The following is a 72,089-nucleotide window of genomic DNA, read 5'->3' on the forward strand; positions in this document are numbered from 1 at the left end:
GCGGTGGGCATTTGCACCGCAGATCTGCAATAAATAGCGCCCAAAGCATGCTATGGGAAATCAATTCTTATTTCACACTAGCATAAACCAATTGCTCCATTTTCCATTTGAGTGCGGAGGGCTTCCACTAAAGTCAATGGAAGCCCTCCGATCCGTGGCCCTTCCACAATGAAATTGTGAAAAGGTAGCAGATTCCGTATCATTGCTAGGCAATGACGCGGGAAAGGCAGTTGTTTTAACCTGTATTGCGTATGTCCGACGGCTCACCGTGGGAACTATCCAAAGTACAGATGAAAACAAAAATGGCAAGGTACGTGCGGACGCCGCTGCTCCCAGGGCCGATTCCGCTGTGGAATTCTGCGTGCAGAATCTGGCCTGCCATGTGCAGGATCCCTCACTTAGGTAGACCAGAAACAGACATGCTGGTTCACATGGGACAGAATTGCTGCAGAATTTCGGTGCAGCAATTTCGCCTGAGGCACCTAATCCTGAGATTAGCCAGCCATGTGAATGAGATTTTGCAAAGCCAGGCGGAAACGGACATGAGGCGCGGAATTCAATTCCGCAGCATGTTAATTATTTTTTTAGCCACTGCAGCCTCACTCCTCACTATGGGGAGAGAAAGCCGCAGTAGAATGTCGGCAGCCGAACCACTGCAAAACCCACGCCAAAATGCCGCGGGTTTTGAAGCTGCAGCTCTCCCGTGAAAATCTTGTGGTTTTTCCGTCCCATGTGAACTCAGCCTTAGGCTCTTCAGTAGAAACAGCAGGCGGTACTTTTTTAATATTATTCCCGGAATGTCTGAGGAAAAAAAGCATTTTTTAAGGGAGTAAATGCAAAAAATGCTTATAATTATGTGATTTAACTCTAAACAATATTTTGTGTGGGACAACCCCTTCAAGGGCATGGCCTGTTTAAAATAATATATAAGTTTTATATATATGTTTTTTTTTGGGTGGAGGGGCCGTAAAAAACACATCAATTGCACCATTTTTTAAATGAAATTTAATATGCTGGTTGGCATGATTACAACAATACTAAAATTATGTATTGTCTTTTAGATTTTTTACCTTTGCACAATAAAAACATCTTTAGCTTTGTAATTTACTTTTGGCATTGCTAAATTTGAAAAACGATATTTTTTAAGTGTATTTTTCCATTGACAGAACTGTGTAAGGGCTCGGTCAGACAAGCGATTTTTTTAGTACATGAATAGCTGAGCTTAAAAAGCGGCTCTGTTAGAACCAATGATTTACAAAGCGTTCACATGTACGTTTTTTAGAAGCGCTAAAAAAAGCACCTGCAAAAGATAGGACATGCGAGTGCAAATACACCAGTTCACGTGATTTTTCTACACACGATGTGCTATTTTTTTAGCGCTGCTATTCTGACCAGGCCCTAAGGCCTCATGTCCACGGGGAAAAGAAGAATTAAAATCCGCAGCGGATTTTAACTCTTCTCCCGCGCGCGGATCCGCACCCCATAGGGATGCATTGACCACCCGCGGGGTAGATAAATACCCGCGGATCGTCAATAAAAGTGATTTTAAAAAAAATGGAGCATGAAAAAATCTGGACCATGCTCCATTTTCATGCGGGTCTCCCGCGGGGACGGCTCCCGCGGGCTTCTAATGAAGCCTATGGAAGCCGTCCGGATCCGCGGGACACAAAAGTCACATTTTACTTACCCGCTCCGGTTCTTCTCTTCGGCGCCGCGCCATCCTCTCTCAGCCGCGGCCGGATCATTTTGCTTCGGCCCGGCGCATGCGCGGGGCACGTCACTGACGTCATCGTGCACATCCGCCGAGCCGAAGAATGAAGATCCGGCCGCGACGAGAGGAGATGACACCGCCGCGAAGAGAAGAAACGGAGCGGATGGGAGGTGAGTTTATTGTCATTTATTCTTATTTTCAGCGCTCATGTCCGTGGGGCAGGAGGGACCCGCTGCAGATTCTACATGTAGAATCCGTAGCGGGCCCGATTTTCCCCGTGGACATGAGGCCTAAGGGTTTTTTTTTTACAAGCTATAATTTTTATTGGAACCATTCAGGGATACTTTTTGATCATTTTTATTGCATTTCTTTTAGCATGTGAATTGACTAAACAGCATTTTGGCTAGTTTTTCTTCTACAGTGTACACTGTGCAGGATAAAAAATGCATTCAATCTATCGCACAGCTCATTACAGTCGCGGCAATACCAAACATCTTATTTTTCTATGCTTTTTTTTTAAAGAATAAGAACACGAAAAGGATGTTTTATTTTTTTAACATTTTTTTCTATGTCTCTTTAGTGGACCTGAACATGTGATCCAATAGGGACTGTGCAATGGTTTTTGGTCATAGCAGGCGCAGAAGCCACTGTTAGATTTTTGTTACCATGGCAATCCCATCAACCCTCCAGGACTGCATTATGGAGGGTCTATTATGTGACAGACGGTTTTCCTTCCATTTCTTAATTCTTACGTGTTGAAATTAGCATTGATGGCAACAACTGAGGGATTAATTGCCAGGACCAGTGTTAGCTGCCATGCCGGCCATAGCCATTGGACCCTAGCTGTCAGTAATAGCTGTGATATTGCCTTTTTTTTGTATAAGGGTGGATTCACATGAGCATTTTATCGCTGCAATTTTGCTACAATAAAACGCTGACAAACATCGCGACCATCCGATGCATTGGATTCCAATGCATTTGTTCAGATGGGCGATTTTCTGGTGAGTAAAATCGGACAGCCAGAAAAGATAGCGCATATGATGCGCATTCCAGCCAGTTGCTTTTACGCCCAGCTGAAAAAGATAGGTTTGGACCTATCTTTTGCCGGAATATACTGACCAGTACCATAGACTCCTATGGAAAACTATGAGAGCTGCCGGATAAGGGAGGTGGGGGGGAATTTAGCAGCAGCTCTGCTAAGCTCCCACCCCCTCCCTGCCCCTTGCCGGCAAACTGAGGGGGTGAAATGGGACGGGAGATTAGCACACTAGCTCTGTTAAGTTTCCGCCCCCTCCCCTTAATGGCAGCTGGAAAGGGGCGGAGAGGATGTGGGAGTTTAACACAGGAGCTCCCACCCCGTCCCTCCCCCTCCCTTTGTTGGCAGCCAGCAAGGGGCAGAGAGGGGGAGGAAAGGGAGAAAGAGTTTAGCAGAGCTAAACTCTCTCCCCCCACCAATGGTACTCCGGGCTGTGGCGTATACACGCCGCAATTTGATCACGGCTGCCTCTCATTCATGCAATTTTCGGCCGCGGTGTAACGACAATATGGTTGGCCAAAAATGGCAGTGCCCGTGTGAAAGAGCCCTAAGGTAGTGTTAAGGAAAGAGTGTGAGGGAGGTCAGTCCTGATTTAGCACACCACAACAAGTTTGCCAAGTTTGAGAATGAGGGGGATGTCAGTTATGGGGCAGCACTGCTGCAGCAAGACACTTCCTTTGACAGGAACCTGTGCATGAGGAAAACTAGGAACTCTTTCTGGGGGGCTGTTCAGAGGCTAGTGGATTAACAAGCAGAACAAAATCTGGTGAAAGTGTAAGTCAGGACAGAAGCTGTTGGATTAGAAAGTGCTTGGTAGGATGCAAACTGCTGTAATGTAAGACTTTTAAATACTGACATAAACTCTAAATTATTTAGCCGTGTGGCGAGTTGCCCTTTTAGTACTATCACCGATGAAAATGCCTTGTGGCTCAGCCTTAAAAATAAATCGATTGCAGTCATCTCAGTGCCTTATGTTCTTCAAGTTATATTGGTAAGTACCAAGAGTAGTCCCTGATTTCAGAGAAACTACCAAGCATTGTGCCCAAAGTGACTGTAAGATTGCACCCCAGCTGGAGTAAAGTTTTTCTTTTTGCTTTCAACCTGTGTGTCGCTTGCTACTTTTCCGGCACCATCCCACTGCAGGGCAAATATTTTCAACGCCTCTCAACTTTATCCCCTGCCTTGATACAATCACACACATACACCATTGTGAGGATAGATGAGAGCTGTTGGTAACACTGACAAGACATGACTAGTGTGAACCTTTTACTGGATTGTATACTGGCAGTATAATTGGCTGCTGAATGTGCATGAGGAAACCTTGATCCTTGAGATCAGAGAAGCTGTGCTCCATCGGCATTAACATAATAGACAGAATGGGGAGTCACAGCTGCAGCCAATGAAATGAGAGAAGAGACAACAATAGTTTTGAAAGAGAAAGAGCCCCTACCAAAGTATTTATAGGCTGCCAATAACCTTTTTTTAAAGGAGCCACTCTAACTAAAACCTATCACTGCACCCCTCATCTGATTGCCTGGCACACTCTAGATGTCCCATATGTATATTGCAGTCACTTCTATCCAGTGCTGCCCTCTGTCTGATGCTTATCAGGCACCATCTTCATGCAGATATATGTTCCACACCATGTCTTTCACTATTGTGTGCTATCATGACACATTGGCCTATGACCACATGAGCAGCTACAGCCTGTAGCATCTCTGCCTGCAGGGAGGACACTGCCAGGACTATCTGTATTTTATAGTAATCCAAATAAGTCACAGACCATAAATATACAGTCAGAAGGGCTAAGCTCTGATCTCCTTCATCACAACTGCTTTACAGGAGCTATGTAATCTTCATCAGTAACTGTTCACACAGAGTGTCTGTATTCCCATCTAAAGACTTTGCATGGCAAAGGTTATCAAACCAGTTTTATACTGTCTGAAAAACAGACTAAGGCCTCGGTCACACGGGCGTTTTTTGCCGCGATTTGCAGATCGCATGACGGATGCGCATCCGCAAATCGCGTGAGCGGGGCCGAAAAATCGCCCAAAAAATCTGCTCCTAGCCGCGCTTCATTAGAAACGGGCCGGAGCAGTGCAGCGCTGTCCAGCGCATTGAATTCAATGGAGCCTGCAATACAGCCGGCTCCATTGAAAGCAATGGGCTGCGGGCGATCTCAGGATGAATTTTCGGGAAGGGCTGAAAAATATAAGCCCTTCCCTAAAATCATCCAAAACTGTGTAAAAAGTTAAAAAAAATATATACTCCCCTTGTCCCTGCAGACGGAGTTCAGCCGCGGCCGCCGGCAGTTCTCCTGAACTGCTCTCTGTAGTATTCAGCAGCCGGGGATTTAAAATCTCCGCCTGCTGAATGAGCTGCCTCTGATTGGTCACAGCCTCACCAATCAGAGGCAGCTCTCACTCACACCCATTCATGATTTCATGAATGATAGCTGAGAGCTGCCCCTGATTGGTCCCTGCGCTGAGCCAATCAGAGGCAGCACTCACTCACCCATTCATGAATTCAGGAGAACTGCCGGCCGGCCGCGGCTCATCTCCATCTGCGGGGACAAGGTGAGTATATATATTTTTTTACTTTTTACACATTTTTGGATGATTTTCAGGGAAAGGCTTATATTTTTAAGCCCTTCCCGAAAATTCATCCTGCGATCGCCAGCAGCCCATTGCTTTTAATGGAGCCGGCTGTATTGCCGGCTCCATTGAATTCAATGGGCAAACATCATTCTTCTCTGCCACAGCTGTTACAGCTGTGGCAGAGGAGAATGATTTGTGATGTATATGTTCTCAATTGGGTCGGCGTTGCTGCCGCCGGCCCCATTGAGCACATATAGAGAAGACCAGGAATCGCAGATGTTCTATAATTAATCGGACAAGCGCATAAAAAGCGCTCATGTGTCTGATACCATTGCAAAGCAATGGTTCTATAAAATTGGTAATCGCATGCGCAAATCGCGCGAAAAATTGCCCGTGTGACCGAGGCCTAATTTGATAGCACATAAACCTATGTAGATCTGAGCCAGTCAGAATTCAGTTTGCATGACCTACCAGGGGAAAAGAACACCAGGATGTTTCAGAAAGAAGGGAATAACTAAACAGGATAATAATAGCCAATGTGTATATATTGGGGGCTAGTTACCTAATTAATGAAAAAGAAAATTACCAGAGTGACTATTTAAAGCTATAGAGGTTGCCAATAGCCTATTACATGGCCAAAAAAAGGAGACCCTATAATATATGTGTTCTGTGTCCTATGCCCTATAATATACATGTCCTATTAAACTCTGCTATATCTGTAGGCATAATAAAACAAATAGCCTACAGATGTAACAAAGTTTAATTTGATGTTTAATATAGTATGAAAACTTTCTGTGCTACTGTTTTTTATCCTTTCAATGTCTTTAAAATAGCTTTTGTTGTGTTCAAAGAACAGTAAAATAGCTTTTAAATAGCTTAAAGGGGTTGTCCAGGAATTCAGACATTTTTTTCTATTGATGACCTATCCTCTGGATAGGTCATCAGTAGATGATCATCAAGGGTAGGTCACTCAGATCCCCATCAATCAGCTGCTTTCAGTAGGGACAGCATTGAAAGCAGATTATGCCGACCCTACTGCAATGACAGACCCCTACTGATCATCTATTGATGATCTATCTTGAGTATAGGTCATCAATAGTAAAGACATCTAAATTTCTGGACAACCCCTTTACTATAAAAATAACTTGTTGCAGAAAGTTAACATAGTCAAGTTAAGCTTTGCTAAGTGTATACTTGTAGACTGCAGTGCCAATAAAATCAAGCTTTCATAAAGTATGTATGATGTGTATTTAAGTAAAGCATAAACAGACATCAATAGGGAAAGTAAGCAGGAAGCAAGAGAGAAAGACTGCAACAAACAGCAGAGAAAATCTGAAGCAGGGAGAGTCAAAATCAACCACAAAACATCAGTTAAAAGATAGCTGCAAGCAACAGGAAATCATCAGTGTGGTGTGCTATGAAAAGTCAGTGACAGGAAGTGGTGCAGTGGTCTGGCACCCTGTATCCACTATTTGTGGGAGTGTACGCCAAGCAGCCAACCCCCCTCATTATCAAGAGGGTTGTCTTATCGGTGTCCTGCACAGGTGTTACTTGGTAGTCAGCTACCTGCATGGCGAGAGGATGCATCTATATGCACTCCTCACTCAGTAAGTAACGGCCATTTTCTGTGATTGTTTTATATTTTTTGTTTCCCCTTCTGTGATGCATTTATATTAGTGTAGAGACCCACTACAACGCAAGGAACCATGAAGTGGTTAGTGGGCTCATGTATCTTGGCCAACATTCAACCAATGCCTTGCATTTATTATCTATCATTCACATGCAGCGTGGAATTAAGACTACAGGGGGAGCCCAGGGTGGCAGTACCAATGTGGTTCACTGATGGAAATGCAGGGCAACCCGCCAAATTATTATGGCGTCATTAATAGGTTGCTGGTCTGCATGGTGAACTACATATATCAGAAAGTGGTGCAGTGGTCTGGCACCCTGTATCCACTATGTATGAGAGTGTACGTCAAGCAGCCACCCCCCCTCATTATCAAGAGGCAGTGTGAGTGGTTGTCTTATCGGTGTCCTGCACAGGTGTTATTTGCTCCTCCATTTGGTAGTCAGCTACCAGCATTGTGAGAGGATGCATCTATATGCACTCCTCAGTAAGTAACGGCCATTTTCTGTGATCATTGCTGCACTTGGAGCAAAGGCTCCAGGCCCCACAAAATCTGCCTTTCAGGGGGAGACCCTGGCTGCCAACTCTCTGGCAGGCTGAAAGAAGCCCCCAACACTGTTTATCACCAGTTTGCACTGGTGGAAAAAACCCTTCCTACTTCCTGGTATGTGTTTAGATACATGATGGGCACTGGCCAATATCTGGCCTCAGACTCTGGGACAAGGGATTGGCCACAACAGTTACATGTCTGGCTTGTACATGTTACCCGGAAGTAGTAAGAAGCAGTCCAGAGTGACATAGGGGAGCGATTAGGTGAGTACCTAGGTATTTTTTTCACCAGCACAGAAAGGGCCATAATGATTTATGGAAATGAAGGGAGGCCACAGGCATAGCCATTGGGAGTCATCATAGCTGATTGAACAATGGGTTTATTGACAATAAACAGAAATGTAGTAGCTTCTAACCCAGCAACTTAGAATATTTCAGTATAACAGCAAAGTCCAAGAAGCTGTGTTATCTGTCACCATTCTTGGCCTGGTTTACCTGAAGCAACAATAAGTGATACTGAGTTGGCTTAACATTCTTTAGGTCCTTCATAATGGCGTACCTGCAGCAGCTCTGTGCCCTGCCGACCAGGGATTAGTTTCTCTTCAGCTCCCCAGTACAGGTTTGGTGTTGTCAGAGGGAAGAACAGGAGGAACCACTTGTCACTGACCACTAATTAACACTCCTTTCCCTGTTCACTATTGTTACAGCCCTGTAGCACCAACCTGGAGAGACTCCTTTGTTCCTTTGTCCACAGCTTAGCAGCCCTCTCTCTACATACTGCACTTCCTGTTCCTTTATGCTCATCTCTGTTTCTCCATTCCTACCCCCTTTTTATAGTGACAGTACCATTAAAATAAAATAACATCATACTAACATAACATGGTGATTAACTTTACCTACCTTACGTTACCCCCCCCCCCCCCCCTTTTTCCTTGGCCATCCTCTGGCAAGGTACACATACACTTAAAACAAATGCTACATGAACATAAGAACATCATTAGGCTGCATTACTTTTTAGGAGTTTTTTTTTCTCTCCCAGCAATACTGTGAGTCTACAAACATTAGTGGACTCCTGGCCACTGTTGCACAGCGGCAAACATAGAAGTCGACCCAGTCTTTGTGCCTTTCTTGACCCCTGTGCCTTGGTGTTTCAATCAGGACTGCCAATCATGACCACGTAGCTCATGCTCTTGGAATCGGTTGGGTCATCCATCTAGGATAACTCAACTTCATGATCAATGACATACTAAAGTTACCCACACTCCCCGGGAGTCATTTACCTGGATGTAGGACAATCATTCTCCAGTTATAAGTCCAATGACATGTAGATTTATCAGATCGCCAAACAGAGAACTGGAAAACTCTTTGTCCGTAGGCCTCAGGTATCCAATCTTGATGCAGCTGCAAGGTCTGGAGCTTTTTCTCCTCTCTTTCACTTTGATAGTTCTGGGGCAATAGCAGCAGTTTCTGCAAGAGCTCCTGCTCCTCGATTTCTGAATCACCAATCTCATCTCCAGCTGATTAATTTCCTTTACCTGCTGGTCTATCCTGCTGAATACCACAACACTTGAAGCAAGGCTGCAGGCATATCCATAGCTAGTAAAACAATGGGTAACCCAGAATATGTCACTACAGTCCAAGAAGCCATGAAGGCAGTAAAAGGGCCTTATTAATTTTGGGGTCAGAAAAGTTGACATTAATTCTGGGGGCACAAAGTGGGCATTATTACCGAAGAGTAAAAAAAATTAGCATTATTGCCTATGAGGACAGAAAAGGTGGCATTATTAACTAGGGGTGCAGACAAGGAGTTGTTATTACCTATGGGGAAGAAAAGCAGCATTGATAGGAACAGAAAAGGCTACATTGTGAATTATAGAGGTGGAAAAGGCTGAATTATTAGCTACAGGACAAAAAAAGTGGCATTATTAGTTATGTAGGCAGAAAGGGGGCATCAGTACTTAATGGGGCAAAAAAGGAAGGATTTTACTTATGGGTAGAAAAGACATCATTATTACTTATGGAGCCATTCTTAGGGATGAGGCATGAAATTGAACATTTTTACTATGTGAAGGGCAACTATGTATTGTGTAGAGCTATGGAAAACATGGGAAGTGTGATGAAAAAGCAAGAAGCCAAATATATCTGTAACAACTGTGGATGTGGAACCACTGTATTAACCTATCTGGTAGGTGATGATCCAGTCAAGTATGGTTGACAACCGACCCTAGTGGGGGAGGTAAGATACCGGATGTATGAATCCCGTATGCAGATGAATCTAGGGAAAGTATCTTGCCCTGAACTTATAACCAGGAGAGGGAAATCCCTGCCTATAAGTGGAACACTCATCCTAATAAGGACTACCCCATGGTCTTCTTCTAGGCACTCACTGTCCCTGACAGGACAGAACACCTATAAAACAAGCAACAGAACAATACAGGGGTGTACAGGAGCAAAGGAGGTACAGGCTGACAAGGATAAACGGAGAAACAGACTCACAAGGATAACAGACAGCAGGATACATGAATGGAGTACACAAAACACGAGCATAAAGCAAGGTAGAAAGGAAACTGCTGGAGCAGTGGCCTAACATGGAGTCATGGACACAAATCACACAACTAAACTACAGCATTGTCTGAAAGGCCCAAGGCAGCTATATTGGGAGGTGATTAGAAAAAATACATCAGCTGAGCAGAAGTCCCAGAAGCAAATAACACTAGGAGTGCTGGAAGAGAATAAATGTAAGTTCAGTGAACAGAGTGAGCAAGACAACACCCTCACCTGCCAGACACAGAAGCAGAGGATTGTGTCTGAAGAGTGCACCTAACAATATCTGTGTGGCAACTTCTCTAGACAAGCTGTGACTAGCAGAAAAAAAAGAGAAAGAGAGAAGACAAAGTAAAGAGAACAACACCAACTAGAGACAACACCACCTGTGACTAGTAGAGTTAATTATAGTGTAATCACTATTGAAGTATAGAGCTGGTATCGGACTAATATTTAAAGATATATTAGTAACATGAGGGGGTCACCGAGGAGCACTATTATTATGAAGGGATCACTAATGGGCGCTAATTCTGTGAGCGGATGAAAAATGGTGTTGTAGCCTAAAAACTTGCTGTTCCACAGGCCTCTTTCTTTTATTTTTGAAAGTTTTTTTTTTTATTCCAGTGATTCTTTTATGGGGTACAGTACTTCCAGTTCTAAACTCAATGACAATATCAGCTGAGATCCCAAGTGGCAGATCCCTGCCAAATAACTATTGATGACCTATCCTGAGGATAAGGCCTCAGTCACACGGGCGCATCGGCACCCGTACACCGGCGCCGATGCGCCCGTGTGACTGCAGGAAGGAGACGTACGTACCTAAAGATGGCCGTCTCTCTGCAGCGCCGGAGGAAAGAACACATGACTGGCAATGAAGCCGGTCACATGTTCTTTCCTCCGGCGCTGCAGAGAGACGGCCGTCTTCAGGTACGTACGTCTGCTGGTGTCAGTCACACGGGCGCATCGGCGCCGGTGTACGGGTGCCGATGCGCCCGTGTGACTGAGGCCTAAGTCATCAATATAATAGCACAGAAAACCTCTTGAAGCTTATGAGATCATTAAAAGAATTGTCTTTTATTGCTAAATGACTGATGTGTTGCAAGAAAGAAAAATTGGCCACAATTTTTTTAGAGACTGATACATATATTCTGATGTATCAGTAACTAATTACGTGGGTAGATGTTTTTTTCTTTTTTTTTAACAAAAGTTAAAGGAACTCCTTGAGATTAGAAAATAATGAGTCTGCTGCCTTTCTATAAACAGCGCCAATATTGTTCATGGGCTTTATCATGTATTGCAGCTCAGCCTCATTGATTTGAAGGTGGTTGAGCTGCATTACCAGTCACAGCCCATAAACAAGAGTTATACCTTTTCTTGACAAAAGCAGGCTCATTTTGTCAAATGTAACATCCTCTTTGAATTTCAAGTTTTTCTTTTCACTTACTGATTATTAAGTTAATTTATGCTAATAGCTAATAAAATATAAGGAGATGAAGAATTGAATTTATTATATGGAACTAATTTATTCATAGTTTCATAAAGGCACTCAAATACAGTATATTTGTGAGAAAATGTATAAAACAGACAATAAATAGTTTAAAATAACCTGTTTAAAATTTGCTGTAAAATAAAGATATAGTGCATTACACTGCAATTCATCTAAAACATTTGGCTGTTGTGTGACGTCTTAAAGTAGTAGGTGAGAATATAAGTCTATTATAAACATGAAAATATTTATATTTTCTGAAAACAAAATATTCATGTCAAGACTAAGAAATAAACAAGTGACTCTGCAATACAAGATATGGTATTTATGCGTAGAAGTACGTTATGGTACAATCGAAAAGCTTTATTGTTATCAATTTAACCATTTTAAGTGTATACTGTACAATGGATAGATGACTTCTATACAAAACAAACAAGAACACATAAGTCTATATATACATCATGTATAATTCATATGTAAAATAGATGTTTGTGTATAGTATGTATGTGTTTTTTTAGTGCTTATAGTGGAAACATATCACAAAAAATATTGATATCATACACTTATGTATCCATTTATACTTTCCTTCAATTTTGTTAAAGACTTCCGCTTTTCACAATACAAATTCATTACATTATCGCAACATGCTAGTAAAACCCTTAGCAAGTTGTAATTCATATCACAACCACTGGTTGTCCACATATAGAGATATATAGCATATACATCTCCTGACAGTTTTTTTTATTTTCCAAAGCTGGACATCTTGAGCCACTCATCTCAGGATATGTCAAGCCCAGAGGAAAGGTAAAAAAGGACACATCTGTAGGTGTTCTAGAAATTTCAGTTATGTTCCTCCTTTACAGACTACTTTATGTTTGCAGATGGAATACTACCTGTAACAATGTTCTACACAATGGACCAACACAGTTATATTAAAGGTTGAAATATGTGATTAGGGTGGTATTATATAAGCTGATAATACACTGTATTATTACACATTATGGTGGCATATGGCAGCGTCAGCTCTTTGCTATCAGAAAGATCTAGTTGAAAGATCTACTTGAAAGGCAGTTTACACCTATATGCAAAAATTCCTATGTGCTATCATGTCAAAGAAAAAACTGTGTCAGAAGACTGCGTTAGTCTTGGTGCTGAGACACTCTTTAATTTCTAGAGCAAAACGTTAATGGTACTCTTTTGAGTAAAAACCACTCTAACTCTCATTGGCCTTAAGGTACCTTTACACAGAGTGATTATCGGCCAAATAATCGCAAGAAACAGTGAATTCAGGTGACGGTTGTCCCATGTGGGCATGGCCACCGACTTGGCATTGAGTGATTTCTTGCTTACTTTAAAGCCAAGCAACTATTGGCCCATCTATAAATGACTGCAGTGAATGCAACCGGGTGGCAGGATGAGATCTCCAGTCTGCCTGTCTCTATTCTCTGAAGGACTATCACTCCTGTGTGAAAGCAAAGGAGCAATACTTAGTGGGACGGCTGAAGGGGACTTATGTGCCTGACAATTTTCCTGTGTAAAAGTATCTTTACTTAGTTTTGCTTGAGGGCTTAGTCACATGGGCGCATCTGGGTGCCGATGCGCCCGTCTTCCTGCAGGATAAGACGGGCACACTGAAGGTGCGGAGAAAGAACACATGACCGACTCAATTGCCGGTCATGTGTTCTTTCTTCCGGCACTGCGGAGAGTCGTCCGCACCTGCAGTGCGGCCGTCTTCTTTTTGCAGGAAGACGGGCGCATCGGTGCCCGGATGCGCCCGTGTGCCTAAGCCCTTAGGCCTCATGTCCACGGGGAAAATCAGATCCGCTGCAGATTCTCCATGGAGAATCTGCAGCGGGTCCCTCCTGCCCCGCGGACATGAGCGCCGAAAATAGGAATAAATGAGAATAAACTCACCTCCCATCCGCTCCGTTTCTTCTCTTCGCTGCGGCGTCATCTTCTCTCGTCGCGGCCGGATCTTCTTTCTTCGGCTCGGCGGATGTGCATGATGACGTCGGTGACGTGCCCCGCGCATGCGCCGGGCCGAAGCAAAATGATCCGGCCGCGACTGAGAGAAGATGGTGCCGCGCCGAAGAGAAGAACCGGAGCGGGTGAGTAAAATCTGATTTTTGTCTCCCGCGGATCCGGACGGCTTCCATAGGCTTCAATAGAAGCCCGCGGGAGACCCGCATGAAAATGGAGCATGGCCCAGATTTTTCCATGCTCCATTTTTTTTAAAATCACTTTTATTGACCATCCGCGGGTATTTATCTACCCACAGGTGGTCAATGCATCCCTATGGGGTGCGGATCCGCGCGCGGGAGAAGAGTTAAAATCCGCTGCGGATTTTAATTCTTATTTTGCCCGTGGACATGAGCCCTTAGAGTACAATACCTCTTTTGGCAAGGATCTACTTCCCATGAAACATGGACTCTGGACTGTATCTTGTTGGCATAAACAGTCCTGCCTTGCACTGTCCTATCTCAGACTTGATAAAAGCTAAACATATCCATGACTTTAAGAAAATAGACAAAAGTGCACATTACATTTAAAGCTCCTTCTGATTCCGTTCTTGTGTCCTTACAATAGCCTTACTTTTTATATGGACACAAAATAAACAGTATATTTCCTACTTTATTGATTTTGTGACCTGTGTTAAGTGGTTGACATGGGATCCAGAGTTCCTATTGTAAAATTGAGCCCTGACTGCACAGAGGCAGGTAGTGGCTCTTCTAATAGGTTGTCTGCATCTCCAACTGCTGTAAACTCTATATAGGAGCTAGGATATTTGAGGGAGGGACAGTCCATTTAATTTTGAAAAATATTATGGCAATTTAGGAATCAAATATTAATTATATTAAATTATATTTTCTCTTTGTGAAGTATAAATAACATTTTATGCACATATATTAACAATGTATTTACAAACCTGTATAGCATACAATATCTAGAACCCACATACAACTCCAGAGTTTCTTATATCCCTGAGTTTTTACATGAATATCCTTTGATTAAGACAGTTCAGTAAGGCACTTCATATTACCATAGCAATTATGTCCAAGTTTGCTATTCAGTGTCTAATGTTCAAAATTGTAAAGATGAATAGGCTATGTCTGTTGCTCCAGAACTTCAAGATAGTCAGGTTCTGAGTGAAGATTAGCTTTCAGCTCAAAATATTCATTTTTGGTCTGTTCTAACAGTACTTTTCTTGGCCTTGTGTACATAAGTGTTTCCATTAATTTTAACTCTTCACGAGTTGCAGGGTAATGGGTCTCTATATCTGGTTGCAAATGAGCAATATTTTTTCGCAGATACTCAGCAATGCCAAGCTGTTGCATTTGTCTTTCTTTCTCAATAAGGTTCCGATAAAGATAGCTTGTATCCTGAAAAGACACAAATTCTGCTGATGGATCAGTGAACTTTATATTTGATGTAGCTTGCAGTGAATTATTTTCCTTTTCTATGAGGCTACTAGTTATTTTCTTTGGGTCATTGAGTTCATTTTCTTCTGCCTGACTTTGCTCTACATGTTTTGGTGTAAATGGGGGAGTCTGATAAACTTGAACTACTGGATTTGCTATCCTTTGGTCACAAAGAACAGAACCTGGTCTTTCTGTCATATGATGGGTGGTTTTATGACCGTACATACTGTACTGAATATGAACAGGGCTATTTTCTCTTATATGTCCATTTTCTTGTCTCTTTTTGTATCGTCGTTTCCTGTGCAAGACAAGAACTATTATTCCAGATGAACACAGCACAGCAGTGATTAGGATAATAAGAAGTCCAAGTATTAAAACAGACAATGGTACATAATCAGAAAGGGATTTCAGTATGTTATCAACTTTATTAGTAGTTGTTAATGCTGGTGTAAGATTATTCAAACTCAATTGTGTTGGCAGTGCTTGATTACTTATTAATTCCGGACATAAGTCTTCTTTATCAAGAGTTTTCAGTTCCATCTTTGCTAGTTCTTTGGGAGACTGACAAAAAACTTCACCTATAATAGCTGTGTTATACATCTGAATCCATTTCTGAAGACCAGTTAAATTACATGTACAGTCCCAAGGATTTTCTTGTAAATCAATTTGTGTCAACAAAGTCAGCTCCTCCAAAATGTTGCTTAAAGGAATATTCACAAACTGGTTCGACTTAAGGTTCAGTTTTGTTAGCGGAACTCTAGAAAATATATGTTCTGGTAATGTATTGAGAAGGTTGTTATTTAAATAAAGCACCTTAAGTTTTGGCATTACAGAAAATGTTCCAGATGAGATGTCATTAATGGCATTATACTCCAGATACAAATATTCTAAGCTCAACAATCCAATAAATGTGCCAGAGTTCAAACTTCGTAAATTATTTCCATTTAAATACAATTTCTGTAACTTGGTCAAATTTTGGAAGGACTGTTCTTGGATCATTTCAATCTGATTATTACCAAGGTGAAGCATTTCTAAGGTTCCATACTCAATAAAATCTGATTTATAAATCCTATGGATAATGTTTCCAGCTAAAATTAACTTCCTTGGATTTAGTGGTGGAGGTTCCAGATCAAGCATGCTTTCAATATTTCGTTCTTGACAGTGAATCAAAGTTCCAGAAATACTGTAACTAGAACAATGGCAAGGGATTGGGCAGTAAATACCTGGAAGAATGGTTGTTGCCTTTGTGAGAACAAATGTTTCCTTGGTTGGATTTTTTTGCAATGAAGTTATCTTGGTTGGTGAACGGCCATCATTTATTGATGCTGTACCTAACAAAGACAATGGTACTGAAGGCTCCTCAAGATCACTACTAGGAGTTGTAATACAGAACATTTCTTTTTTTAATTTTCTAAGGATAACACCTTTCAAATCAGGAGGACTAAAGCAGACCACATCACCAATTGTAGATTGTCTAGGCATATTCTCCAGCCATATTTTTAGTTGCAATAAGTCACAATTGCAAACCCATCTATTATCTTCCAACTGAAGTTCAATAATTCGCCCTATGTGTTCTAAAAATCCAACATAAGGAAGATTTTGTAACTGGTTTCCCCTTAGATCCAAGTGTGTCAATGGCACAAAACGAAAAATATTTGCAGGTAGAAAATTAATAGCATTGTCATTGAGAATAAGAACTTTCAATCTGTTAAGTTTGCTAAATGTGTTTGCTTCAATTGTAGTGATAAAATTGTTGTCTGCTTGAAGAAATTCCAAATCTTCTAGACCAGAAAAAGTGTTTTCTCTTAGTATTTCCAAAGAGTTGTGATTAATATGCAGTTTCTTAAGCAAACGGAGGTTATTGAAAGACCCAGGTTCAATTTCTACAATATTATTAAAACCAAGGTGTAAAGATATTAAGTGACTGAAGCCTGAAAACTCATTCACATGTAGTTTATACAGGCCATTGTTCAAAAGATTGATCTCTAGGTATTGAGATGGAGGTGCTTCTATCACTGACAATGTTGTGATACCCTTTTCTTCACAATTCATAAGTAAAGAACCGTCCTTTTCTTCACATAAACACAGATCTTTACATGATCCCAACAGTAAAGATTCGGATGCCGAGTTTACTGATGATATATTAAGAAGAAAGTATATTAAAAAGAAAACAGAGATGGTCATTGTGTTCAAGAAGGGCATATTCCTAAAAAAAGAAATAAAAAAGAAAGAATTAAATTTTGAATACAGATGTGATTATTTTACGTAATTGCCTTGTTGCCCATAGTAACCAAACAGATCTTACGTTCTATTGCTTAACCTTCTTTGGAAAAATGAGTGCTAGCCTCCAATTGATCGTTATGGGCAATAAAGACAATTTGGGGTATTATACTAAAAGCATTGTTGCTGAAAATATTTTGTCTAAAAATGAGCATCACATACACACAAGCAGACATGCTCTCACATACTTAAAATAAAGTTATTAATAGAGGCACAGCACAAAGTAATATGTTTTTATCTGAGTAACTGCATTCACAATTATGACTGATTCTAGCCTTAGGGATACAAGATTAATATTTCTTTGACCAAGGAGAACTTGGCTGAGAAACATTAGGAAACACCAGTCTACAGGAATATCTATCAAACACATAATCACATAAGTTTGTTATGAAATGCTGTCAGGAAATCATTTATTTGGATGACTATTGCAAAAATAAAAACATTAGATCAAATCTACTATACTAAAGAAAATGCTACATTTTCATTGCGAACATTTTAGAATAGAAAGATCAGTGTAGTAATCATTATATTGCAAATAACATTTTTTTATATATATTTAAAGTGGTTATCCAAACTTTTAAAATCGATGGCCTATGCTCATAATAGAGGATATCTGGTGGGGTTTGTCATTCACGACCCCCCACTAATCAGCTGACTGAAGGGACTATGACTCTCATGCGAGCACAGAACCTCTTCAATGTTTACATCTTAGCACAAAACTGTGTGTCCTTAGACTGCTGTATTATTTATAGTGGCCATTCTGAGTACTACAGACATATCCCATTCACTTCATGTGACAAGCCTGTAGTACTCAGAATGGCCACTATAAATAGTACAACATTCTAAGTACAAACAGTTTTGTGTTTGGATGTGGACATTGAAGAAGTTGTGGCGTTGTTTATTTTATGTATTCATTATTTGCATTTTGTATAATGCACAGCTGCTGGCCATTAGTTAAGCATTGGACATCAAAGACCATTGTTGTTTTGTTGTCTCATTCCCTTACAATGCTTTCTGCAGTCTTGTACACTGCACTAATGCTAATAAGGATTTGTGCCCTAGATGTTTGCAGATGTAGCAATGTTTAAATTGCCTGTGATAACATTCTGCAGCATGTTATCTTATGCCATTGAAAAGCTTTTGCAATTTTGACACAAGAAAGCCGATTATAAAGCTATTGAAAAAGCAAATGAAACTGGCACATAAAGTTGAAAAAAGTCAAATGAAACGTTGCTACATTTGTAAGTCTAAATTCATATGTTTATTTACAGCGTAGGACACAGGAAAAACAAGTTTGTTATCATACCAAATACCCTGTCCACATACAACTAAGGCCTCCCATACACAGGCATTTGCAAAAATGCTGCATTTTTCAAAGCTGTGTTTACTGTGGTTTCAGCAGCGTTGCATGCATTTTGCCAGTGTTTTGGCTGCGTTTTCAGCTAAAAAAAAAAGCAATACTCACCTAGCAGGTGCCATCCGTTTCCCTCACGCTGCTCTCTGGAACTTCGGGCAGGCTTCCATGCATTCAGTGCTGACAGAGCATCCCTTGCTGGTAATGGTGATTGAAATCCCTTCCTCCAGCAAGAGACTGCTCTTATTGGTTTTTGAGCGCAGCTGCGCAGCCAATCAGAGCCGGCACTCAATGCACTAATCACAGCTATTCATTGAATGAATGGCTGTAATTGGTTCATTGAGCACTGTCTCTGATTGGCTGAGCCAGTGCTCGAGAACCAATCAGAGCAATCTCTTGCTGGAGGCGGGGTTTTTAATCCCCATTATTAGCAAGAGATGCTCTGTCGGCTCTGACTGCACGGAAGCCTGCTTGAAGCTCTGGAGAGCAACGTGAGGAACCTGGACATTCATTTCAATGGGCTACGCACAGAATTTATGTTGAAACGCCCAAAAATGCAGAATTTTTAACGCCTGTCTGAGAAGCCCAATTATAATGAATGTACAGCATTGTACAGCATTTAGCGCAGTGTTGAAAATACAGCATTAAATGCTTTAAAAAATTCCTGTGTGAGGGCTCAGTCACACGGGCGTTTTTACGCGCGTAATAACGTTCGTACTGCATTCGTACTGCGTTCGTCAAAAAAAAAATCGCACCTACAAAAGATAGAACATATGGGTGGCAATAGACACGGTCACGCATTTTTTTTACGCGCGTATATTTGCACGTAAAAACGCCCGTGTGACTGAGCCCTGAAAGAGACCCAATACAGTAGTTTTAGTATATCAATTAATAAAAAGAAACAATGACACTGTCGAGGATACATTTTTTAACCGCATACCAACTGACAATAATGTACTGCATTGCCTGTAACAGAATAAAACATACCAGAATGGCTGTTGGAACACTTGACAGAGACATCCCTATGCAGTGAACTGTTCATAGAAAGAATAAAACTTGCTCCAAAAAGACAGCTGGCAGGTTCGTTTTAAATATGTAGTGTATATATATATATATATATATATATATATATATATATATATATATATATATATATATAAATAAAATTATATCTCCTAATCTTGATTAAGTGGGTTTGTGCCCACTTACATGGATGTCTGCTTGGGGATAAAATCACATTTTTTATATTAAATCTTTTTTAAAGTTGTCTCAAACCATGGACATACATTTAATGAGATCTGCTTTATCATTTACAGCACAGGCTTTCCAGGAGCTATATTATGCTTTTATATAATAACATTGTATTCTTTCTAAATTTATACGTACGGCCAACTATCCTGTGACATCTGAAACAAAGATCACACACATTTCAATGCTGTCTATGTGATGCACTCCCGCTGATTTTTAGCTTGCAGCAGGGATGCTCTCTTCTAAGTGACAGGAAAGAGGACAGAATTTGTCATTAAAACATTGTTACAAAGCTCACACAAAAGGTGGCCAGGCCTTCCCAGATCTTGTTAGAGCAAGTCTTTAATGTAAGCAAAAGAAGCAACTTTAATTTAATTTAAGGAAATCTCAAAATAGAATTTTTTACCAAAGCAAATGAATCATTTGATCACTTCATGCTTAAAGTACAGTGAACCATTTCCATAGTTTAAGTGCAAAAACACGACATCAAAAACCAAATGAAAAAGCAAGATAATATGATACTCAATTGTAGGTCACTACAAAGGACTGTATGAATGTCTGCTGCTGCTGGCAGGAGAAGAGAAAGAACATGACATTCTTGAAAACAGCAAAAAATTCCCTTACAGGCACAATGAACATAGCAGCTGAAGAAAAGGTAATTTTTAAATGTTTTTACTTTATCAGAAAAGCAAGGGCATAACATCCTTTTCTGATTTTGTTCATCTTAAAGGGGTTATCTAGTCTTTAAAAACGTATGGCATATCCTCAGGATTGGCCACCAATATCTGATTGGTAAGCATCTGCCTCTCGGGACCCTTGCTGATAAGATGATTGATGGGTTAGCAGGGCTTGTGCAAGTGCTACAGTCTCATCAATGCTTACTTCTGAGCATGATCTTGTCAGTGCTTATATTTTGTATAGTGGCCATTCTGAGTATTACAGGCTTGTCCAATTGGCAGGCCATTAACCCTTTCCAATCCACTGTCTGACGTCTGAAGACATTACGATTTAAGGCTGTACAGTTGTGATGTTGGAAGACGTCCGTCGGGGTTCTCTTACTGTATATTGCCAGCCTCTCTGCTGTCAGAGCCTATCCAACGTGTCACCTCATGCAGTACTGGCTTTAGTCAGCAGATAGCACCGTTATATAACGTCAGAAAAAGAGTAAGCCCCCTAGGAAAACCAGGATACAAATTGGATTGGAAAGGGTTAAAGAATAAGCCATCAATTTTTAAAGGCTAAATAACCCCATTTAAGTATTCATTTAGGCTGAAGTATTGCAACATAGTTATATCAAAAAAGTTAGTGTTTGTTTTGTGTTAGAAATACAGTACTCTTATTAAGGGGTAGTCTTTCCTACCACCGCAGGGGAAATGTTGCATTATCTGCTGGCCATTCCCATGAATGCTAACCATGTAATAAATAGTTTGGCTTAGTCTATCAGAATAAAAGTAACTTGTATTTAAGAGCTTTCCATACTGAGGACTTCTTCAAATGACAAATGAGTTTGTCCCGTTTTGAATATCACAACCACAAAACAGGACGAGATGAAACCATAGATTTTAATGGTTTCATTTTTACTAGTGGGTCTCTCACATGTTAATACTATGCATGAGAAAAGATTGGACTTGTGCTATCTTTTTCACACGTAGACAAATGGACTATTTTCTCACTTTTTCAAACTCGAGGGCAATTGCGCAGAGTTTGAATAGTCAAAGAAAACCTACTGGTGTATGAACTAATATGCTCCATAGGAGTGAGCATATTAGTGCATGTGTCCTTGTGTTTAAACCCTGAGTCACAGAACAGGATATCCCAAGCTTTATATGGGACAAGCATGCATTTTTTTGTTACACCATAAAACATTAGAACCATGTTGCTGGACAAAATGAATAGTCCGCAAAGCACTTTCTGATTACCATCTACCTTGCTGATGAGTAATAGCAGCATTTACATGATAGCTAAAACATATTGGTTGTTAAACCAGAAATTTTAAAGTGAGTTTTAACTGGAACATTTTCATCACTTCTACCTTCTAGATCAGTGTTTCTCAACTCCAGTCCTCAGGGACCCCCAACAGGTCATGTTTTCAGGATTTCCTCAGTGTTACAGGTGATGTAATTATTGTCAGTGCCTCAGACATTGCCGCAGGTGTTCTTACTATAGGATATCCTGAAAACATGACCTGTTGGAGTTGCTAAACTGTTCTATATCACTAAAATGAATTTGTCATTTGGAGAAACCTGTATTTCAGTAACTAAAGCAGCAAGAGAGAAGAGTTTATAATTGTGTAATGATTTTCCTATAGCCATGCATGCAAATATAACAAGACTCTGTGTATAGGTGTATGTACAGAGGAAAAGTGGTTGCATATAATGGGATTTCCACTGTTGGAATAATACACTTTTAGGAAATGCACTGAAAAGGATATGTAATGTCTTTCTTAAGCAAGTGACATCAGTAGTTATATGTATTAGATTGATTTGATATGGGTTATTTTGTTTTGCAGCATGAAAATAGTAGGTTAAGCTGGATGGCTAAATATATAGCGTGCCCTTTATTATTAGATATTTTTGATACTGAATGTTTAAAAAAAAAAAAAAAAATAGTTTAACCTCATTTATGACCATGAATGAACATGTATGCCATTAGTCACTGAGGGGTGTATGCAGCTGAGCCTGCTCCATTCACTGCAGGTGGCATTTGTCTGAAACAACTGACGCCTGCCTGAAATGGCTAGCTTTGATCTTGGCATATCTAACCACTTAGATGCCAGGGTCTATGCTGAATATAGCATCCAATCAGTTAGTTGAGGTGGTCCCCTGTCACCTTATCACCTCCCAGCCATGTGACGCAATAGGTTGCCATGGCACTTGGGGCTGAGTGAAAGATGCCAAGTCTATCATGCTGTTTCAGACGTTTTAATATATAATTTGTATAGATATCAATTACATGGCGAATATGGCAATGGTTTAGGTTGGGGTGGGTCGTTTTTTTTTTAAATACAAATTTTTAATTTATTCTGTAATTTTTGTCTACCTATTTTTTTAACAGCTATGTCCCTTGTGATGTCATATTAGACCTTGGGGGCACACGGACACAGTTTTTTCCCACAATTTCCCACTGTAATTGGAGCATCCATAGGCACAGCATTCATAGGAGCCCCAGTTACAAGGGAAAAACAATTCCCTAGTGTGACATTAGTCGCTGTGAGAGCTGATCTAGGGCCTGCTGAGACCCAGCAGCTCTGACATACCAAGAGCAAAGACATAGATATTAGAGAGAGAATGTGTTTGGAATATAAAGACTAATAGGTAAGATTTGGAGGATGCTCCAATGCCAAATGTGTGAATACTCAACAGCAGAATGAATATGCAGGGTACTGAGGAGGAATACAGTTTAATTATTTTTCCTGTATTCCTGTAAGGGATACGACCCAAACGTTTTTGTTATTTTTTTAAAGTCTGCAGGGAGACAATAAACCTGGAGGGCTAGGCATCAATAGAGCTTCCCTCAGCAGGTTATAAGCTTCTTGCCAATTATACTCCAGGCATATTTATCTCAGAAGAAATCAACCATTGTTGCTGTAGTTTGGAAATATTAAATCAACTCTTTTTTAATATGTATGCAGTTTGTATTTAATATGTATCTAAGTTATGTTTTAACTTCCCTACAGTGAACACAGTAGTTTAAAAAGGGAGAATACCACTGAAGTCATAAAGGCAATTGCTGTCACTGATTACCTGGAGGAATTATTTTCTTATAGTCTCTACATCTCACAGGCTCTTCCTAGTTACTTTGGACATTATACCTTGCCATGAAGCCTTTGTAACTGTCCTATGTTGCCACCGACGGGGTGTACAACCCTTGATTTTCTCTTCTCATAAACTATGAGTAAGTAGTAGTGCTTGCTTAACATATCTTAATTCTATCTATGTTCTAATAATTCAGAATTTCAACTGCATTTGGCACATCATCATTCAGTTTTGACTGTTGTAAGTTTGCGTTGATACTTCGTTTTATTTATTGACAAAGTTCTGTTAGAACTTTTAAAATAGTTCTTAATAAAAAAAAAATTATATTTAAAAAAGCGAGTATACGTGAATGCGCTAAAATTTCAGTGAATTAAAAAAAATGAAACAAAAAAAAATCTGATTAGATAGAGACCTCACCATGAATCCAGCCTTCAGACTCTTTCAGATACAATCTGACCTTTTAGAAATATTAAAGGTATATTATAAAGGCCGACTTCACAGAGGGGGCAGTATAGAGTCAACTAGGAAATATAAGCCCAATTCACAGACGTGACTACCACTAAAAACATATTTTATTAAATATATTAAAAGACATAAACTGGGCACTACAAAGACAACACACAGCAACCAGGTACCTCCAGACACAGATTCGTTATAGGAGGATAAGGACCTGGAGTTATTTGATACTTGATAAGCGATTTAAAAAAAAAAAAAATGTTTTATGATAACAAACAAAAACACTCTACCCAAGATGGATTCAAAAAAGCAAAGGATAATTCAATATAGGAGCCAAAAGAGCTGGTTTATTCTATGTGTAAACAAGGCAGGGTTACCATTTGGACTCTCACTTGTGATGGAACACTATCACTATCAGTGATCAGGACTCAGGCTCCAACAATTGAGCGTCCTGAATTGTTATGGGTGTCGACAAGACAGGATCACCATCTAGGTATTCACTTATGATGATCAGTACTTGAGTAAGCCAGTACAAATACTCAGATCAGTACTAGAGTTGGTCAGTACTTATACTCTACGCGTTTCACCATTAGTTTGTTGGATCATCAGGAGATACAGTACTTGAGTCATAGGTTCAAAGGTAGAGGGAATGAGAAATCCCCGAGAGAACATCAAACTGATATATAAAAAGCTGTATCTAAGATAAATACAGCAAAACTTGTGTAGTGATCAGGATAAATATCCTTGTAATAAGAGAGTTCTATACTCTCAATTAGGGCATTAAGGTAACTCTTAGGGTTGGGGGCCTGCCAAAAGGTACCTCTAAACAAGGAAGCTTATCTTGTGTGCAAGCGGTTAATAGCTAGATGATATATGTAGGTACATAACGAGAGGTGTTTATTTCAAAATATGCCCGTCAATACACGCACAGAGGTAGAGTAGAGCGTCCCCGAAAATATGGGGGGGGGCACTGCTCTCAAATATCTGAGCGCTAGAGAGATGGTATAATGCTTGTCATGCACAAGTAGGATACTCAAAGTAGTTAGCGTATCGAGTTAGAATTTAGGTCATCAATATGGGGATAAGGCATAAAATTATGTCCTGATCTCCTGACCCAATTAATTGCACTTAAGCAAACAAGAATAGCTAAAATGCTAGATTCCAACCCAAAGTGCTCGCATTAGAGGTCATTGGTGTGGAGGTATGACATTAATATAAGTCAAACTCTCCTGACCTAATGGTAGAAACACTTTTAGACGCTGTGCATGCTCTCAAGATAGACAAGCCATAAAGCTAGTTTCCTAGTAGTTAGATTTCAGGCAAGCAACCCCAGCAAACCCCCCAAATATAGGGCTCAAGAGAGAGCAAAGAAAAAGGTATGACCCATCGCCTTGATGGTAGGCTAGGGAATGAAAAATGCCCCATTTGGAGCTGCTTATATATCCATAGACACGCCTCCAAGGGGGCCGGCTTAATCGATACAGCCTATCGTGGCATGTCAGTCCATAAACAGAGGTTATCTGCGGCTAAGAAGCAAAGAAAATCCGGTGTAGTAGTCCCAATCCAGGAATCTGTACCTGAACAGCCCAGGGATAGATTCTGATCCTGGGGTGCAGGCCTTTAGCTTCTGGATCCATCCACCGATTGCCTATGCGGAAGGACAATGTAGCGGTGGGTATCGGTGGGTCTTTGTAGTGCCCAGTTTATGTCTTTTAATATATTTATATTATAAAGGCCCATTTACACACAATGATACTTGCTCAAAATTCGTTCAAATGAGCGAAAGTGAGCGATAATCATTATGTGTAAAAACACGACCATCGTGCACTATACATTCACTTGCCATTTATCGCTGAGTTTCAGCCAGCATAAAGGTAGTCTTTGGTAGTTCATTATTCATTTAATTTAAATGCCAATTGTTCAGTCTTTAAGCAGCTGAATGACTTAAGGGAATTGGTGTTTGTTTGCCTTTTCCAAACACACCAAGTATTCCTTTAAGGTGCATTAACACCAGAAAGATAATCGCTCAAAAGATGGCTTTTCAGCGATCATTTTGCATAAACTACTAATTGGTACTAATGCCTTTTGGTACCAATTAGTAGCGTGTGAGTCGCCGGGAGCTGTATTCACTCCCTTTGATCTGCCACAGGGCTGGCAGCTGAGACAATGTAATGAGGTCATGCTTATCAGCTGTTCTGCCGAATGATGGATTTCATGCAGAACTGAAATTCAAAGTTTGGCAGAAAAGTGAAAGATGGGCACATTTACACATAACGATTATTGCTCAAAAGATGGCTTTTGAGCAAATTTTGAGTGATAATCGTTGTATCTTAATGGGACTTTACTCATGCCAGGAGAAGACAATGGTTTTTCTTCATACTAATTACAATCCTGATAGCTAGAGATTATTCACATATACACACACCCACAATGCTTAATTCGTTAAAATGTTACATCGTTCAGTCGTTCGGCCGTTCAAACGATAATCATTGTGTGTAAAAGGGCCTTAACCAAATGTTCACAAAGGAATCTCTCAAAGAGTAATCCCAACCATTTCTGAGAGGCTAAAGGGCAGAAATATGGTTCCTGTGTTGGAAAAAAGTGAAATTCGCTGACAGGTAAATCACTGAATCTTTGAATATTTGTGTGTTTATTTTTATTGTGCAATACTTACATAGTGGATATATATATATATATATATATATATATATATATATATATATATATGTGTGTTATTTCAAGTTTTCAAGAAAAAAATAAACAGGTCATGTAACCTTTTTCTTTCAACAGGTGTTTTATAGCACTTAGGCCGGCTGCACACGGCCGTGACGGGCTCCGCCGCGGAATATTCCACGGTGAAGCCCGTCACGGCACCCCCCAGAGACCCCATACTTACCAGCGGATCCAGCGTCCTGGGTCCCGCATGACGCTTCGGCGTGACGCGCCGCAGCATCATGTGACACGCCGGGCATGTCACAAGACACGCCCACAGCATCACATGACGCTGCCAGCCGTGTCATATGACGCGGCGGCGGTGGGCGGAGAGGCGATTTCACGCTATCTTCCGCTGTGCTACAGCGGAAGATAGTGTGAGCGGACGGCTTCCATTGACTGCAATGGAAGCCGGTTGCGCGTACACCCGCGGCAAATAGAGAATGCCGCGGGTGAGAATGGGAGATTTCACGGTGCAGAATTCTGTTATGGAATTCCGCACCGTGAGCATTGAGCTATTAGGTTCAATAGAACCTAATAGCTGCGGGCAACGTGGCGGATTTTCGCCGCGTATTACGCGGCAGAAATCCGTCCGTGGGAAGGAGGCCTTAGGCCTCCTGCAGATGACCGGGTTGGGTCCCGCTGTGAGAATTCTCGCAGCGGGATGCGAGCCGTGCCCCTGCAGTGACCACCGTGGCTCACCTCCTCCCGGCGTCCTCTCCGCTCTGCTATGTGCTGGCTTCTGCCCAGCCGGTACATGCGCAGAGTGGAGCCGGCGCGTCACCGGTGACATTTCTGTGTGGGCCTCTGCGAGGCTCACACAGAAATAGGACATGCCGCAATTTGTTTACCGAGCGAGTTTTAACGCGGTCAAATCGTGGCTGTCTGCATAGGATTGCATTATCTAATGCAATCTTATAGCAGCGGGAACGGGCGGAAATTCTGTGGGAAATCCCATCACAGAATTTCCGCCCGTGTGCAGGATGCCTTACTGTACACCTTCTATTTAAAGAAACAAAACCATTGTCTAAACAGGTAAAGTTCACAGTTACTGTAATTATTAAGTTTAATTTCTGATGCTCTGGTGTAGCAAACACTGACTTAACTTTTAGCATGCTACAATAACTTCCCTACGATATACTACAATGCTTTAAGTCAAGTTGTCATGATGCTCCAGTCATGTTAACGTATGCTACATCTGTATATTAGCACTATTTTGATATGTTTTATTAACGTCATAAAGTTGCACTGCATACTGCTCTAATTGCTCAGCAGCCTTAAAATCCTGGGGTTCAAACAGACACAAAAATTATTTGTATCACTTAAAACAAATTATATAAACAATTAATCGCTTCTCTGGCCTAAAGATTTGCAAACCAAATATGTTACCACATACTGTTAAACATTTTTTACACAGCAGTTTGCATATTAAAATGATTCCACTGGGAGATCTCCATCTGTTTTGCTATGTTATGCAATGACAAATGTAAGCATTGCTGTAGCATAAGTCTGGTACCATACTTTACATCCTTTAACAGCTGATTCTTAAAATATTTCGAACAAGAGTTATTTTAAAAAGCTTTTAAAACTGACCATTATATCGGCATTCTTGATAAAATTGCAAAAATTAATGTTTCTTAAAATGAAGAATTTTTTTCATACATCTCATAATCATTTTATTCTTTTAGGGCTCAGTTAGACGAGAGTGTTTTATGTGCGCACAAAAAGAGTGCTTCTAAAAGAACCAATAGGTTCCTATAGAAGCGTTCACATGAGAGAATGTAGGCATGCTAAACTCGCACCTGCAAAAGATAGGACATGCCTGCGCCGGTAAGGTTCGTGCTGCGCATAAAGAATCACTGCAGAGAGTCCCCTCATCACTGAACACTGTGACAGCACTGTCACAGTGTTCAGTGATGATGGGACTCCCCATGGGGATAAAAGAATCCCCTGCCACAGATGTCACATCTGTGGAAGAGGATCGCAATGTTCTCCTGTTGTTTTCAGTGGGGCCGGTGCTGCTGCTGCCCAATTAGCAGAAATGGGATGCAGGCAACCCCCAAAGTGGTTTTTGGGGAAGGGCTTGAAATATTCACCGGCCTCATTGAAAGCAATGAAAGAACATCGCGATCCTCTGCCACAGCTGATTCTTTCATCCCCGCTGCAGTCCCCTCATCACTGAACACTGTAACAGTGCTATCACAGTGTTTAGTGATGATGGGACCTTCGTGGAGCAGCTGCACTTCTACAAGCACAGCTGCTCCAGTAGCACATAGATTCAGTCACGCGCATTTTGCCATCCGTGCAGCGCATTTTTTGTGTGCACATAAGTGCGCAAAAAAACCCACTTGTCTGACCGAGGCCTTAGCTGCACTAAAAACACGCTTCTACAGGAACCCATAGGTTCCTATGGAAGCGCTCACATGAGCACTTGTTAAACCCGCTAAATCAGACGTGTGGCGACAATGTCCGCATCGCAGATCCGTGCTGCAAAAATCCCTGGTGTGCGATGTACAGGAGTTTCCATTGACTCCTAAGGGAGCAGGAGTTTATGGAACCTTCTGTGCAGGGAATAGATTCCCCCAGGACATTTAGAACCTGCTGCCCAGAAGCACATTTTAAATGTCCCACTGTAAACTCCTGTTAGTCTCCGCGGGGATGAGGTGACTTCCTGAGGATTCTGTTAATCCCCACAAGACTAACAGGAATTTACAATGGGATATTTTAAAAAGTGCTTCTGGGCAGCACCTTTTAAATGCCCTGCTGTATGCAGCGGGGTATTCCTCCTGACCTGCTGCTGGGCGATTGCCCAGCAGCGGGGGCAGTAGGGGACTCCCTCCCTCCCCAAGGAAATTCTCTATAGTGGGGAGAGAGAAAGAGTTACAGGGCTTCTCCCAAGGGTTTTCCCAAAGAGAGTGGCAGGAGAACGTGGGGCGAGAGGAATCTGCCCCCCTAATACTGCCCCTCTAGCTCCGCCCCATCTATGGGTTACTATATGGAATCTCTGTGAGAATCCCTATAGCCCTGCTCACTTTTTCAAGCCCTGCCCACTCTTTCTGCGCTGTGGGAATATCACTCTGGATTTCCCCTTAGGCCTCAGTCACACGGGTGCATCGGCATCCGTACACCGGCGCCAATGCGCCCGTGTGACTGCAGGAAGGAGACGGACGTACCTGCAGACGGCCGTCTCTCTGCAACGCCGGAGGAAAGAACACATGACCGGCAATGAAGCCGGTCACATGTTCTTTCCTCCAGCGCTGCAGAGAGACGGCCGTCTGCAGGTACGTCCATCTGCTGGTGTCAGTCACACAGGCGCATCGGCGCCGGTGTACAGGTGCCGATGCGCCCGTGTGACTGAGGCCTTAGCAGGAAGATAGAGGGGAGCTATGATGGATTTCCCCATAGGAGGGAGATAGAGCAGACCTATGGGAGATTTCCTCATAGAAAGGGAGAGAGAGCGGAGCAATGGGGGATTAACGCATAGCCCCACTCTATCTCTCTCTGCTATGGGGAAATCTCTCTTAGGTCTGCTCTCTCTCCCTGCTCTTGGAAAATTCCTAAGACCTGTGGGGCTTCTTCTCTCTCCTCCTGGAGCAGCTTTGATTCTCCAAGTGCAGTTGCTCCAGAGAATGGATGATTTTCAGGCGCATGAAGCTCAGGTCTTCTGTGCTTAGAAAATTTGCTCATTCACGCGATTTGCGGACATGCGAGCTGCGCTTTTTTTTGCGCGCCTATAGGTGCACAAAAGAAAAAAACGTCATCGGACAGAGGTCTAACTATGCAGGCCTTTTACAAGTGTCTGTGCAAGATCTATGATCCTTAAAAATGAATGACCTATTAGGATAGGCCATCGTTATTAGATTGGAGTGGGTGCAAATACTAGCACTCCTGCTTATCAACTGCTTAAAGGGGGCCCAAAATTCTGCGAGGGTACCGCATCCCCTTCATTGTTCCATATTAGTTGTGCTTAGTATTGCAGTTTACTTCATCATTGTCCCATGCAAGTGAATGTGGTAGAGCTGCAATACCTGGCACAGGCGATCTTCAGTAATTTTAATGATTTGTTGTAAATATGGACCATCAATTTAAAAGGAATGAATAACTCTTCTAAAGAGAACATAACATTTTTATTTGTTTTTAACTACTTACAACCAGATGCTAATACATATTCTTTTATTATAATAAGTTTTTTTCTGAATGCAGATTTTACTTTTTGCCTGTGCTGCTGTTAATAGCATTCAGATATATGCATTACAGCAGGCACATGGACTATAAGAGCCTGTAATCTGGGTATTACTTAGTGACTTCTATGAAAGAGTCTTGTTGGCATGCCCTGTGACCTATGCCATTACCTATTGTGAACATTGTGTTCCTGTGTCATTATGATGACAATGAGATGCCTGCTGAAAAGCGATCTCTACAGAACCGGAATGATTAGTCTATTAGGAGTTGCAGAGAACAACTGTAAGATCTCAGGATTTTTTAATATACTATAGATAGTAACATGGAAAAATAAAATAAAAAATCCTCACAAATTATTTTTAAAAATAATTTACATAAAAACTTTTTTAAATAGTAGATCATTGTCTGATTACATATCCCTTTTAAATAGAGCAGGCTATTTTAAGACAGATTTGCATAAGAAATAGGGAAGTGTGACATTTAGATGTCATAACTGAGTCCATGGAATTAGGGCATTATCAAAATAATATCCATTGCAGTTCAGTAAATATCAACATCCAATAAACTAAATCTCCCAGTAAAAAAATAAATATCTATTTCTATTACTTGAAATGCTTTAAAGTATTCTGCATTGTTATAGAATATAATATAATTTTCTATCCAAATAATTATGCAATTACCATATTCATGCATAAATACTGAATTGGGGGTGAAATAAATCACATTTTTATGGTCCTAAGTTAAATTCTAATTCAAGATCATGGTTCTGCACAGTAAAACAAAACATTTAAACAAGTTCTAGTCTGGGTGGGCTTTCTGGTTTAAAACATTTCAAAATATCACAAGAGTGGTAAAACAGGATAATGTAGCACCAAGAGAGATGACAAACAAGAGAGCTAGCACACTCGCCTATTTCCATAGATTAAAATTTGAGAGAGCCACAAATTTGTAGCCACAGCAGACAGCAGGTCTTTAACCCCTGGTGTCCGGTGACAGGGGGTGCAAACAAGCCCCTCTGCCTTGGCCAAAGTATTTAATTACAGGGTAGAGCAGGGATTTGAATATTTTGCCCACATAAAGGTAATCATTGTTACGACTCTGCAATGCATCTTTTGGGACTGACTGTTTAATTCTGTAATAGTGTTGTATGAAATACAATATTTCAATTCTTTGTTTCTAATCTTCCTATTAATATAATCCACTCACTACCGTAGCATGCACTCTTAGTACTAAGTCTGAATAAAAAGTGTGTGGGTGCCTCTAAGTCAAAAAGATGACTAACGAGGAGGTTCACCAATTAGTATAAATTAGTGCTTCATACAAAGAGGATCTCAAACATATTTGCATGCATAAGTTTTAAAGGTGTTTTCCCGGCATCAAAAGTTCACCATTTTATTGCTAGGATGCACCATTGGTTTTTGACCACGGGGGATCCAACTGTTGGGGTGCTTAATGATCTTTACAATTCAGTGGCCATAGTGTTAGTTTATTGTATTGGCCCCTTTACAGCAGCATTCCATTCCACCTGCTGTGCAGCACAGTCCCATCAACTTCAGAGATGGGAAAACTCCTTTAGATCACTTTCAGATAAGCATATCTTAACTTCGTATCCAGACCATAAAGGGATCCTCTTCCCTTTATCTAACCAATTAGATGCAGTAGCCAGCAACAGGGGCGTATCTAAAGGCTCAGGGGCCCGGGTGCAAAAGTTCAGCTTGGGCCCCCCCAGGCCCTTTTCCCCCCTCGCCCTGTATCTATGCCTGAGGGCCAATATCCACGTGCGGATTTTAATTATAAAATCCGCACCTGGCCCCCGCAAAGGAGATCCACACGTCTTGCTGCCCATAGGGATGCATTGGCATCGGTAGGGAAGCTAAAAGCATGCAGATGGGATTTCTTCCCGTAGTGCGGGTCACACGCACAGGAAGAGATCGCAGCATGCTCCATTTTCCTGCGGATCTGCCACACGGACGGCTGCCGCGGCTCCCATTGAAGCCTATGGAAGCCGTTTGTATCCGCGGCACAGCCGCAGCTGTTTTTGTGCTGTGCCGCGGATACGCGGGAGAAGAGGAGATTTTTTACAATATTAGTGCGCATGCACGCGGCACGCTGCCGGCGTGCCAAGCACGTCCGCCGACCGGAAGAAAGAAGATTTGGCCTGCACAGAGGGGAGCCCCGCAGTGTCTGGAGAGGTGAGTATAATGTATTTTCCCTCTCCATGTCCGCGGGCATGTACGGATTTCACTGCAAGATTCAGCAGTGAAATCCGTTCATGCAAGTGGGCATGAGGCCTAAGAGAGAGATAGATAGATAGATACATAGATGGATAGATACATAGATATGAGAGAGATCCAGAGATAGATAGGTAGATAGATAGGTAGATAGATAGATAGATAGATAGATAGATAGATAGATAGATAGATACCGTGTTTCCCCGAAAATAAGACAGTGTCTTATATTAATTTTTGTTAAAAAAAAGTTTAACTTTTTTACATGTATAGCTGCCTGGACACTATTTAAATTGACTTTTTAAATTAACTGTTAGCAGGGCTTAATTTTGGAGTAGGGCTTATATTTCAAGCATCCTCAAAAAGCCTGAAAAATCATTTTGCATCCTCAAAAATTCTGGAAAATCATGCTATGTCTTATTTTCAGGGTATGTCTTATTTTCAGGGAAACAGGATAGATAGATAGATAGATAGATAGATAGATAGATATGAGAGAGAGATAGATAGATATGAGATAGATAGATAGATATGAGATAGATAGATAGATATGAGATGGATAGATATAAGATAGATAGATAGATAGATAGATAGATAGATAGATAGATAGATAGATAGATAGATAGATAGATAGATATGAGACCAGGCAAGATAGGTAGACAGACACATAGAAAGACATACAGACAGGCAGACAAGCTGATACATACCCTGGTGCCCGGACTACCTCTCTGCTGAGGAGAACAGCTGTACACAGTGTCAGCAGGGGGGAAGCAGCAGGGAGATGATATGATTCCTGCTCCACTCGATTGCTTGCTGTGCTGTGCCCCTGTGCGGTGAGTCTGCCTCTGTGTCCTCTCTGCTCTTTCCCCCACCCCCTCCTCTTCCCCTGTCTTCTCTCCAAGTCCTCCCCCTCCCTTCTCTTACTCTCCTCCTGGCTCGTGCTGTCGGCTGGACTGCACTAACTTAGCAAGCGGCTGCCGACAATGCGAAGTTAAAGTAGAGATGTATGTGCTGGTGGGGGGCCTCTGGGCCCGCTCAAGCGCAGGGGCTGGTATGTCTATGGCCAGCAATGATCCTGGCCTGGATCAGAATTCTTTCTGGTCCCAGTTGCTGCAGCTGTCTGATGTGTTTCTCAGCTGGCACTCACAGCACATGGTGCAGGCTCAGCTGATAAACCTGCTACATACTGTTCCTCTGAAAATCCACTATATATTGCCCCTCTTTTTCATGCGAACAATCTGCTGCGGAACCGCAATAAAAACCGCTGCAAAACAAGCAATAGCGGTTTTCATTGCGGTTGTAGCTGCGTTCATGGGGCCCTATGTAAAAAAAAACGCTGCGGAACCGTCAAAAGATTGGACATGCTGCATATTTCAAAACCGCGACGCAGTTGCATATCCGCACTGCGGCTCTGCGGAAAATTTTACGCCCTGTGAGAACGGGATTTTGGCCAAACACATTCGCACTGCATTGCACTGCAACCGCGACGGAATGGCCGCAATGCGGATATGCAACGGCCAACCGCGGGAAATAAGCAACAAATCCGCCCCGTGTGACCCTAGGCTAAGTGTCTGGCAAATGTTGGGAAGGGGTAAAGAGGTATTTAGTCTTATGGAAATTAAGCTTAATCACTGTATAAATGACAAGCTCTACAGCTTTCTAGTATACTTTGTGTTTTAATTTATCACTATTTGAGAACATCTTTGTTTGCTGTCACTATGTAAGCTGTCTTCAGGCTCACCAACTAAGCCGGGGAGAACAGGGCCAGCTATTGCTACTCAGCATTTGCAGGAGGCCTGGGCTTCATCACCAGTCATATGTTATTTCTTGCCGGGTGAGAAGGGGGAATGGCAACAGACTGAATAGATAGTGCTACATTTTTATGCTTTAACAGTTCTTTACTGTAGAAACTTTCAGGCAGAAGCAGCATGTGGCATTGGCACTTGACACGGCTTGGCTCTATTCAATCTCTATCAGCCACACGACCCAGGATTTACTCATCCAATAAAACTTCAGGCTCTCTCACTGGCAATGGTACAGCACCACACGGGAATTATATCATTATATCGGTACATCTGCACACACTCAGGCCCTCTGAACAACATCCACCTTCGCAACATTCTTTTGCAGGAGCCCCTGCTCATCTTATCCATGTCTTGCACCAACACACTACACAACCGTGTTGAAGTCACATGTCTTATCATTGTCACAACAACTGTCTGTGCGGTAACACACTATTCAAGGTTGACATTGGCATAAACAGCAATGCTGTCCAATATACATTACCCATGCAATACTGTTCTTGAACACCCTGTCTCCTCCCTTATGTGTTCTGAGGTGCCAGAGTGGAGACCAACAAATGGTAGGAGGATTCCTCAAGCTGCACAAGAAACTTTCACATAGAACATGGAGGAAGTGGAGGACATTAAACAAGTAACTGCAGTGTGAAGAGATTTGTGTGGACACAAATGGGGCACTATTACCTTATGTGGTGCACAATTACTTTATAGTGTGCACCATTACATTATGGGGACACAAAGGGGGCACTATTACCTTATGTGGGGCATTATTAGCTTGTAGGGGACATTACTACTTTAAAGAAGCTCAAAGTGCCCACTATTACCTAATAGGGAACACTATTACCTAATGGGAGCACAAAGTGGGCACTATTACCTTATAGGGGCAACTAATACCTCCTCAGGCACAGTATTACTTTATTGAGAAGGAAGAAGGCACTATTAGCTTAGGGGATGGAAAGGGAACATTATTACCTTATGGAGGGGACTATTACCTTATGATGGCACAAAGTGTTCCCTTATGGGGGCACTTATATCTTATGGAAGGCACTAATACTTTATATGAGTGCACTATTATCTTATGGGGCACAAAAGGGACACTGCTACATTGTGGTACACAAAGAGGCTCGATTACTGTATGGGGAAACTATTATCTTATGGGATACTGAGCTCAGCCAGCCATTGTATATAAGCCTACCATGATATGCTGTTGGCAATTTGTTCAATATTTTTTTCCCTAGGGGACGGGCAAAATATAGAGACCCAAAGCAAATCGCTCTCTTTAAGACCTTTAACTTTTTGTTTATATGTAACACGCAGGAAAGACAAAGCTTTTTCTTGCCCAGAATTGACATTTTCCATTAGACCTGGGCATAGCTAAAACTTTCCACATCCCTAAAAGAAAATCCTGGATCTGCTCCTTTAATCTACTGATGGCAAATAAGGCTTTTGAAAATAGTGAAAAGTTGAAATACAAGCTAGATTGGAAAATTCTGTGAACTTTATTTTATACGTTAAATAAACTGTTTTACATAAAAAAACGGAAATTCAATCAAACTAAATTTAGATTTTTCAAACTTTTAATATGTAATATAGACAGAGATGTAATTGATACTGAAATGCATAAAAACGTGTATATAATTAAATCAGAAAGTAAACACGTTTTTGTCTTTAATACCAAAGATAAAAGAGAAGTGTGGGCCTTTTTTTTATTCTGTGGCTGTAATTGGAATGTACTCAATGTGTAGTTAAGACATGTTTATGTTACTGCAGAAGTATATCAACTTCTTGTAAAACTGAAGTGGTGTTGTATGACATTCAGTATATGGCAACTATGTAGTTTTCAATTATGTAAAAGTCAGCTTGGTGCTCATAGAATATGTCTGCTTTAAGCATCTGGCTGAAGACACTGAGTGTGCTTTCTGGTTCAGTTGAGTTAAGAAGAATGTAATGGGTGACTAGGAAATAAATTAAATCATATTAGTTCTATGAAGTAAATCTTAGCACCCAAAAATGGTATTCTATTTCCAGAAATAATGAAAAGCGAGGTAAATTGTTTTTCCCAACTAATAATTTGCTCATAAAGTGTAAATTTTGGCAATCTGTGTTCTTAGTTTACATTTTCAAAATACAAGCTCATATAAAGGCAAAAAAAAATTGAATGGGTTGTGTATGGAAGGAGTATTTTTGACTTTATGCCTTTAACCCCTTAGTGACCACCCCATAGCATTCCTTAGTTCTGGTTTGCTGGGCTTTTATCCCCAGGGACGTAAAAACATGCTCCCTGCGGGGATTAAAACCCTGTAACTGTGGATGTGACAGCTCCATGCTGCCGGCTCCTGAAGGTAGCTGATAACCTGGAGCCATCATCCCGGGCTGTGGGCCCCCTTTTCCCTGGTAACATAATCACTGGCATTTACCGAATGCCAGTGATCATATGAAACTCAATGAAAAGTAAATAAAAGTTAACCCTTTCCAATCCAATTTGTATGCTGGTTTTCCTAGGGGGCTTACTCTTGTTCTTCAATGGCGCTATATGCTGGCTAAAGCCAGTACTGCATGAAGTGACACGTTGGATAGGCTTCGACAGCAGAGAGGCTGGCAGTATACAGTAAGAGAACCCCGACGGACGTCTTCCAACATAGAAGCTGTACAGCTTTAAATCAAACTGTCTTCAGAGGTCAGACAGTAGATTGGAAAGGGTTAAAGATTCAGCTGCCCTAATGGATCGAATCCATCAGGTTAGCTAAAAGTACTGTGCACAGAGACACAAGATTAGGGCCACGATGGGTATGTTTCTGAACACAGGACAAACAGGGTTATCCATTTTGGGTGCAAATTCTCATTATCATGGTCACTATAGAAAAAAATCCTGTCTTTTAAATGACATATTTGCAAAAATATGACATTTTATTTTTTCTCCTCTAAATTGCATTAATTTCTGAAAAGAAACAGTGAGAGCAAAATTCTCATGACACCCCTCAGTAAATTCATTCAAAGGTTTATTTTTTAAAATGGCGTCATTTGTCGTGGTATCTATCATTCTGACACCTATAAGTCTTTGCAATCTTGGCTTGGTATAGGAAAACAAAATGTTTCTCAAAATGTTAATAATCAATGATAAATTTGTACACCTTCTTAATGGTTAAATAAAACCAAAGGTTTTCCAAATGTGTGTCCAGAGTTGAGTATGTAGATGGAAATATATATATCTCATTAAAAATTATACAGTATATTTGCACATATTTGATATATTACAGTTGAAAATGTGAAAAAATGAAATTTTTTACACGTTTCTCAATTTTGGCACTTTTAATAAATATAATCAAATTCAATCGTTCTATTTTTACCACCTAAATGAAGTAAAATATGAGCTTGACAAAGGCCAACATGGCCGAAACGTTGCCTGTTTTCTTTGTGATGGGGGAATAAAACTTTGGATATCAATTTGCACCCTGGATGCTGCCGAAGTCTTCCTTTTTACTGCATGTGTTTTTGGTGACAAGGATCCAATCACCTGTCTCTTTGGCTACTGCATAATTTATGCCCAACCCCTGGAGGGATATACAATTTGTGCTGCTGGCGACCTGCTTTCTTCGTAAATGAAGTAAAATATGTGGCAAAAACAATGTCAGAATCACTTGGGTATGCAAAACCTTTACAGAGTTATTCTATGTTAAAGTGACACATGTCAGATTTCCAAAATTTGGCCTGGTCATTAGGGCGCAAACAGGCTTGGTCACTGAGGGGTTAAGTTCATCAACAGAAACTTAGAGCTATCCAAAACCTAGTACAGGCTGGCACTTCAAAACATTCCTAAACCATGCTTAAGGATATGCACATTAATTGCACACACCTGTTTGCATGCGCTTTTTTAGATGGCTTCCATTCCTTAATACCTGAGGCCTCATTTACACGAGAGTGTATTTGCAAGTATATATCGCACGTATATTACAATTGGTTAACCTATAGTGTGTTAACATGTCCGTGTTTTACAGACGTGCAAACGCACTCACCTGCAAAAGATAGGACATGCGTGCACCGGGAACGTCCGTCCTGCGCGTAAATATCATCACTGAACACTGTGACAACACTGTTACAGTGTTCAGTGACAAGGGGACTCCCTGCGGGGAATAAAGAATCCCCTACCAGAGCTGTGGCAGTGGATTGCGAAGCTCTCCCGTTAACTTCAATGAGGCTGACGCTGCCGGCGGCCCAATTGTAAGCAATGGGCTGCCGGCAACCCCTGCAGTGATTTTTATGGAAGGGTTTTAAATATAAGTCCTTCCCTGAAAATCAACCCTAGCTTTTGTAAAAAGTAAAAAAATATACTCACCTCTGTACTGCTGTCAGGGCTCAGGCGTGTTTTCCCTGCTTGGTCCCCGGCAGTGTAGTGAAGCTCTTTCAGCAGGCGGGGATTTAAAATCCCCACCTCCTGAAAGGCTGCGTCAGATTGGCTGAGCGCTCAGCCAATCACAGGCAGCTCTCAACCATTCATTAAATGATAGCTGAGCGCTGCCTGTGATTGGTCACAGTGCTCAGCAAATCACTGGCATTCTGCCATACATTGCAATGCATTATTACTAACAATAGCAATCACAGGTCATGGCAGGCCTGGACACCAGTGTATAGCATCCAGTTGCAATGACAACCCATTGCGATTGCATCAGAGCAGGCCAATAACCTGACAGAGGGAGTGTGCTCCCTCTGTGAATGCAACAATGTAGATTGACCATGGTATATAAAGGGTTAAGAGCACGGATCAGTGTTCTCACCAATCCCCGCTGTTGCAGTGGGAGGCTGGCTATCAGTCACAGTTCCTCCCACTGCGAAATGGTGTGGGCTCACTTCTCAGCTGGCACCATCCACAGGACGTAAGTTTATGTCCTGTAACATTAACTATTACCCTGTAATGTCCTGTGGTGTTAAGGAATGCAAAATATTCTACCTTTTGCAGTCACTCTCTAATAGTTAAGAGGAAAACTGCCTAACAACATTTGACAGTATGAATATAAAAATGTCTCATTGGATAATTTAGTATAAATATGTAGAGCCATCCATAGTTCATAAGTTCATTGAATACAAAAGCAGGGAGGTCCACCATGAGAGGGTGTTGTTGAAGTCTACTTTTGATGACTGGGGCTGAGGAACATCGACCCCTCCCCCCCAATTGATTTATCTATATTCCATGGATGACAAGTATAATATTGTTTTGCTTTTCCATATCTTGCATATATATACTATTTGTATATTTAGATCTTATGTGTCCTGCATGGTGATATCTTTCTTGATATCTTGGATGTCTTTGGATATATTGCATGCATATCTACTTTATCACTTATAGTAAACTTATAAATATTTGTCCTGTGTGTATGTCAACACATTTATTTTCATCATGGAACTCGCAATAAAAAAACATTTTTTCTGAAATAAATTATTTATTTTTCAAGCCTTCCATGTTAAAAAAATAATAAAGTAGCCTACACTCAACTGTCCAGGTCACTACAGCTTCAAAACTACATCTTTGTTCTTACTGCTCTGTTTACAGAATGCAACCAGTTGACAGCTGAGGTCTATGATTGGCTGCAGCAGCCTATGGCATTCTGTTCATAGGTTGACTCTGCAGTTTGCAAACATACCTGGCAGAGTGAACAAAGAGGTGGTGATAGAATTGCAAAGACCCAGAACAGATGAGTATAGGCTACTATAAGATTTTTTTTAACACAGACTGCTGAAAAGAAATATCTTGGGAAATCCCTTTAATGATTAGAATATCAGAAATCTTTTTAATGATTTAAGGCCCTTTTGCAGGAGTCGTCAGCTGATTAAATCTTTCATGTAGGTATAGAAATGCTTGCTTATCATCAGCTTATCATCAGCACAACACCCATGTAAACAAGTAGATATACTACCAATAAATATTATCTGTATGGGGACGAACAATCATAGGAACATTAAAAAGTATTATCCATAATGAAAATGAATTTACAAGAATATGTAAAATTTAATATAAATTTGGAGCAACCCGGGGCGTGACCTGCCTATGGAGGAGTAAGCCGCGCTCCTGCTGAGCTCCCGGCTCCCCCGCAGCTTTGACCTGCTATTAAAGCAACTTACCGGCACAAAAATCCTCCCAGCACAACGATGGGGAAGAGGAGACCCTCCAGCAAGCCACGGACGGCAGGAGAGGACGAGCCGCCGACAATACAGAGATTCTTCGGCACGCGAGGTGCGGCAGCTCCCTCTCCAAAGATGGCGCCGGACCATGTGCGCTCCCTCTCTGCACCCCGCAGCAGCGGCAGTACGGAGTCCCACGGACGAGAGACACTCAGCACAGTCGGACCCAGAAGACATCAGGAGACAGATAAGTGCTCCCACACCACAGGTGGCCGCTCACACCGGGCAGATAGCGTGGGTCCTTCTCCCAGCCCCCACAGCTCCCCTAGCCTCCAGGACTTCAATAAGGAGCACATACACCCTGAAGGGAATAGAACCCCTGTGACTGAAGGGAGGCACAGCCCTCCCAGCAGGGATCCATAAATAACCCTGCTAGTGTGAACTCTCCTCCGCTACCAAAAACACCACACAATATGACCCCCTACTCTGAGGGGAGTAGTAGCCCTGTCCACCAGAAAAGCTGTAGAAGACGCACTAAAGCCGCAGCAGCCCATACAGTCAGCCCGCCCTCTTACAGCGACTCCTCATCAGATGAGGAATGGGATTGGAAAGCGCATTTAAAATCCCTCCCGACTAAAAGAGATTTTCAGCGTCTAGAAAATTCCCAAAAAGAATCGTTGTCCCTCATTCAACAAGAACTTAAAACCGTATACACACCATAGAGGAGACGCAAGATGAGGTCCTCACAGCACTCGAGACCCATAGTCAGATCATAAATGCACAAGCCCAGCAAATGGCGGACATGATGTCTCACCTCGACGACCTTGAAAACCGCCACAGACGTAACAACTTGCGCCTGTGAGGTCTGTCAGAGGAAATCACCCCCTCACAGCTGGAAGACTGGGCCCGCAACTTTTTCAGCTCCCTACTACAACGACCATCCGATCGACCAATAGAAATCGATCGTATCCACAGAACTCTCGGCCCCCGACCAGACGATCCAGAAAAGCCACGAGACATTGTATGCCGTATACATTTCTTCAAGGACAAGGAAGCCATCCTGAAGAGTGCCCGCGATAGGAAAGAGCCCCTCGCGCACAACGGTACCCCGATAGCGATATACCCAGATCTTGCTAGACGCACCCTCCAGCTCCGCAAAGCGGTCAGACCGCTCCTTGACCTGCTACGAACTAGCAAGATCCTCTACAGATGGGGGTACCCCTTCTAGTTGTCCGCCTCAAAGAACGGGAAGACGGCGATCTTCAGGTCTCCGGCTGACCTCCCTAAATTCCTCGGCACTCTAGAACTACCGATGGTCTCGATCCCAGACTGGCCGCTCATCCCAGCACTACCCATCACAGCACCTAGAACACCATGACGAGAGGCCAGGCCAAGGCGCCCGAAGAACCGGAACCACCCGGCACGCCCGCCACCATGACCAGCCCCGCAGAGACATTGTTCACGCATCCTAATGCGGATGAGACGCCTCGCGGACTAAAACCGTGATTTGAAGTTACCGCTAGTTTGTTTTGACTGAATCTTTATAGTTCTATATGTTATGCTAGCATTACGCCACCTCACCCTGGCTGGCACACCACATCAAACACTAAAAAACCATGCACCTCAGCCGGTCAACATCAACCCTCTCCCCACAACACACCCCTTTCGCTGTCCAACGTGCCACATGTCTATCACCTTAATTAATGCAGGTCTTCTAAGTTTAGATAATTCCAATGAGCATCCGACTCCAAACAGGGGATGCCGGGGGCGGCTCCGGCATTTCCAGGTCTCTCCCTCCCAACGGGTGGACGCCACCATGGTGCCGTCCAATTCGGACCACAGGTCTGAAACCCACCCCGCGAGATTGGGACACTCTTCACCAATCGACGGAAATCTTATTTTCTGTCACCTCCTACCCACACTCTCACCTCCCCCCTCTCTCTTCTTTCTCCACATCTTCCTTTCTACTCTCCTTCCCTAGCGTCTCGGTCGCCCTAAAGACATCTTCCCCTACAACTGAACATCCTCCAGGACAGGGCTCTCGTTCTGCACCTACAATGCCAGAGGCTTAAACAACCCAGCCAAAAGAGGCCAGATTCTGGCGCACTTACACAAAAAATGAGTCCTAATAGCTCTGCTACAGGAAACACACTTTAAGACTGGCCACATACCCAAGTGCACTAACAAATTTTACCCTACGTGGTACCATAGCCCCCACCCTGAAAAAAATAAGTGCGGCGCCTCGATAGCGATCCATAAAAGCCTCCCCCACAGCATACTGGCATCAAAAATAGACCCCCAAGGCAGATATGTATTCCTCAAACTAGATCTAGGACATCGTGTGGTGACGATTGCTAATATTTATTTTCCCAACACAGGACAGGCCGCCTTTGGGCTGAGCACCCTAGGGGAACTTGAACAATTCGCAGAGGGCTCCGGCATCATCCTGGGAGGAGACTTCAACCTTGCGATGGACCCCAGCCTAGACACGTCTTCGGGTAAGTCCGGGGTCGCCCCGGTGGCCTTGCGTAGACTGCGGAGACGCCTATTAGAATTCAGACTCATTGACCTTTGGAGAACACTCCATCCGAAAGCCAAAGACTATAGCCACCACTCCACTGCACACAATAGTTACGGGAGGTTAGACTATCTGTTCATATCGCACGGTCTTTTGGACCTTTCACCCAGAAGCTCACTAGGGAGCATTCTGTGGTCGGACCACGCACCTGTCTACGGAGCTCTCTTGGGACACGACCATAGGAGGGGCTACAACTCCTGGCGTCTTAACGATAATCTTCTGAGCGACTCTTGCTGCAAGGAAGATATACGTAGGACCATTGAGATGTTTATCGAGACCCATCGAGACGACACCACCTCCCCACCCATACAATGGGAAGCGCTTAAATGCGTATTACGGGGAACCTTCATATCCCACGGAGCGAGACTCAAAAAGAACAGAATAGGCAAGTTAAAGGGCCTCATCACACTCCTAGAGAGAGCAGAACAGGCCAACAAAACAAATGCCTCCCCGTCCCTCAATGCAGAGATCACCTCCCTACGCCAGCAAATTCTAGCCGTGTTAGACCAGGCCCACCTGTGCGCAAGGGACAGACTAAGAGGCGGGTTTTACGAATATGGTAATAAATGCAGTAGTTGGCTAGCGAGAGCCCTAAATCCCCGCGGACACCAATCTTATATTTTCGCACTAAACTCTCCGGCGAAGGGAAAGGTCCACGCCACCGAGGACCTACTGGAATGCTTCAGACACTACTACGAAAAGTTGTACAACATTACAGACCCCTCAGGAACGACCCAGAACAACGCCTCAGACAGCATAGAATCCTACCTACACGCTTTTGCCCCCAAACCAGTCTCCCTGACTGACTCTGAGACCCTAGAACAGGATTTCACAGAACAAGAAATCTCAGAGGAGCTATGAAACCTAAAGATAGGCAAAAGTCCCGGCCCAGACGGCTTCACGCCCCGATTTTATAAGACGTTCGGAGACCTTATAACCCCAGTTCTATGCAAGGCCTTTAATGCCATATGCGACAACTGCCCATTCCCACAACAAGCCCTACAGGCCACTATCACAGTTATCCAAAAACAAGGAAGAAACCCCCTCTCTTGCGGGAATTATAGGCCTATCTCCCTACTACACGTTGATACCAAAGTATTCGCAAGAACCCTAGCCACACGCCTTGGGCCACTTGTTCCTAAACTGGTTCATAGAGACCAGACCGGTTTTGTCCTTGGCCGAGAGGCAAGAGACAACACCATCAGAACCCTTTCTCTGGTGAGCAGGGCACGCGACGCAAAGAACCCCCCATGCCTCCTATCGGTTGGCACCGAGAAGGCATTTGACCGGGTTAATTGGAAATTTTTAGAGGCCACCCTACAAAAGATAGGTCTGGGACTCAGATTGAGAAACTGGATAATGGCCCTGTACAACAAACCCACAGCCCAAATACGAGTAAACGGCAAACTCTCCCATCCAATCAACATCAGGAATGGCACGCGCCAGGGTTGCCCACTTTCCCCAACCCTGTACGTCCTAGTAATGGAGTCCCTGGCTAACGCAATCAGATCGAACACAGAAATTCAGGGCTACAAAACGACCCAAGCTGAGCACAAAGTGGCCGCGTTCGCGGACGACCTCGTGGTCTACATAACAAACCCTCCCCGAGCCCTACCTGCCCTCTTACGGGAATTCGATAGATACAGTAAAGTCAGCAACTTTAAAATTAACTTACAAAAATCCGAAATCCTAAACATAACACTCCAGCCCACAGAACTAACCCAACTTAAACCTCTATTCTCACTATCGTGGCGTGAAGACTTTATCAAATATCTAGGAATCAAGCTGAATGACCTGAACTACGAGCCCATTTTCTCCTCTCTGGTAAAAGATACAGAAAACACTCTCTTGGTGTTAGCAGAATAAACGCCATTAAAATGAACTCCCTCCCGAAACTCCTGTACCTTTTTCAGACCTTACCGATACAGCTACCACGTAGTTACTTCATCAAACTAAAAAGGGTAGTGACACGTTTCGTATGGGGAGGAACCAGGCCCCGCTTGAGCTACAAACTCCTCACTCAGAAAAAAGAAAATGGAGGGGTGGGCCTGCCGGACTTGCTGCTTTACTACAGGGCGGCAATAGGTAGGACCGTCCTGGACCTCATGCACAGAGGACAGACTAAACTCTGGGTCGAAATGGAACAGAGTTCTGCCCCTTTCAGATCGCAGGGTCTTTTTTGGCTGAGGGGGGTCTAGGAAGAAGAGGAGTCAAGGCGTCACCCTTTATGTGCTCGCTCCTGCGTATCTGGGACAGCTTCACAAGCAGAGGAGGGTTGGTCTCCATTCCGGGCCCCTGGACGCCCCTTGTGGGAAACCCGGGTTTCCCTCTAGGGGTCAGAGGACTGTCATTGCTGAACAGCCTGGGAGTTTTTCTCCCGAGAATTCAAGATCTGCGATGGGAGGAGGGAATCAGACCCCTGAGCTCGCTCGCAGGACAAGGCGGGGCCTCAACAGGTGCAAGGTACCAATACTTACAGCTATGCCATTTCATCAGAGCGCAGGGTACAATTCCGGAGTTGTCTATCCCTCCCACAGCTTTTGAAGAACTATGTGCAAACCCTTGTGAGTCGAGAGGCGAAATCTCCACATCTATGGCATGTTGGTAGCCGGGGGGACCCAGGACTTAGGGGGGAAGCACCGCAAGGCGTGGGAGAAAGAGCTAGGTCAACCCCTGTCTGACAAGGAGTGGGTTAAGGGTACTACTCTGGCTCATGGTATGTCGATCTCGGGCAAGCACCAAGAGCTAAACTATAAGCTCATCATGAGATGGTACCGCACCCCAGCGTTACTGGCCAAAATATACCCCAACGTCTCGGCTGTTTGCTGGAGATGCATGGGGGAAACAGGAACGCTCACACACATTTGGTGGTCCTGCCTGGCGATCGGAGACCTGTGGTCAGAGATACAGGTCCTATACAACTCCCTGAGAAAAAGCTCACTAGTCCTCACCCCTAAAATTGCTCTCCTCTCGATCATGCCGGGCTCCACCTCCGCTAGTAAAAAAGACATCCTGAGATTTTTCATTTTAGCCATGAGAACAGTGATCCCTCGACTCTGGAAATCCCAGACGTCGCCGACACGTCTGAATTGGACAACAGCCCTAGAAGATATTAGATACATGGAAGAGCTGAGAGCCAAGGACGACGACAATTGGTCCAAGTACTACGCTGTGTGGGAGGTATGGATGACGTTTCGAGGCTCCGCCGGGTTCGAGCAGTGGCTTGAGCATAGGGTCAGGCCCGCCTAACCAGGAGTAAGAGCATCGCCAGGGGCTCCCTTCCGAGACGCTACCCCCCCTTCTCCTTTCTCCTTCTCAACACTTTCACCTAGCTTTTCTACCTTTACTTATCCCCTCTCAGACTCTACCTCTTTTATTCTCCCCCACTTCCTTCCTCTCTATACCCCACTTCCCTTTCCCCTAATATACCACACCAATTACAAGTCGAAGTTCATCCCGAACTGTTCTGACTTTCACTAACTCCTTAAGATGTAACATAATACAAGTGACACAAACGGTTTAACAAATTTGAAATAGTTACTTTGTTGTTATTCAGCTGTTGAGTCTAATCCCTGAAGTCCAGAGTAACCAAATCACGTGGCAATGACTGATACGACACCATGGTCTTGCGTATAACCTACCACCTACAAGGACCCATTAGTAAAGACTTTGCTTAGGATCGCCGCAATTGCCACCTGTATTCTATACAATGAATGCGTTAATCTGACTTCGGGGCCTGTTCATCTGTATGTCACTCTGTTTGCACTATGTAAAACCTTTAATAAACATATTTTGACAACACATTTGGAGCAACTCAGATGTTAGACACACTCCTTGTCTGTCTGCTACGTCATGACTCCTGTATAAGTATGTTATACATGTGATAGTCACTACTGTTTCCCAAAAATAAGACACTGTCTTATATTAATTTTTGCCCCAAAAGAGGCACAGTGTCTTATTTTCGGAAGGCTTATACTCACTTGGTCTGCGACGTCCCAGTGCCTCGTACTGCTGGTCTCCGGCGTCGATACAGCAATCTGCTGTGTCCTCCGTGCTGAGATATCCTCTTCTTTCTGGTGACAAGGCTTTGAATACTCTGCCTCCAGCAAAGCAAGCGCTGTGATTGGGTCGAGCGCCAGCCAATCAGGGCTCAATTAACCAATTACAGCCATTCAGTGATGTAATTCACTAAATGGCTGTGAATGATCGAGTGCCAGCTCTGATTGGCTGGTGCTCGATCCAATGAATGACAGCTGAGAGCTGCCCCTGATTGGTCCCTGCGCTGAGCCAATCAGAGGCAGCACTCACTCACCCATTCATGAATTCATGAATGGGTGAGTGAGAGCTGCCTCTGATTGGTGAGGCTATGACCAATCAGAGGCAGCTCATTCAGCAGACGAGGATTTTAAATCCCCAGCTGCTGAATACTACTCACAGCAGTTCAGGAGAACTGCCGGCCGGCCGCGGCTGAGCTCCGTCTGCCGGGACAAGGTGAGTATATATATTTTTTTTAATTTTTACACAGTTTTGGATGATTTTCAGGAAAGGACTTATATTTTTAAGCCCTTCCCGAAAATTCATCCTGAGATCGCCGGCAGCCCATTGCTTTCAATGGAGCCGGCTGTATTGCCGGCTCCATTGAATTCAATGGTCAGTGCTCGTTTAATCGAGACAAGTACCGCGTGGTGCTCTTCTCGAGTAACGAGCATCTCGAGCACCCTAATACTCGAACGAGCATCAAGCTCGGACGAGTATGCTCGCTCATCTCTAATCTTTATACAAGAGGCTGGAGCAAACTACACCTAGGTGGAGCATACTATGATAGAAAGTAGCTTATCTTTGACCCATGCAGTACAGAAGATTCAGACAAGAGCTAGCAGCATCTAGAACACCACCTGAACTGCTAAATGATTTGTGGTTTGTCACACAGTCCTCTGGGCCAAGGCAAGAAATTGGTCCTGGCTCTGAAACTGTTCAACCATTCAATTACAAATTTCCAACCAAGTGTTAGGGTAACTATGAAGTTGTTGCGCTATTATCAGAACGAAGAGGTGGCGCAAAATAAATAATGACAGAGGTAGCGCTGTGGAAGCAAGGAAGTAGAGATCTGGCTAACAAACTAGACTCTGTAGTTCGGTAAGGGGGTTCCAATAGTACTTTTAGAAAGACAGAAATCATTAGTGTTGACAGAGAACTGGAAAATGCAGTGACAAATTAGCAGAATGTTATAAGACCAAGTTTAAAAAGCAGTAGACTTACTGAAAAGATTTATAGTAGTGAAAAATGTAGGTGTAGGGTACTTGTATATGACCTAGAAGACTGTCATAAGCATTGATAAAGTAGAAGTATAATAATATGCACAGAACATGAGCAGCTACCATGTAGATTGTTTGGTAGCAAGTTAAATAACCTAAATAGTGTCAAAAACTGTTTTTTACGTCTGTGACAATTCTACTCATCGCATGCTGTTTTTATATACTATTTTTTACAGGCTGTCAGATTATCCAACTACATTTATTTAGCAAATCTTTATATTTTTATATGTTATGGAGATGTGGAATGGTACATTTTCACTACTCCTAAAAGGCATTTCAGCACAGCATAGTGCCAATCAAGCTTTGAGTTGAATTATTAAGTAATTTGAGACAGGTTGGTTGCTTACGATACACTGCTTAATAACTACGGTCTTTTTAATGAGGTTGACAAGCAGCAGCTAGAGTCAGATTACTTGGATCCTTGGCTAAAGTTACAGAGGAGTCTTAAAATTGTTGTGATTTATTTGAATTACTAGAATTGATCCAAAGCATAAATTATTTCAATGACAGAATTATATAAGCAATACTTTATTTATTATTACTTTAGTGTGTTGCATTTCAGATATAGTTTCAATGAAACATGTTTGTATTTGTTCAAAATGGGGCTTGATTTGGGTAGTCTGTGGATGTTCATCAGCATTGCTACTGGTTAGGATAATTTATGGTTCAAAACTATTTTATTAACTGCATCAGAAATAATAAAGCAGCTCATGAGACATCAAAATATAGTAACAACATATCAGCATTATCTCACTCCTTCATGTTTCAACATTATCCAACATCCTATGCAGAATTTCTAGAATTACATAGTCCCACTTACAGGTTTCTTAGAAATGTCCCACAATCTGGGACAGAGAACTTAAAAGAGCGCAAGAAATTGTTTAAGAAGCAAATTACTAAACTTGTCCATTAGATAAGCATCTGAAGATTCCACCAATTTTGGCAACATTTGACTATCCTCCAATGGCAGATTGCAGAAGAAAATAAAGATCTGCGTGCTGCATTTCAACATGCTTGATCCTTTGTAAGGAGGTCTCACATGAGCGGATCTGAATTGCAGATTCCACGTTCTTCATCAGTGTGGACAATACACAGTAACACGTGGGCAATGAAATGCATGAACTTTCACTGGTTAGCTCACACCTGCAGGTAGGAATGAAGATTCCACATGCGGAAAAAAAACGCAACATGCTCTATTTTACCACGGATTCTGCATGTATGAACTCTACTGATCTCTAAGGATGTGTTTGATCCGCAGTGCATACGCAATTAGCATTGCATATGAACGCAGATTCACTTGCAAGTTACTAGGAGACCAGATACAAATAGAATTAAAAAAGCAGGAATTTGTGGGCAGACAATGCAGGACAGAGTCTGGGGAGCAACACACCCATCCAGACTGTCTGCAACCTCCGTTTATTCTTCTGGGCTCTTCCTCCAGAAGAATGTCTTTTTTTTTAAAGGCTTATACTGCTTCCAAAATAAGTAGTATTAAACCAGCCAAGAGATCAGTATCCTGTCCTGAAGCCATGACTTATAGAACAACTGTCACCATGATAGCACAAGAGAATGTCACCTGGGAGATCACCTGAGCAGTAGAAGGGTGTTTCAAGGGATTTTGGCTATTTTTTGATGTCATTCCCTGCTTGCAATCTTTCTTCCGTGTGCTCAATATGTTGTGCATGTGCGTCCATCCATGCGGAAAACCACACACATACGCAATTCATTTCCATGATCATTTACAGGTCTTCCACTGTGGATATCCGCGTGTGGAATCCGACCCGCTTGTGTGAGCCCAGCCTTATGCTGATACAAACTGCATCTGACTACATGTCTGCCCAATGCTGTGTTATCTAAATGTCTTGTCGTGTTGAAATGATGATCCATTAATACAATAGTTGCTATATTAGATGTAAGATGAAATTAATCATAAAATTTTATCTTTGTGTAATATTTCCAATGCCAGTATTTCCAAGAATGCTTGTCGATAGTAGACGGAGAGATTCTCTCTTGATGCAAAAAATGTGATGCCACATTTTGTTCTGAAGAAGGAAAACTGGCTTTCTTGTGCCACCTGCAGCTGATTGTCCTGTAAGTCAATGTTCAACCCTACGAAGTGCCTTGACTTGGGTATCAGCCAGAGCAGAAAAATCCATCTGTACAATGCACTTTCTACAGATGGCACTAGAGAGAGAGTTCTGTTGCCTTTTGGAGAACTATTTTGTATACTTTCACCCAGAGAGCATTGCTCCCCAAGCTCCCTATCAGTTGGGTCTCTGCAAGGATAATCTTCATCTACTTAGAAAGGATGCCCTGAGGTTTTAACTATAAGTTCATACACTGATGTAGGATACTGCAAATGATTTTTATAGAACACCATGACTATTTTTACCATAGATGCAAGCTAGGAAGGTCCCAGGAACAACATAATTTAGAGGTTTGTACAGTAACTGAATGTATCTACTTTATACATTTCTAGTTTTGTTCATACTTGGCCTCACTAGCAACTTTTCTATACATAAATACATAAGAAATAATATATAGAATACAAAGATGTATGCACATAATTAGTGAGGTTATAGAGTGTATTATCTGTATAAGGGCTTTCTAGAAGAGATACATTTCCAGAGTAGTTCAGGTAATGCTAATCCATTCGGTGAAAGTGCAAGCACCACTTAATTTTATAAATTTTGGCTTATCCTTTAACACATGTATAACATGCTTCCCTGATAGTATTACAAATGTTACTAATTGTCCATTTATGGGAAAATTACTTGAACAAGGTTTAATCATTTACCTAATAAATGCAAACATAATAAATCAATATAATCAATGTAATCAAACCAAACATTGTAAAGGTTGGTCAAGCTATGGTTCTAGGATGTAAATTATTACACAATTTCCATTAATACCAGATCCTTGGCTTACATAAGCAGATGAGTGTAAATGATTACATAGAATTAAGAAGCCACCATAGACGTTTATGGTATTTATTAATATTGCACACATTAAAGTAATTAGTAGAGCTGCCTTCAAAGGAATACTTTCCTTCTAAATTTGCCAAATTATCTTCTCTAATTTAACATCTCAAACATTCAACATCAATTGGATTCATCATTCGGGTATTTAAAAGCCAAGAATATTATACAATATTACTAGCACATATTGATTAAATATCTCTATATCTGTAGATACGCACACTTTGAATATACATTTACCACATTAATCAGTCTTCTCGTTTAAATTGCTATATACTAAAGAGTTAAGTTTTTCTGTCTTTTAAATGATATTTTAAACTAGGACATTTGGAGCATACACTGGCTATAAAAAGGGATAAGCAAAGTGTAATACCAGCTGAGAGTCATTAAATGGAATTTACACTCGCCTAATTATTTACATTACATCCTGAGAGCTTGGCTTTGGCTAGCTAGGAAGCACATTTCTAAACAATTTTTCGTTTGTTAGACTTCTTAATACTGATTTGTTCAATTTGCAGAAATCTCTTATTTTAATTAACGTCTAACAGGGTCTTCCATAGGAAAAATGTAAACATTGGAAATTGCATACCGGATGTATACATAATGTACAGAGTGGATAAACAGAGTGTGAATGCACAAAAAAGTGAATTAGTGTTAACTTTCAGGTCACAACATATTTCAGTCTTACTGAATAGGTCAAATCAAGCTTGATGTATTCGTACTTTCCTACAACAGGCTAACACAAATTGGCATTTGCAGTAGCTGAAATCCCACTTTATATCCAAGTATAAATCTGTAATGATTGATTCTCTCATATCCATCTAAAAGAGAATATGTATGCGCAGGTAACTGACTTGTATGACTAATGTTCACACCACACCTTGCAGTCAAGAAACCAAACAGACATTATGAGCAAGAGGAAAGAACCCAGAGGGCATTTCTGTTTTTTTTTCCACTGCATGTGAGACAAGTTCTACATTACTTAGAATAATTAAAGCAAATGTTTGCCCCCTGCTATAATTAACTAAACAAAATGAGGGCTTGTATAACCTTATGTTCATTAATAGTATGATTGTTATCTATCTCAAAAAGCAGAATTAAGTTTGTCATATGGTTATATTATATATATATCTATTTTCAGTCAGTGTATTATTACAGCGCACAAAAGAAATAGTTGGTATATAAGACAAGGCATTTTGTTACTTCTAGAAATGTAATACAGTTGAACTTGTCATTGAATTGTTTCAATTAAGATAATGACTGTGACAAATGACAACATCTAGATCTGCAAACATCTTCTAGAAGCATAGATAGTCAAACAGATAGCTAGATAAAAATCTGTCTATCTATCTAATTATCTATCTATCTATCTATCTATCTATCTATCTATCTATCTATCTGTCTATCTATCTATGTTATGTATTACATTATACACACTTTTATACACAATATAAAACCATACAATGTGTGAAAACAAGTTAGAAAGTCAATTAATCAAGGTACAGAAATGTAGAAGAGCTAAACTATCATTTACCTTTTCAAAGGGTCACATGCTGGTCGACCTTACACCACAAATCTCACACAGAACTGTCACCGGGAGTTATGCTAAATTCCAAGCTCTGCTCTACCTGCATACGTATATCTTAATACATAATGCTTGAAAGCTACACAGCATACTGCTATTGCTCAAGATCTATTGCATTATCACTTCACCTGACCATACCAGAAAAAGTGAGCCTGTAATGTTAGGTGTACTCATTTACAATCCTAAGCAGGTTACTATTGTGCAGCAGATATTGTTTTTGTATCTATGTACTGTGAACCAGAGCAGAAAGTTATCTAAAACCACAATACACATACTGTAACTACACTACTATTACATAGTTATTTGCACAACTTCATTGTATTATAAAACAAATCCCCTTATGCAATGTTACCATTCTGATACATTCTTACCTGTGAAGATCTAAATAAATAAGGTTAGATGATAAACAAGTCCCAACAGTCAGGCTGATATCTGTCTTCCTCCAAAGTAAAACCTTTCACAAGGGAAAACATTGCCATCTGAAAATTAACTTTGCTGCAAGCTTCAACATATCCACAGTGATGTGTGCAACCCAAAGAGCAAGCTGAGGCTCTCAGTGAAGCTCTCAGTGCACAGTTAGCTAGTGATATAATACAGTAGCTGATCCAGTGACATGCATCCCTGTCTTATTTGAAATTCAGAGCGGATATCCAGGCTATCTTGGATTTACTTGATGAGCTTAACCCTTTCCAGGCTGCAGTGCAGCAAAAGCAATATTTGTGACAGATCCTTCCATTGAGCTGTAGATGTAGTTTGCCTCAGCTTCTCTCTGCTCATTCCTCTCTTTCTAGTCTTTCTTGTTAGCTCAGATTACTATTAGTCAGATTGTTAGAAGCAGGGAAATGGGCGTAAACAAGTAGATTTCTTGGCTTTTGACTGAGTCTTCAAGCCCTTCCCAGTAAAAGAGGACTTAATGTGTGAGTGTCATTTTACATACAACTCCACCTCGTTATCTTCGCTAGTCTCCCTCTCTCTACTGCCATTCTATTAATAATGCACACATATATAGGAGACATGCACATCCTGCAGTTGGAACATTCAGTCCACTGATGGGTGAAAATCTAAAGTAAATAGGACAAGAATATGAAGAAATTGTAGTAATGTGTAGGTGTTGTTCTTGCATTCTGAAATACCATCAGTATCTCACAGGAATTTGCTTGAACTGGCATTCTGTATTGCTATTTTGCCCCCAAAATGTACTGCAAAAATAATGTTGCTTCTGTTAGGGGTCTGATATGTCACTATAAGCTAAATTTTCCTCTAGCCATAGTCACACTACTGAAACTGACTCTTCTACTTTCTGTCACATACAAATTAGAACACATCTGAGGGACATGGGAACAGCTTTAATGGTAAGTTATAATAGTATAGTGGTTTATTTGTTCTTTAACATGTAAATATAGTATGTTATAATCTTACAGCAATAGTTAATTACCAGTTTAAAGTTTGTTTCTTTGTAACCTTGCAATTACACCCTCAAATGTCTATATTATCTTACAAGGTATGTGCATTGCAATAGCAGGTGCCATAGCAAGCATCATGTTGGAACTCCCCTTTAGATGACTTTCAGACAAGCATATTTTAACTCCATATTTGGTTCATGTTTTGTGGACCATAATGTGAAGCTAATGTAAATCTATATATGTATTCACATGGCCATATTTTTATGGCCATTTTAAAAAAAAATGCTACAACATGACCCATTTCTTCCATTTTTGGACCTGTATTGGTATATTTTCTTACTGCGTAAATCCTGATCAATATTTGCCAAGTAGAAAAAAAAACCAATGACAATAAATATGGAGGTGAAAACTGAACAAATACTGATGACATGGTTATAATTAGAGATGAGCGAACGTACTCGTCCGAGCTTGATACTCGCTCAAGTATTAGCGTGTTCGAGATGCTCGTTACTCGAGACGAGTACCATGCGATGTTCGAGTTACTTTCACTTTCATCTCTGAGACGTTAGCACGCTTTTCTGGCCAATAGAAAGACAGGGAAGGCATTACAACTTCCCCCTGCGACGTTCAAGCCCTATACCACCCCCCTGCAGTGAGTGGCTGGCGAGATCAGGTGTCACCCGAGTATATAAATCGGCCCCTCCCGCGGCTCGCCACAGATGCATTCTAACATAGCTCAGGGAAAGTGCTGCTGATGCTGGAGCTGCTATAGGGAGAGTGTTAGGAGTGATTTTAGGCTTCAAGAACCCCAACGGTCCTTCTTAGGGCCACATCTGACCATTTGGCTGCTTTTTGCAGTGTTGCACATTTTTTTTTTGTATATCGGCCGTGCAGAGCATTGCGTCCTCAGTCTGCAGTAATTTTACATAGTATAGGGCCAGTAGTGCTGAGGCAGGGACAGTGAAAAACGTGAAAGACATATACTGTCTATATAGGCAGTGGGCTTTTCCAAAAAAATTTGGGACAAAAAAATATATTTGGGCTGCCTGTGACCGTCCTGACTGTACTGCGTCTCTGCTGGGGTAGCAGTCCTAATTAATACGCAGCCAGCTAAGCGTTACAGCAGGCTTGCGCAAAATTCTTTCCTGGCTCTGCGTTGCCCGTTACATCATTGCTGTCATCCTGTCCAGAGGGAAACAGCCTGCAGTAATTTTACATAGTATAGGGCCAGTAGTGCTGAGGCAGGGACAGTGAAAAACGTGAAAGACATATACTGTCTATATAAGCAGTGGGCTTTTCCAAAAAAATTTGGGACAAAAAAATATATTTGGGCTGCCTGTGACCGTCCTGACTGTACTGCGTCTCTGCTGGGGGTAGTAGTCCTAATTAATACGCAGCCAGCTAAGTTTTACAGCAGGCTTGCACAAAATTCTTTCCTGGCTCTGCGTTGCCCATTACATAATTGCTGTCATCCTGTCCAGAGGGAAACAGTCTGCAGTAATTTTACATAGTATAGGGCCAGTAGTGCTGAGGCAGGGACAGTGAAAAACGTGAAAGACATATACTGTCTATATAGGCAGTGGGCTTTTCCCAAAAAATTTGGGACAAAAAAATATATTTGGGCTGCCTGTGACCGTCCTGACTGTACTGCGTCTCTGCTGGGGGTAGTAGTCCTAATTAATACGCAGCCAGCTGTTACAGCAGGCTTGCGCAAAATTCTTTCCTGGCTCTGCGATGCCCGTTACATCATTGCTGTCATCCTGTCCAGAGGGAAACAGTCTGCTGTAATTTTACATAGTATAGGGCCAGTAGTGCTGAGGCAGGGACAGTGAAAAACGTGAAAGACATATACTGTCTATATCGGCAGTGGGCTTTTCCCAAAAAATTTGGGACAAAAAAATATATTTGGGCTGCCTGTGACCGTCCTGACTGTACTGCGTCTCTGCTGGGGGTAGTAGTCCTAATTAATACGCAGCCAGCTAAGTGTTACAGCAGGCTTGCGCAAAATTCTTTCCTGGCTCTGCGTTGCCCGTTACATCATTGCTGTCATCCTGTCCAAAGGGAAACAGTCTGCAGTAATTTTACATAGTATAGGGCCAGTAGTGCTGAGGCAGGGACAGTGAAAAACGAGAAAGACATATACTGTCTATATAAGCAGTAGGCTTTTCCAAAAAAATTTGGGACAAAAAAATATATTTGGGCTGCCTGTGACCGTCCTGACTGTACTGCGTCTCTGCTGGGGGTAGTAGTCCTAATTAATACGCAGCCAGCTAAGTGTTACAGCGGGCTTGCGCAAAATTCTTTCCTGGCTCTGCTGTGCGTTCCGTAAGCGAAGTCAGCCTCCAACCACAGGCCAATAAGCGGCACATTTAATTACAGCGTTCTTTTTGTGCACTACTGGTAATACACAATGCTGAGGGGTAGGGGTAGGCCTAGAGGACGTGGACGCGGGCGAGGACGCGGAGGCCCAAGTCAGGGTGTGGGCACAGGCCGAGCTCCTGATCCAGGTGTATCGCAGCCGACCGCTGCGGGATTAGGAGAAAGGCACGTTTCTGGCGTCCCCACATTCATCTCACAATTAATGGGTCCATGCGGTAGACCTTTATTAGAAAATGAGCAGCGTGAGCAGGTCCTGTCGTGGATGGCAGAAAGTGCATCCAGCAATCTATCGACCACCCAGAGTTCTGCGCCGTCCACTGCTGCAACTCTGAATCTTCTGGCTGCTGCTCCTCCTTCCTCCCAGCCTCCTCACTCCATTACAATGACACATTCTAAGGAGCAGGCAGACTCCCAGGAACTGTGCTCGGGCCCCTGCCCAGAATGGGCAGCAATGGTTCCTCTCCCACCGGAGGAGTTTGTCGTGACCGATGCCAAACCTTTGGAAAGTTCCCGGGGTGCGGGGGATGAGGCTGGGGACTTCCGGCAACTGTCTCAAGAGCTTTCAGTGGGTGAGGAGGGCAATGACGATGAGACACAGTTGTCTATCACTCAGGTAGTAGTAATTGGAGTAAGTCCGAGGGAGAAGCGCACAGAGGATTCGGAGGAAGAGCAGCAGGACGATGAGGTGACTGACCCCACCTGGTTTGCTAAGCCTACTGAGGACAGGTCTTCAGAGGGGGAGGCAAGTGCAGCAGCAGGGCAGGTTGGAAGAGCCAGTGCGGTGGCCAAGGGTAGAGGCAGGGCCAGACCAAATAATCCACCAACTGTTTCCCAAAGCGCCCCCTCACGCCATGCCACCCTGCAGAGGCCGAGGTGCTCAAAGGTCTGGCAGTTTTTCACTGAGAGTGCAGACGACCGACAAACAGTGGTGTGCAACCTTTGTCGCGCCAAGATCAGCCGGGGAGCCACCACCACCAGCCTCACCACCACCAGCATGCGCAGACATATGATGGCCAAGCACCCCACAAGGTGGGACGAAGGCCGTTCACCGCCTCTGGTTTTCAGCATTGCCTCTCCCCCTGTGCCCCAACCTGCCACTGAGATCCAACCCCCCTCTCAGGACACAGGCACTACCGTCTCCTGGCCTGCACCCACACCCTCACCTCCGCTGTCCTCGGCCCCATCCACCAATGTCTCTCAGCGCAGCGTCCAGCCGTCGCTAGCGCAAGTGTTTGAGCACAAGCGCAAGTACGCCGCCACGCACCCGCACGCTCAAGCGTTAAACGTGCACATAGCCAAATTGATCAGCCTGGAGATGCTGCCGTATAGGCTTATGGAAATGGAGGCTTTCAAAAGCATGATGGCGGCGGCGGCCCCACGCTACTCGGTTCCCAGTCGCCACTACTTTTCCCGATGTGCCGTCCCAGCCCTGCACGACCACGTCTCCCGCAACATTGTACGCGCCCTCACCAACGCGGTTACTGGCAAGGTCCACTTAACAACGGACACGTGGACAAGCACAGGCGGGCAGGGCCACTATATCTCCCTGACGGCACATTGGGTGAATTTAGTGGAGGCTGGGACAGAGTCAGAGCCTGGGACCGCTTATGTCCTACCCACCCCCAGAATTGCGGGCCCCAGCTCGGTGGTGGTATCTGCGGCGGTGTATGCTTCCTCCACTAAACCACCCGTCTCCTCCTCCTCCTACGCAACCTCTGTCTCGCAATCAAGATGTGTCAGCAGCAACACGTCACCAGCAGTCTGTGTCGCGCGGCGTGGCAGCACAGCGGTGGGCAAGCGTCAGCAGGCCGTGCTGAAACTACTCAGCTTAGGAGAGAAGAGGCACACGGCCCACAAACTGCTGCAGGGTCTGACAGAGCAGACCGACCGCTAGCTTGCGCCGCTGAGCCTCCAACCGGGCATGGTCGTGTGTGACAACGGCCGTAACCTGGTGGCGGCTCTGCAGCTCGGCAGCCTCACGCATGTGCCATGCCTGGCCCATGTCTTTAATTTGGTGGTTCAGCGCTTTCTGAAAAGCTACCCACGCTTGTCAGACCTTCTCGGAAAGGTGCGCCGGCTCTGCGCACATTTCCGCAAGTCCCACACGGACGCTGCCACCCTGCGCACCCTGCAACATCGGTTTAATCTGCCAGTGCACCGACTGCTGTGCGACGTGCCCACACGGTGGAACTCTACGCTCCACATGTTTCCCAGGCTCTATGAGCAGCATAGAGCTATAGTGGAATACCAACTCCAACATGGGCGGCGCAGTGGGAGTCAACCTCCTCAATTCTTTACAGAAGAGTGGGCCTGGTTGGCAGCCATCTGCCAGGTCCTTGGAAACTTTGAGGAGTCTACCCAGATGGTGAGCGGCGATGCTGCAATCATTAGCGTCACCATTCCTCTGCTATGCCTCTTGAGAAGTTCCCTGCAAAGCATAAAGGCAGATGTTTTGCGCTTGGAAACGGAGGCGGGGGAAGACAGTATGTCGCTGGATAGTCAGAGCACCCTCCTGTCTATCTCTCAGCGCGTTGAGGAGGAGGTGGAGGAGCATGAGGAGGAGGGGGAAGAGACAGCTTGGCCCACTGCTGAGGGTACCCATGCTGCTTGCCTGTCATCCTTTCAGCGTGTATGGCCTGAGGAGGAGGAGGAGGAGGATCCTGAAAGTGATCTTCCTAGTGAGGACAGCCATGTGTTGCGTACAGGTACCCTGGCACACATGGCTGACTTCATGTTAGGATGCCTTTCTCGTGACACTCGCGTTACACACATTCTGGCCACTACGGATTACTGGGTGTACACACTGCTCGATCCACGGTATAAGGGGAACCTTTCCACTTTCTTACCCGAAGAGGAAAGGCGGACAAGCTGATGGTAAAATTCCCATCCGACAGCGCTAGTGGCAGAAGGCGCAGTTCCGAGGGCCAGGTAGCAGGGGAGGCACGCAGATCAGGCAGCATGTACAGCACAGGCAGGGGAACACTCTCTAAGGCCTTTGACAGCTTTCTGGCTCCCCAGCAAGACTGTGTCACCGCTCCCCAGTCAAGGCTGAGTCGGCGGGAGCACTGTAAAAGGATGGTGAGGGAGTACGTAGCCGATCGCACGACCGTCCTCCGTGACGCCTCTGCCCCCTACAACTACTGGGTATCGAAGCTTCACACGTGGCCTGAACTCGCGCTCTATGCCCTGGAGGTGCTTGCTTGTCCTGTGGCTAGCGTCTTGTCAGAGAGGGTGTTTAGTGCGGCTGGGGGAATCATCACGGATAAGCGTACCCGCCTGTCAACCGACAGTGCCGACAGGCTTACACTCATCAAGATGAACAAAGCCTGGATTTCCCCAGACTTTTCTTCTCCACCAGCGGACAGCAGCGATACCTAAACAATACGTAGGCTGCACCCGCACTTGGAAGCATCGTTCTCTATCACCATCAAAAACGGGGACCTTTTAGCTTCATCAATCTGTGTATTATATTCATCCTCCTCCTGCTGCTCCTCCTCCTGAAACCTCACTTAATCACGCCGAACGGGCAATTTTTCTTAGGCCCACAAGGCTCAGTCATATCATTTTTGTAAACAATTTTTATACGTTTCAATGTTCATTAAAGCGTTGAAACTTGCACCTGAACCAAAGCCCACCTGCATTTAACATGACATTACCTCAGCTGTGATGGGCAATGCAATGGGATATATTTATGTACCGCCGGTGGGTTCCAGGGAGCCACCCATGCTGTGGGTGCACACGGAATTCCCATTGCGGAGTTGTACCTGCCTGTGACTATTTATAAAAAAACGCTGTCTGACTGGGGCATGCAGACACCTTGACAGAATGAATAGTGTGTGGCACATAGGTTCCCCATTGCTATGCCCACGTGTGCAGCTCCAGATGGAGGTGGCACAGGATTGGATTTCTCATTGCTTCTGTACAGCATTGTGGGCTATCGCCCCGCCCCTTTTAAAGAGGGTCGCTGCCTAGTCGTGCCAACCCTCTGCAGTGTGTGCCTGCAGTTCCTCCTCATGGCAGACACACTTATAAATAGACATGAGGGTGGTGTGGCATGAGGGCAGCTAAAGGCTGTGCAGGGACAATTTGGTGTGCGCTGTAGACACTGGGTCGTGCAGGGGGGGGGGGGGTTGGGCAGCATGTAACCCAGGAGAAGTGGCAGCGGAGTGTCATGCAGGCAGTAATTGTGCTTTGTTGGAGGTAGTGTGGTGCTTAGCTAAGGTATGCATTGCTAATGAGGGCTTTTCAGAAGTAAAAATTGTTGGGGGGGGGGGCAGTCTTGCCGCTATTGTGGCTTAATATTGGGACCTGGGAACTTGAGATGCAGCCCAACATGTAGCCCCTCGCCTGCCCTATCCGTTTCTGTGTCGTTCCCATCACTTTCTTGAATTGCCCAGACTTTCACAAATGGAAACTTTAGCGAGCATCGGCGATATACAAAAATGCTTGAGTCGCCCATTGACTTCAATGGGGTTCGGTATTCGAAACGAATCCTCGAGCATCGCGAAAATTTCGTCCCGAGTAACGAGCACCCGAGCATTTTGGTGCTCGCTCATCTCTAGGTATAATGTCATTTGTAATACATGTGTAACACAGAACCATATTACAGACATGCTATAATAGCCTTGTCTGAAATTGGACCTAAGGCACTTTCAAACAGTCGTTTTTTACTTTGAATTTGTTTTGCGGTGTGATGCCCATAGTACATAGTTAATGTAAATCTATGCATTTACTTCCATGGCCGTATTTTTCAAGGCTGTGTTTTAAATATACAGCATGTTTTAAAAACAATGACGGCAAATACAGATCAAAAAATTATGAGATATGGTTGCATCTGTATTAAGGATCCCTGAAGGGCTCTTTCACGTGAGCGTATATCGGTCACATTTTCATGGCCATCCAATATATGCTACCCATCTGATGCTTTGGTTTCCAATGCATCAGTTCAGATAGACATATTCACGATATGTAAAAACATACAGCCTCGAAAGATAGCGCATATGGTGCTATCCTATGGGAACACATGACAGCTTCTGGAGAAGGGTGGTGGGAGCGACTTTAGCAGTATGACTGCTAAACTCCCTCCCCCTACTCTCCCCCTTTCCAAACCTTGTTAGCAGAGCTAGTCCCACCCCTTCCCCTTGCCGACAGCTCCCATAGGCTGGAGTAGAGAGGTGGAGGGACTAGCTCTGCTAAGTTCCCACCCCCTCCCTTTGTCATAATCTGGCAAGGGGTGGAGAGGGGGTGGGAGTTTAGCTTTTACCCCGGCAAACGGTATCCTAGGGCTGCAGCAACAACCTCTGCCTTCTTATTGGGTGTTAAAACAGGAGTTGCAGCCGTGGCTTGGTCACAGCTGCCTCTTGCTCATGCGAGTTTCAGCTGCCATTCAATAAATGACAGTCGAGAGCTGCCTGTGATTGGCTCAGTGTCCCAGCCAATCAGAAGCAGATCTTTCAGCAGGCAGGGATTTTAATTTCTCAACTGCTGAAGGAACTTTAGTGCAGAGTCGGGGACAGCGGAGACAGGACACGTCTGAGCCCCGGCAGCTGAAGAAAGGTGAGTATGATTTTTTATTATTTTTTACACCAGTTTGGGTTGTTTTTCAGGGAAGGGTTTATATTTAAGGTTCTTCCCTGAAAAACAATTAAGGGGTGCCGGCAGCTGGATCCTCTTGCGCAGTTGTCATCTGTGACAGCTGCAGTAGGGAATTCTTTATTCCCCGTTGGGATGAAGAACTCCTTTGCCACATGTCACATCTTCATTCCCTGCGGGGATGAGGAAAACATCTGCTGCATGTGGGAGATGTGTTCTTCATCCCCGCGGGGGAGACGGCAGTGGCGGACAGGTAAGTAGATATATATATATATTTTTTATTTTTTATTTTTTTTTTACACTAAAAGGGATGATTTTCAGGGAAGAACTTATATTTAAAGCTCTTCCCTGAAAATCACTTCAGGGGTGCTGGCAGACCATTGCCTTCAATGGAGCTGCCGGCAGGAGCCATGGCTCCATTGAAGGCAATGCAAGGACCTTCATACATGCATGTTTTTGCGCGTACATGGGTGCGCACCTATGTACACACACGCTCGTGTGAGGGCTCGCTTAAACTGTTATTGGTACCACTGACAGACTTTGTCTGCACCCATTGTATAATAAGCATCTGCAGTATTATAGACCAACAGATTTAGTACATATCATGTTTTGATCTATTACAGTACTTGCAGTTGAGCAATGAGGGGCTCTAATATCTATGGCATGATTAGAAGTCTATAAACTATAGATCTGGTGATTTATCGATAACACTAGATTCTATCTATGTTTGACTGTGTTTAGGTAGTGTGTTCCACGATACATTTTTATATTATTAATAAAGATGATATTTTATGTTCAATAAGTTTTTATTAACATTTAGCATATCATTACATTACATGCAGTTAGTAATCTTTTCCTTACATGTTTGCTTGCATACAACATTTAAAGTATCATGAACCATTTATCAAACTTGTATTAGTATAAAGTTACAGCTTAAACGGTTAAAGATTATATTTTAATAGTAGTAGGTACAGCAATGGTCAACCTGGAGATTCAAATATAGCCATATTTGATTATAAGAATCAGGTAGAAAAAAATTGTTTGTTTAATAATAATAATAATAATAATAAGGGCTCACACCCACTGGCGGTTTTTTCTCCGCTGTGCTGCGAGAGTAAAGGAAACGTCTCGCAGCGCAGTGCGAGAAAAAAAACGGCATCACGTCGGGATATCGCCAGTCTTTGCAATAGGGCCAGCGGCAGCAGCGGGGACCACGGGGATGAAGGAATCCTCTGCCACAGCTGTCACAGCTGGGGCAGAAGTCCACGGCATGCTATCCCATTGCTTTCAATGGGATCGGCACTGCTGCAGATCCCATTTAAAGCACTGCTTTCTGGCAAGCCCCGCAGTATGATTATTGGGGAAGGGCTTGAAATATAAGCCCTTCCCCGATAATCATCAATAAGTGGTAAAAAAAAAAAAAAAATTACTCACCTCTCCGGCGCTCAGACGTGTCCTCCGGCTGGCTCCCCTGCACTGCTGTTAAGCTCTTTCAGCAGGCGGCGATTTAAAAATCCCCGCCTACTGAAAGGGCTGTGCCTATTTGGCTGAGGGCTCAGACAATAGCAGCTAGTGCTTAGCTATTGGCTGAGCGGTCAGCTAACGACAGCCCTTAGCTGTTCATCCCCGCAGGGATGAAGGAAACTCCTGCCACAGCTGTCACAGCTGTGGCAGAAGTCCGCAGCATTCTCCCTATGTTTTCAATGGGGCTAGCGCTGCTGCCGCTGGCCCCATTGAAAGCACTAGCGATATGCCGGTTCTATTCCGGCGTCTTTCTTGTGCTGCGAGGTGAGAGTTTTCTTGTGCTCTCGCAGCGCAAGAAAGAAAATATCGCCAGTGGGTGTCCACCTTAACACTCGGCAACAATTTTTTAAATTTTTTTTGTGTCTGGGAAATCAGTTTTCTCATTATTTGGATAACAAACAAATGGTTATTATTAACAGTTATTGAGCCAAATCTTAGATTTTCCCATTGCTGAATAAGATTATATATACAGTGCAGGTTCATGACCACATGTGGTTCCTGGCCAAAGGAGCAAACTTTTTTTAGAGTTGCTTTCACATGGATTATTTTCATGTGCAAAATCTGATTGATTTTGATATGGTCAGATATGATGCATGAAAAAAAAAAACACATTTCTGGCAAAACCGCCTCCCATCACTTCTGTGAAATAGCTCCTCCGATGCAGGTTTCTGGTGCTAGAGTATTAGCAAGTGTTTCCCATTGTTTTCATTGGGAAACGTTGCATCACGCTCACATGCACATTTACTGTCTTGTTGAAAAAAATTGGCGATGCATTCCGAGGAATTCAAAAACATGGACATGCTGCGCTTTTTCCCCTCATCGGTCATATATATGACTCCATTCATAAGAATGGGGTTCATATTTACGCAAATTTTGTGCCTCTTGCACCGCCCCAATCTTGCGCAAGATTCTTGGCCATGTAAAACTGGACCTACGTGTGTTTATTCACATTAACAATTTTTCTCTACGACTAATGGTCTGAGGTAAAAAAAAATGCTGTTATTTTTGGGAAGAATTGCCTATTCTTTTTCAGTTTAGGAATTAACACAATTACAGAATCTCTTAGTAATGCTGGAAGTACACCTTTATGAAGTGATTTACTGAAAAAACGTTAAAAGATGTGGCATAAGGATATCTTTATAGCATTTAAAAAATTTGTTTGGAAGGCCATCAAACTCCGGCGCTTTAATTCATTCAGTGTCAAAGGAGCCTCTAACATTACTCTTTGATCAGACAAAATTGATAGCTTCACTTGAGCTAAATATTCATATAGATCTTTACGATCCACACTTAGCTTAGAAGCATACACATTTTTAAAATAGAAGAAAAATGTCTCCAAAATGTCATCCTCCCCTATAAACAAATAATTATCTGACCTTCTGGATTCTGCAACATAAGATGATGATCCCTTTGCCTTAAAGGGGTTGTCCCGCGCCGAAACGGGGTTTTTTTTTTTTCAATAGCCGGCGCGAGACAAACCCGATGCAGGGGTTTAAAAAAAAAAACGGATAGTACTTACCCGAATCCCCGCTCTCCGGTGACTTCTTACTTACCTTGCGAAGATGGCCGCCGGGATCTTCACCCACGGTGGACCGCAGGTCTTCTCCCATGGTGCACCGTGGGCTCTGTGCGTTCCATTGCCGATTCCAGCCTCCTGATTGGCTGGAATCGGCACACGTGACGGGGCGGAGCTACGAGGAGCAGCTCTCCGGCACGAGCGGCCCCATTCAGAAGGGAGAAGACCGGACTGCGCAAGCGCGTCTAATCGGGCGATTAGACGCTGAAATTAGACAGCTCCATGGAGAAGAGGACGCTAGCAACGGAACAGGTAAGTGAATAACTTCTGTATGGCTCATAATTAATGCACGATGTACATTACAAAGTGCATTAATATGGCCATACAGAAGTGCTGAACCCCACTTGCTTTCGCGGGACAATCCCTTTAATTATAGAGGCCAAAAGCAAACCCCTGCTTTCCTGTGCTCGAAAATCTTCCACCTCATAAAAAGCTGTACCTCTCATATGATCCACAAGGGGCGACTGTGCCTTTTGCCAATAAATTTCTGCCTGATTATCAGGCAGATACTCCACTTTATCAACAAGTATAGATGGAGTACTTATTGGGAGATCTATTCTAGAAAGAGTATTATGCGAACTAGAATAGCAAGAGTATTGTCGAACCAACTGTTGCTTTTCGCAGCCTTAGGCCTCAGTCACATGGGCGCATCGGCACCCGTACACCGGCGCCGATGTGCCCATGTGACTGCAGGAAGGAGACGGCCGTACCTAAACACGGCCGTCTCTCTGCAGCGCCGGAGGAAAGAACACATGACCGGCAATGAAGCCGGTCACATGTTCTTTCCTCCGGCGCTGCAGAGAGACGGCCGTCCTCAGGTACAGCCGTCTGCTGGCGTCAGTCACACGGGCACATCGGCGCGGGTGTACGGGTGCCGATGCGCCCGTGTGACTGAGGCCTTAGGAGATCACATAAACCTAGTTCCATAAATAAATATTTACCTCTTTATTCAAAATTGTATGCCATCAATATAGAAACAGCAGGAGATGTAGCCATAAATTCTATTCCCTTATTAATACATTTGCTGTAATTTGGAGGGGGGATGTATTGTGCCATTGAAAAATTCATTTTCTGAACAACAGTCTAAGGCCTTAGTCAGACGGGCGTTTTTTGCCGCGATTTGCGCATGCGCATGCGTCCGGCGATTTTATAAAACCATTGCTTTGCAATGGTATCGGACACATGAGCGCTTTTTATGCGCACGTCCGATAAATTATAGAACAGAAATCGCAGATCGCACCTATCTGCGATTCCTGTTCTCTTCTCTATATGCGCTCAATGGGGCCGGCGGCAGCAGCGCCGACCCCATTGAGAACATATAGAAGACAAATCCTTCTTCTCTGCCACAGCTGTAACAGCTGTGGCAGAGAAGAACGATGTTTGCCCATTGAATTCAATGGAGCCGGCAATACAGCCGACTCCATTGAAAGCAAGGGGCTGCCAGCGTGCGCGGGATGAATTGTCAGGAAGGGCTTAAATATATAAGCCCTTCCCTGCAATTCATCCAGAAATGTGTTAAAATAAAAAATATATATATACTCACCTGCTCCCGGCAGCCGGAGTTCCGTGCGGCCGACCTGCAGTGGGTGTGAAGGGGGTGTGAGTCAGACCTGCCCCCTGATTGGCTCAGCGCTGAGCCAATCAGGGGGCAGGTCTGACTCACACCCCCTTCACACCCACTGCAGGCCGGCCGCTCTGAACTCCGACTGCCGGGAGCAGGTGAGTATCTATATATTTTTTATTTTAACACTTTTCTGGATAAATTGCAGGGAAGGGCTTATATATTTAAGCCCTTCCCGACAATTCATCCCACACTCGCCCGCAGCGCATTGCTTTCAATGGAGCGGGCTGTATTGCCGGCTCCATTGAATGCAATGCGCTGGACAGCTCCGGCCCGTTTCTAATGAAACGCGGCTAGGAGCAGATTTTCAGGCGATTTTCGGGCACCGGTCACGCGATTTGCGGATGCGCATCCATCATGCGATCCGCAAATCGCGCGAAAAAACGCCCGTCTGACTAAGGCCTAAGGCAACATCTAAGTGAGAAGTGGACAACAAGCCAGCGAGCGGCCGGAGGACTTTCAGTTTGAATGTGCTGCACAAACACCAACAAACTTAGCAGTGACATCAACACTCGTGCAGTTGTCCATAAGACTGCTGGCCCATGTAAAAGGGCCTTTACTCAATGCGAGAAGTTCAAGTACATAGAATGAAAAGCATGTACCTATAAGGAATGATGGAGCAAGTAAACAGTATATTTTGTTAAATGAGTTTCTAATAAATATACAATAGCTGGTTGAAATTGCTGAATAGATTAAAAAAAAACATGTTTTTTTGTTTTATTCCCCATATCCTCTTTAGCTATGGTAAATGATATTTAGTGTTATGTCACACACCTATTCATATAATTTGACATGCTGGTTGCATTTCATGATAGACATGGAGGAGGAGTAGAGAGGAAATAATAAAAAAAAGAAATAAACATAAAAACACCACATCCAATCCCATACACATATAGCCTATATCGCCCAGTGCTCTATTCACCTATCCAGCAAATAAATTCATTGTAAAAGGTTGAATACTTCACTAGCAACCCACCAATACAAAAAGGTTACTTATTACTATGATATAAATGTTGTTCATGTTTAGCAATCCAGGATTCAGTATCCCTAGAATCAAATAAAAAGTCACAACTCTCAGTCTGGACGAATATAAAATAGCATAAAGCAGCCAGAAACCAGCAAGACAATCAGCACAGCAGAGATAGAAACACGGCCCCCAGAAGAAAACCAAGCTAGCAGGACAGGTTCCCCCTGGTGCACCTCCACTGCTCTCATTATGGTCTTGGCTACATCCTGCTTCATATGTTCTATGTTGTGTCCTTATCTACCATAATGCTAAGCCACAGGTAATTTCCATCTTGCTTTTTTTAATTGTGTGGTGACGAGCTCTCAACCTTGTTTTACATTTGTATCCTGTTTCTCCAACACAACCCCCCCAGCAGGATATTTAGTACACAGGATCAGGTACACAACATTGGATGTAGAACATGGGAATTTCCCAGTGATCTTACAGTCCTTCTGTGTGTTGGGGTTTGTATCCTGTCTGTGGTCAGAGCAGATTTTGCAGCTCCTTCCATTACAGAGATAAGTTACTTTTTTTTCTTTGTATGTGTCTGAGGACAATGCACTTCTGATCAAAGGTTCCTCAAATTGTTTCTTTCTTTTCTCTGCATTGGAGTAGAGAACATGATGAGTTCTCCTTCAATGGAAGTGTTCAAACAAAGGCTGGACAAATATCTGTCTGGGATGATTTAGTGAATCCTCCACTGAGCAGGGGGCTGGACCCAATGACCCTGGAGGTCCCTTCCAACTCTACCATGCTATGATTCTATGACTTCTGGCCTCCTGGTGGCTCTGGTGATCTGATGATCAATTTAGGTGGGAAGCTAGCTATGATTTTTAAAAATATCCTCTTAGGGTGGTATAAATCATCATTAGAGATGAGCGAGCACCAAAATGCTCGAATGCTCGTTACTCGAGTCGAACTTTCAGTGATGCTCGAGAGTTCGTTTCGAGTAACGAACCTCATTGAAGTCAATGGGCGACTCGAGCATTTTTGTATATGACTGGTGCTCCGCTAAGGTTTTCTCGTTTGTGAAAATCTTAGCAAATCACCAAAGTCATGTAAAAAACACAGAAATTGATAGGGCAGGCGAGGAGCAACATGCAGGGCTGCATTTCGTGCTCTGAGGTCTCACTATTAAGCCACAATAGTGGCAAGAGTGAGACACCCCGCCCCCACTGTCAGCATAACGATCGTTCTCCTCTGCCACAGCTGTAACTACTGTGGCAGAGAAGAACGATGTTAGCCCATTGAATTCAATGGATCCGGCAATACAGCCGGCTCCATTGAAAGCAATGGGCTGCCAGCGAGCGCGGGATGAATTTTCGGGAAGGGCTTAAAAATATAAGCCCTTACCTGAAAAAAGAAAGATTTTAGTGTAAAAAAGAATAAAAATGCAGGCGTTCTCTTCAATGCAGCCGCTGCTGCTGCCGGCGACTCCATTGAAGACAATGGTCCGCTGGCACACCTGAATTCTTTTTCAGGGAAGGGCTTTACATATAAGCCATTCCCTGGAAATGAATTAAAAGTGATTTAAAAAACAAAAAAAATAGATACTCACCTCCCTTCAGCTGCCGGGCCACAGCCACGTCTTCTCCTGCTGTCCCCTGCACTGTGGTGCTGAACTGCTGTCATTCAGCTGAGAGCTGCGCTGAGCCAATCAGAGGCAGCATTCACTCACCCATTCATGAATTCATGAATGGGTGTGAGTGAGATCTGCCTCTGATTGGTCAGGCTGTGACCAATCAGAGGCAGCTCATTCAGCAGGCGGGGATTTTAAATCCCCGGCTGCTGAATACTACAGAGAGCAGTTCAGGAGAAATGCCAGCTGGCGGCAGCTGAACTCCGTCTGCCAGGACCAGGTGAGTATATATATATTTTTTTATTTTTACACATTTCTGGATGAATTGCAGGGAAGGGCTTATATATTTAAGCCCTTCCCGAAAATTCATTGTGCAATCGCCGGCAGCCCATTGCTTTCAATGGAGCCGGCTGTATTGCTGGCTCCATTGAATTCAATGGGCTAACATCGTTCTGCCGGGATAAGGTGAGTATATTTTTTTTTTACTTTTTACACATTTTAGGATGATTTTCAGGTAAGGGCTTATATTTTTAAGCCCTTCCCGAAAATTCATCCCGCGCTAGCCGACAGCACATTGCTTTCAATGGAGCCGGCTGTATTGCCGGCTCCATTGAATTCAATGGTCAGTGCTCGTTTAATCGAGACGAGCACTGCGTGGTGCTCGTCTCGAGTAACGAGCATCTCGAGCACCCCAATACTTGAACGAGCATCAAGCTCGGACGAGTATGCTCGCTCATCTCTAATCATCATCTCTTTTTGTTATCCACTAAAATGTATTATACCTACAAGATTTATTTGTTTCTCTTCCTGAAAACAATCACATTTAGAATCAATTCACAATGCATAGAAGCAATATTCATCTCCTTCCTAGTCGCCACTTAATGTATGTGAGATGACCGCCAGATTCTTAGACTACCGTTTAATCAGAGAATCTGAAAAGAAGTATTACATACTTGAAGAGAGGACTGATAATAGCATGAACTGAAGCAGAAATATTGAATTGGGGGCACCAAGGATGTTAACCATACATTTTGAATGTATAGTGAAAAGTTTATATTGAAACACATGGTTGCTTTTAAAGGTGAAAGCCCCCCGCCCGCCTACCCACCTGACACACACACACAAAAAGAAGTATGCAGGTTGTTCGATTTTTTTAAAATGTACTCTTTAAATTCAAGAATGTGTTGCCACTAGATCCCCTGCTACTTGCTCTTACAACACAGTGATTATGTGTTATTTGGCACCATGTGACCATGGCAGACAAACTCTGGCTGCAGTGATAATATATCTATGGGTGACTGCTAACATGCCAACAAAAGAGAAGAAACATTTTTCAGGTACCAGTGTGATGCATGACATTTTTTGAGATAGTTTGAAAAAGGTAAAGAATAGTATATATTGAGACCTGAAATTAACTGCACTTAAAGCACAACTATATCAATGAAATTTGTAAGTATATTTACTGGCAGCAAGCAATTAAAATGATTTCTCGAGGCGAGATCCACGTGACCTAGAACAAAGTCAACAATTCAATGCTTTTAAAAGACTGGACATTTAATAGTACCAGTAATTAGACAGAAACATTTTACAAAATTGCCACAGAGATTTTTCCAGCTAGAGCTTCAGCTCTTAAATCAAAGACGTATTATGTAATGATGTTTCTTCATTATTCTCACTGTGGTTTACATTTATCTTTTTTGTCGTCAGCTCTTTCCATGTTAGAACAAGTCATGTTAACCCAAGTACAATAGAGGAAGGTGCCAAAAGACCACTAATGCCAACAGCTAGAGGCAAACTTTACAAAAGCAGAATTGTTTTTCTATGCTCTGTGGTCTAGCTTTAAGAATGTGAATAGCACA

At 43.0% G+C, this 72,089-nt stretch overlaps 1 protein-coding gene across 1 annotated transcript; it reads right to left on the reverse strand.

Moving 5' to 3' along the window:
* Positions 1-11,567: 11,567 nt before the first annotated feature.
* SLITRK6 (SLIT and NTRK like family member 6) lies at positions 11,568-54,364 on the reverse strand. Its single transcript, XM_066580709.1, has 2 exons — positions 53,922-54,364; positions 11,568-17,175 (listed from the first exon to the last, which is right to left on the reverse strand). The coding sequence occupies exon 2, from the start codon at positions 17,169-17,171 to the stop codon at positions 14,655-14,657; it is 2,517 nt and encodes an 838-aa protein (XP_066436806.1). The 5' UTR covers positions 17,172-17,175; positions 53,922-54,364; the 3' UTR covers positions 11,568-14,654.
* Positions 54,365-72,089: the final 17,725 nt, after the last annotated feature.

Source organism: Eleutherodactylus coqui, chromosome 1, assembly GCF_035609145.1.
Source record: "Eleutherodactylus coqui strain aEleCoq1 chromosome 1, aEleCoq1.hap1, whole genome shotgun sequence".
NCBI classification, from domain to species: domain Eukaryota; kingdom Metazoa; phylum Chordata; class Amphibia; order Anura; family Eleutherodactylidae; genus Eleutherodactylus; species Eleutherodactylus coqui.

Bases quoted from the DNA above. Each gene is read 5' to 3' on its own strand.
- SLITRK6 (XM_066580709.1), bottom strand. From the start codon at position 17,171: ATGCCCTTCTTGAACACAATGACCATCTCTGTTTTCTTTTTAATATAC.